The sequence below is a fragment of the Microcebus murinus genome, unplaced genomic scaffold (assembly GCF_040939455.1).
Source record: "Microcebus murinus isolate Inina unplaced genomic scaffold, M.murinus_Inina_mat1.0 scaf023_hap2_Mmur4.0, whole genome shotgun sequence".
Classification (NCBI taxonomy): Eukaryota; Metazoa; Chordata; class Mammalia; order Primates; family Cheirogaleidae; genus Microcebus; species Microcebus murinus.
In genome coordinates, this window is record NW_027438969.1 from 209315 (window position 1) to 274118 (window position 64804).

Consider the following 64804-nt stretch of genomic DNA (forward strand, 5'->3'; position numbering starts at 1 on the left):
CGGAGGAGCCGGTCAGGCAGGGGCCGAGGACGGTGAGAGGCCGGACGGGCGGGAAGGAGCATGTCAGGCAGGGGCAGAGGACGGTGACAGGCCGGGCGGGAAGGAGCCGGTCAGGCGGGGGCCCGGGACAGTGACGGGCCTGGGCCTGGCCGGGGAGGAGTGCGTCAGGCAGGGGCAGAGGACACGGGCTGGGTAAGGGTTAGGGTGACAGTTAGGGCACAATTCACACAATCGCAAAGATGTGGAAGCGACCCGAGTGCCCATCCATCCAGGAGTGCATTAATAAAATGTGGCGCGTGGACACCACGGAGTGCCATTGGGCTGTGAGGAGCAGCGGTGAGAGGGCGCCTCTCGTGTTCTCCTGGCCAGAGCTGGAACCCGTTCCAGTAAGCCAAGTATCCCAAGAATGGACACACGAGCGCCCCGTGAGCGCGCTCACCAGCAAATGGGTACGAACGGATGGACACCTAAGTGGACAGAGAGGAATCACCTTCATCATCGGGTGGGTGTCGGGCGGGTGGGGGGAGGGGAGGGGCATACACCTCCATTAGGAATGGGGTGGGTGCGCACCGACTGGGGGATGGGCGCACTTGAAGCTCTGACCCGAGGGGGGAGGCTGGGAGAGGGCAACGTACCCGACCTTAACATTGGTGCCCCCACAATACGCTGGAACAACATGAGAGGTAAATGAATAAGAACACAGGGGGGAGGGGGGCACGGGCAACACATGTCACCTGAATACTTGTACTCCCATCATCTGCTTGAAAAGAGAGAGAAAAGAAAATGCAATGAGAGAGGTAAGAGACACTTTTTAAAAATAACGACTCCAAAGAGAAAAGTAAAAGGAGGCCTGTGGAGCAGGTCTGGGTGTGACTCCGGATCTCCCAACATCAGCTGCCACCACCAAAGATTCCTACGTGGAGCCCATAGAACCCCAAAAGCAACGGGACGAGTTCTGGTCCCATACTCCCTCAAAATGACATCCTGGCCTCCTTCTGGAACTCCCTCCCCTCTCAGACTCTCAAGGTTTCCTCCAGCGTGTCGGTTCCCACAGAGCAGACCTTTGGTCTGAGACCTGACAGTCCAGATGCCACGCATGCTGCCGCGTGGCGGCGGTGTCGCGGCTTGGGACAAGAGGAGGCCCCACGGTGCGGGCTGGGGCGCCAGGCACCCCACGGCGGGCGCTGAGGGTGGGGGTGACCCCCACCCCGGGCCGCCGCCGCGCTCCCAGAAAGGGGACAGAACAAGAGGCAAAAAAAAAAAAAAAGAAGAAGAAGAAGCCTACGGCACCCGGTATTCCCAGGCGGTCTTCTCCCATCCAAGTACTAACCAGGCCCGACCCTGCTTAGCTTCCGAGACCAGAGGAGACCGGGGGGCGTTCAGGGTGGTGTGGCCCTAGACGGCGGAGGGCGCCCCTGCCCCGCTCAAGATCCCAGCGTCTCTGCGCTTCCCCGCCGCCTCCTCCCGCCCCAGGCCCCGCGCCGGGCCGGGCCTGTTGAGTTCGCCGGCCGGGTCCGGCGGGCTCCGAGGGACGGGGGTGACGGGCCGGGCCGGGCGGCCGGGGCGGGGGGCTGTCTCTCTCTCCACACACACACACTCACACTCACTCACACTCACACAAGATGCGCCTCCACGGCTGGACCCGCCAAGGTGGAGCCCTCCCAGCCCCCCTCGTCTCCTCGCCTGGCCTCCTTCACCTACCCGCTGCCCACCCCCAGCGCGTCGCCGCCGCTGACTGCGCACGCGCGCACCGGCACCGGGCGCTCGCCCTTTGACCCCAGCCAGGGGCCGCCCTCCCCCACAACCCCTTTCAGCTGTGCCCCCCGCCCTGTGGGCGGGCTGCCGCCTATTCCCCCGGGCCAGGGCTGGGGCACAGCGCAAGGGGGAGGGGAGCGAGTGTATGGGGCATCTCTCTCTGGGGATGTGTCCCATGGGTGGGGTGGGGTGGGGTGGGGTGGCGTGGTTTGTGGGGCGCTGAAGAAATCAGTCCCCTCCATCTCCTACCTCTGGAAAACGCCCAAGCCCTTGGAGAACTGCCGGCACCGCTACCGTGGGGGCCGGGACCCTCCTCTGTGTCCTCCTGTGGCCCGGTCCAAGGGGCCTGGGCCTGGCCGGGGCTGCATTGGACCCCGACCACCCTGGCGTGTGGACTCGCTAAAAATCGGCGATTAGATATTGGATTCCAGCTTCCTTGAGGTCATTTCACTAATGAGTGCACCGGAAAGAGTTTCCTAATCCATCTGTGAGGGTGGCAACTGAAAGAGAATTTGAAAGCTGACAGAATAGGCGAGGGAAGGCATAGGAGATTTCCACACCCAGCAAGGAAGACTTTCCCGAAATGGAAGAAAGAAAGGAGCAAACAGAGACACCGGTAGCCCGCCCGGAAAAGAGTCTGCCCCTGAGAGAAAGTACCCTGACCAGGTTCACCCGTGGGTGGGTGGCCAGCTAGCGGCATTCAGAAGAGCGAGGCCCGCAGTCTGTGCGGAAGACACCTGCACTCGGGTGTGTGTGGCGGCACGATTCACAAGCAGCTCCAGATGTTAAACCAAGGAGAAGCCAGGGAGTTCCCAACGCCCCAGGTGTCCTCAGCCCACGACTGGCTGCTGTGGGAATGCGAAGCCCGGCTCCTTGTCTCAGAGCGGCACAACCAGGAGGTGTGACGTACACCCCGGGGTTCCCAGGAGGATCAGGCTGAAGCTGGGACTTGGCCTCAAAGTGTCCCCTCGCATGGCCACCCCCTTCCCCTTCCTGCTCCTCTACTCCTGGTGCCCCTCCATCCAGGGGCCAGACCTTAAAGAGTCACCGCAAGAGAATCCTGGTCCCCAAGGAGCCTTCTGGGGGACCGGTGCTGAGAGAGGTTGTGGGCATGGCCCGCTGGGGCTCTGCCCGACCCAGGGCTGAGAGATGCAACCTCCCAGCTCTGGGTCCCTGCAGGAAGCGTTGGCAAGCACAGGGCCGGTCCTCCAAAGGCCCAGGTGCAGGGAGCCCAGGCCAAGCAGCCTGTGGAAGAAGCCACTTGCCCTGCCACCCCGGGAACACGACTGCAGGCCCCGGCCCTTCCCACCTCCTCCTCCTCCTCCTCTTCCCCCCCCGCCCCCCCCCCCGACATGGCACAGGGCTCAGAGACACCTCAGACTCTTGCTACCCAAAGTGCAAAGGGCATCAGTTGCTCCTCTAACCCCCCCCCCCGCCCAGCAGACCGCGTTGTCCAGCCAGCCCCCGGGCCTCCCTGGGGTGCCCAGCACAAAAGCGCAGACACCCACCGGACCCTCAATCTCAGCTTTCGGATGTTTTTGCCACTCTAAGGACCCGCAGGCCAGCTGGGCCTTCGGGCAGGACAGAGAGCCCCGGAATCCGACGTGGAGAGCTGCGTGTACATCCCCATCAGGAGGCGGTCCCCACCTCCGCGACTCTCCCCTTGCGGGGAGCGGCAGCCGCAGGGCCTCAGGGAAGACACCAGGCTGGGTCCCCGCGGCACAGCGGGGGCCCCGCACGCGACTTAGGGACGGCTGCTGGAGACTTCTGCGGCCACCCTGCTGCCGGGTTTCTGGAGGGCTTCCTGGAAGCAGCGTCCACACCAAGCCCTTGGAAGGCCCAGGCGACGGAGGAGCCGGTCAGGCAGGGGCCGAGGACGGTGAGAGGCCGGACGGGCGGGAAGGAGCATGTCAGGCAGGGGCAGAGGACGGTGACAGGCCGGGCGGGAAGGAGCCGGTCAGGCGGGGGCCCGGGACAGTGACGGGCCTGGGCCTGGCCGGGGAGGAGTGCGTCAGGCAGGGGCAGAGGACACGGGCTGGGTAAGGGTTAGGGTGACAGTTAGGGCACAATTCACACAATCGCAAAGATGTGGAAGCGACCCGAGTGCCCATCCATCCAGGAGTGCATTAATAAAATGTGGCGCGTGGACACCACGGAGTGCCATTGGGCTGTGAGGAGCAGCGGTGAGAGGGCGCCTCTCGTGTTCTCCTGGCCAGAGCTGGAACCCGTTCCAGTAAGCCAAGTATCCCAAGAATGGACACACGAGCGCCCCGTGAGCGCGCTCACCAGCAAATGGGTACGAACGGATGGACACCTAAGTGGACAGAGAGGAATCACCTTCATCATCGGGTGGGTGTCGGGCGGGTGGGGGGAGGGGAGGGGCATACACCTCCATTAGGAATGGGGTGGGTGCGCACCGACTGGGGGATGGGCGCACTTGAAGCTCTGACCCGAGGGGGGAGGCTGGGAGAGGGCAACGTACCCGACCTTAACATTGGTGCCCCCACAATACGCTGGAACAACATGAGAGGTAAATGAATAAGAACACAGGGGGGAGGGGGCACGGGCAACACATGTCACCTGAATACTTGTACTCCCATCATCTGCTTGAAAAGAGAGAGAAAAGAAAATGCAATGAGAGAGGTAAGAGACACTTTTTAAAAATAACGACTCCAAAGAGAAAAGTAAAAGGAGGCCTGTGGAGCAGGTCTGGGTGTGACTCCGGATCCCCCAACATCAGCTGCCACCACCAAAGATTCCTACGTGGAGCCCATAGAACCCCAAAAGCAACGGGACGAGTTCTGGTCCCATACTCCCTCAAAATGACATCCTGGCCTCCTTCTGGAACTCCCTCCCCTCTCAGACTCTCAAGGTTTCCTCCAGCGTGTCGGTTCCCACAGAGCAGACCTTTGGTCTGAGACCTGACAGTCCAGATGCCACGCATGCTGCCGCGTGGCGGCGGTGTCGCGGCTTGGGACAAGAGGAGGCCCCACGGTGCGGGCTGGGGCGCCAGGCACCCCACGGCGGGCGCTGAGGGTGGGGGTGACCCCCACCCCGGGCCGCCGCCGCGCTCCCAGAAAGGGGACAGAACAAGAGGCAAAAAAAAAAAAAAAGAAGAAGAAGAAGCCTACGGCACCCGGTATTCCCAGGCGGTCTTCTCCCATCCAAGTACTAACCAGGCCCGACCCTGCTTAGCTTCCGAGACCAGAGGAGACCGGGGGGCGTTCAGGGTGGTGTGGCCCTAGACGGCGGAGGGCGCCCCTGCCCCGCTCAAGATCCCAGCGTCTCTGCGCTTCCCCGCCGCCTCCTCCCGCCCCAGGCCCCGCGCCCGGCCGGGCCTGTTGAGTTCGCCGGCCGGGTCCGGCGGGCTCCGAGGGACGGGGGTGACGGGCCGGGCCGGGCGGCCGGGGCGGGCCGGGGCGGGGGGCTGTCTCTCTCTCCACACACACACACTCACACTCACTCACACTCACACAAGATGCGCCTCCACGGCTGGACCCGCCAAGGTGGAGCCCTCCCAGCCCCCCTCGTCTCCTCGCCTGGCCTCCTTCACCTACCCGCTGCCCACCCCCAGTGCGTCGCCGCCGCTGATTGCGCACGCGCGCACCGGGCGCTCGCCCTTTGACCCCAGCCAGGGGCCGCCCTCCCCCACAACCCCTTTCAGCTGTGCCCCCCGCCCTGTGGGCGGGCTGCCGCCTATTCCCCCGGGCCAGGGCTGGGGCACAGCGCAAGGGGGAGGGGAGCGAGTGTATGGGGCATCTCTCTCTGGGGATGTGTCCCATGGGTGGGGTGGGGTGGGGTGGGGTGGCGTGGTTTGTGGGGCGCTGAAGAAATCAGTCCCCTCCATCTCCTACCTCTGGAAAACGCCCAAGCCCTTGGAGAACTGCCGGCACCGCTACCGTGGGGGCCGGGACCCTCCTCTGTGTCCTCCTGTGGCCCGGTCCAAGGGGCCTGGGCCTGGCCGGGGCTGCATTGGACCCCGACCACCCTGGCGTGTGGACTCGCTAAAAATCGGCGATTAGATATTGGATTCCAGCTTCCTTGAGGTCATTTCACTAATGAGTGCACCGGAAAGAGTTTCCTAATCCATCTGTGAGGGTGGCAACTGAAAGAGAATTTGAAAGCTGACAGAATAGGCGAGGGAAGGCATAGGAGATTTCCACACCCAGCAAGGAAGACTTTCCCGAAATGGAAGAAAGAAAGGAGCAAACAGAGACACCGGTAGCCCGCCCGGAAAAGAGTCTGCCCCTGAGAGAAAGTACCCTGACCAGGTTCACCCGTGGGTGGGTGGCCAGCTAGCGGCATTCAGAAGAGCGAGGCCCGCAGTCTGTGCGGAAGACACCTGCACTCGGGTGTGTGTGGCGGCACGATTCACAAGCAGCTCCAGATGTTAAACCAAGGAGAAGCCAGGGAGTTCCCAACGCCCCAGGTGTCCTCAGCCCACGACTGGCTGCTGTGGGAATGCGAAGCCCGGCTCCTTGTCTCAGAGCGGGACAACCAGGAGGTGTGACGTACACCCCGGGGTTCCCAGGAGGATCAGGCTGAAGCTGGGACTTGGCCTCAAAGTGTCCCCTCGCATGGCCACCCCCTTCCCCTTCCTGCTCCTCTACTCCTGGTGCCCCTCCATCCAGGGGCCAGACCTTAAAGAGTCACCGCAAGAGAATCCTGGTCCCCAAGGAGCCTTCTGGGGGACCGGTACTGAGAGAGGTTGTGGGCATGGCCCGCTGGGGCTCTGCCCGACCCAGGGCTGAGAGATGCAACCTCCCAGCTCTGGGTCCCTGCAGGAAGCGTTGGCAAGCACAGGGCCGGTCCTCCAAAGGCCCAGGTGCAGGGAGCCCAGGCCAAGCAGCCTGTGGAAGAAGCCACTTGCCCTGCCACCCCGGGAACACGACTGCAGGCCCCGGCCCTTCCCACCTCCTCCTCCTCCTCCTCTTCCCCCCCCGCCCCCCCCCGACATGGCACAGGGCTCAGAGACACCTCAGACTCTTGCTACCCAAAGTGCAAAGGGCATCAGTTGCTCCTCTAACCCCCCCCCCCCGCCCAGCAGACCGCGTTGTCCAGCCAGCCCCCGGGCCTCCCTGGGGTGCCCAGCACAAAAGCGCAGACACCCACCGGACCCTCAATCTCAGTTTTCGGATGTTTTTGCCACTCTAAGGATCCGCAGGCCAGCTGGGCCTTCGGGCAGGACAGAGAGCCCCGGAATCCGACGTGGAGAGCTGGGTATACGTCCCCATGAGGATGCGGTCCCCACCTCCGCGGCTATCCCCTTGCGGGGAGCGGCAGCCGCGGGGCCTCAGAGAAGACACCAGGCTGGGCCCCCACGGCACAGCGGGAGCACGTCCCCCGCAGGCCACTTAGCGACGGCGGCCAGCCGGCGGACGGTTGGGTTGCGCGAGACGCTGCGGCTGCCCTGCTACCGGGTTCCTGGGAGGGCGTCCTGGAACCAGCGTCCACACCAAGCCCTTGGAAGGCCCAGGCGACGGAGGAGCCCCGTCAGGCAGGGGCCGAGGACGGTGACGGCCCGGGCGGGGAGGAGCGTGTCAGGCAGGGGCAGAGGACGGTGACAGGTGATAGGCCGGGCGGGAAGGAGTCAGTCAGGCAGGGGCCGTGGAGGAGACAGGCTGGGTAAGGGTTAGGGTTAGTGTCAGGTCACAAGTCACAATCGCAAAGACCTGGAAGCCACCCGAGTGCCCATCGACCCACGAGTGGGTAAATAAAATGTGGCGCGTGGACACCACGGAGTGCTATTCGGCTATGAGGAGCAGCGGTGAGGGGGCACCTCTCGTGGTTCTCCTGGCCAGAGCTGGAACCCGTTCCAGTAAGCCAAGTATCCCAAGAATGGACACACGAGCACCACGTGCTCGCGCTCACCAGCAAATGGGTACGAACCGATGGACACCTAAGTGGACACAGAGGAATCACCTTCTTCGGGTGGGTGTCGGGCGGGTGGGGGGAGGGGATGGGCATACACATCCATTAGGAATGGGGTGGGTACGCACCGACTGGGGGATGGGCGCACTTGAAGCTCTGACCCGAGGGGGGAGGCTGGGAGAGGGCAACGCACCCGACCTTAACATTGGTGCCCCCACAATATGCTGGAACAACATGAGAGGTAAATGAATAAGAACACGGGGGGGGGGGAGGGGGGCACGGGCAACACATGTCACCTTAATACTTGGACTCCCATCATCTGCTTGAAAAGAGAGAGAAAAGAAAATGCAATAATAGAGATAAGAGACACTTTTTCAAAATAATGAATCCGGCCGGGCGCTGTGGCTCACGCCTGTAATCCTAGCACTTGGGAGGCCGAGGCGGGCGGATTGCTCAAGGTCAGGAGTTCAAAACCAGCCTGAGCAAGAGCGAGACCCCGTCTCTACTATAAATAGTAAGAAATTAATTGGCCAACTGATATATATATAAAAAATTAGCGGGGCATGGTGGCGCATGCCTGCAGTCCCAGCTACCCGGGAGGCTGAGGCAGAAGGATCACTCGAGCCCAGGAGTTTGAAGTTGCTGTGAGCTAGGCTGACGCCACGGCACTCACTCTAGCCTGGGCAACAAACCGAGACTCTGTCTCAAAAAAAAAAAAAAAAAAAAATGAATCCGAAGAGAAAAGTAAAAGGAGGCCTGTGGAGCAGGTCTGGGTGTGACTCCGGATCCCCGAACATCAGGTGCCACCACCAAAGATTCCTACGTGTAGCTCATAGAACCCCAAAAGCAACGGGAGGAGTTCTGGTCACATACTCCCTCAAAATGACATCCTGGCCTTCTTCTGGAACTCCCTCCCCTCTCAGACTCTCAAGGTTTCCTCCAGCGTGTCGGCTCCCACAGAGCAGACCTTAGGTCTGAGACCTGACTGTCCAGAAGCCACGCATGCTGCCGCGTGGCGGCGGTGTCACGGCTCGGGACAAGAGGAGGCCCCACGGTGCGGGCTGGGGCGCCAGGCACCGCGGCGGGCGCTGAGGGTGGGGGTCACCCCCACCCCGGGCCGCCCCCGCACTCCCAGAAACGCTACAGAACCAGAGGCAAAAAAAAAAAAGAAGAAGCCTACGGCACCCGGTATTCCCGGGCGGTCTCCCATCCAAGTTCTAACCAGGCCCGACCCTGCTTAGCTTCCGAGACCAGACGGGATCGGGCGCGTTCGGGGTGGTGTGGCCGTGGACGGCGGAGGGCGCCCCTGCCCCGCTCAAGAAGCCGAGCCTCTCTGCGCTTCCCCGCCGCCTCCTCCCGCCCCAGGCCCCGCGCCGGGCCGGGCCTGTTGAGTTCGCCGGCCGGGTCCCGCGGGCTCCGAGGGACGGGGGTGACAGGCGGGGCGGGCAGGGAGCGGCGGGCCGGGGTTGGGGGCTGTCTCTGTATACACACACACTCACACTCACACTCACTCACTCACACTCACACTCACACAAGATGCGCCTCCACGGCTGGACCCGCCAAGGTGGAGACCTTCAAGCCCCCCTCCTCTCCTTGCCTGGCCTCCTTCACCTCCCCGCCCCCCACCCCCAGCGCGCCGGGGCCGCTGACTGCGCACGGGCGGGAGGGGCGGGGGGCTCGCCCTTTGACCCCAGCCAGGGGCGGCCCTCCCCCACAACCCCTTTCAGCTGCGCCCCCCACCCTGTGGCCCGGCGGCCGCCTATTCCCCGGGGCCAGGGCTGGGGCACAGCGCACGGGGGAGGGGAGCCAGTGTATGGGGCGTCTCTCTCTCTCTCGGGATGTGTCCCATGGGTGGGGTGGGGTGGCGTGGTTTGTGGGGCGCTGAAGAAATCAGTCCCCTCCATCTCCTCCCTCTGGAAAACACCCAAGCCCTTGGAGAACTGCCCGCACCGCTACCGTGGGGGCCGGGACCCTCCTCTGTGTCCTCCTGTGGCCCAGTCCAAGGGGCCTGGGCCTGGCCGGGGCTGCATTGGACCCCAACCACCCTGGCGTGTGGACTCGCTAAAAATCGGCGATTAGATATTGGATTCCAGCGTCATTGAGGTCATTTCACTAATGAGTGCACCGCAAAGAGTTTCCTAATCCATCTGTGAGGGTGGCAACCGAAAGAGAATTTTAGAGCTGACAGAATAGGCGAGGAAAGGCATAGGAGATTTCCACACCCAGTAAGGAAGCCTTTCCCGAAATGGAAGAAAGAAAGGAGCAAACAGAGACACCGGTAGCCCGCCCGGATGAGAGTCTGCCCCCGAGAGAAAGTACCCTGACCAGGTTCACCCGTGGGTGGGTCGCGAGCTAGCGGCATTCAGAAGAGCGAGGCCCGCAGTCTGTGCAGAAGACACCTGCACTCGGGTGTGTGTGGCGGCACAATTCACAAGCAGCTCCAGATGTTAAACCAAGGAGAAGCCAGGGAGTTCCCAACGCCCCAGGTGTCCTCAGCCCACGACTGGCTGCTGTGGGAATGCGAAGCCCGGCTCCTTGTCTCAGAGCGGGGCAACCAGGAGGTGTGATGTCCACCCCGGGGTTCCCAGGAGGATCAGGCTGAAGCTGGGACTTGGCCTCAAAGTGTCCCCTCGCATGGCCACCCCCTTCCCCTTCCTGCTCCTCTACTCCTGGTGCCCCTCCATCCAGGGGCCAGACCTTAAAGAGTCACCCGCAAGAGAATCCTGGTCCCAAAGGAGCCTTCTGGGGGACCCCTGCTGAGAGAGGTTGTGGGCATGGCCCGCTGGGGCTCTGCCCGACCCAGGGCTGAGAGATGCAACCTCCCAGCTCTGGGTCCCTGCAGGAAGTGTTGGCAAGCACAGGGCCAGTCCTCCAAAGGCCCAGGTGCAGGGAGCCCAGGCCAAGCAGCCTGTGGAAGAAGCCACATGCTGTGCCACCCCGGGGAACACGACTGCAGGCCACGGCCCTTCCCACCTCCTCCTCCTCCACCTCCTCCTCCTCCTCCTCCTCCTCCTCCTCCTCCTCCTCCCACCCCGCCCCCGCCCCCGCCCCCACATGGCACAGGGCCCAGAGACACCTCAGACACTTGCTACCCAAAGTGCAAAGGGCATCAGTTGCTCCTCCAAACCCCCCCCCCCAGCCCAGCAGACCGCGTTGTCCAGTCAGCCCCCGGGCCTCCCTGGGGTGCCCAGCACAAAAGTGCAGACACCCACCGGACCCTCAATCTCAGTTTTCGGATGTTTTTGCCACTCTAAGGATCCGCAGGCCAGCTGGGCCTTCTGGCAGGACAGAGAGCCCCGGAATCCGACGTGGAGAGCTGGGTATACATCCCCATGAGGAGGCGGTCCCCACCTCCGCGGCTATCCCCTTGCGGGGAGCGGCAGCCGCGGGGCCTCAGAGAAGACACCAGGCTGGGCCCCCACGGCACAGCGGGAGCACGTCCCCCGCAGGCCACTTAGCGACGGCGGCCAGCCGGCGGACGGTTGGGTTGCGCGAGACGCTGCGGCCGCCCTGCTACCGGGTTCCTGGGAGGGCGTCCTGGAACCAGCGTCCACACCAAGCCCTTGGAAGGCCCAGGCGACGGAGGAGCCCCGTCAGGCAGGGGCCGAGGACGGTGACGGCCCGGGCGGGGAGGAGCGTGTCAGGCAGGGGCAGAGGACGGTGACAGGTGATAGGCCGGGCGGGAAGGAGTCAGTCAGGCAGGGGCCGTGGAGGAGACGGGCTGGGTAAGGGTTAGGGTTAGTGTCAGGGCACAAGTCACAATCGCAAAGACCTGGAAGCCACCCGAGTGCCCATCGACCCACGAGTGGGTAAATAAAATGTGGCGCGTGGACACCACGGAGTGCTATTCGGCTATGAGGAGCAGCGGTGAGGGGGCACCTCTCGTGGTTCTCCTGGCCAGAGCTGGAACCCGTTCCAGTAAGCCAAGTATCCCAAGAATGGACACACGAGCACCACGTGCTCGCGCTCACCAGCAAATGGGTACGAACCGATGGACACCTAAGTGGACACAGAGGAATCACCTTCTTCGGGTGGGTGTCGGGCGGGTGGGGGGAGGGGATGGGCATACACATCCATTAGGAATGGGGTGGGTACGCACCGACTGGGGGATGGGCGCACTTGAAGCTCTGACCCGAGGGGGGAGGCTGGGAGAGGGCAACGCACCCGACCTTAACATTGGTGCCCCCACAATATGCTGGAACAACATGAGAGGTAAATGAATAAGAACACGGGGGGGGGGGAGGGGGGCACGGGCAACACATGTCACCTTAATACTTGGACTCCCATCATCTGCTTGAAAAGAGAGAGAAAAGAAAATGCAATAATAGAGATAAGAGACACTTTTTCAAAATAATGAATCCGGCCGGGCGCTGTGGCTCACGCCTGTAATCCTAGCACTTGGGAGGCCGAGGCGGGCGGATTGCTCAAGGTCAGGAGTTCAAAACCAGCCTGAGCAAGAGCGAGACCCCGTCTCTACTATAAATAGTAAGAAATTAATTGGCCAACTGATATATATATAAAAAATTAGCGGGGCATGGTGGCGCATGCCTGCAGTCCCAGCTACCCGGGAGGCTGAGGCAGAAGGATCACTCGAGCCCAGGAGTTTGAAGTTGCTGTGAGCTAGGCTGACGCCACGGCACTCACTCTAGCCTGGGCAACAAACCGAGACTCTGTCTCAAAAAAAAAAAAAAAATGAATCCGAAGAGAAAAGTAAAAGGAGGCCTGTGGAGCAGGTCTGGGTGTGACTCCGGATCCCCGAACATCAGGTGCCACCACCAAAGATTCCTACGTGTAGCTCATAGAACCCCAAAAGCAACGGGAGGAGTTCTGGTCACATACTCCCTCAAAATGACATCCTGGCCTTCTTCTGGAACTCCCTCCCCTCTCAGACTCTCAAGGTTTCCTCCAGCGTGTCGGCTCCCACAGAGCAGACCTTAGGTCTGAGACCTGACTGTCCAGAAGCCACGCATGCTGCCGCGTGGCGGCGGTGTCACGGCTCGGGACAAGAGGAGGCCCCACGGTGCGGGCTGGGGCGCCAGGCACCGCGGCGGGCGCTGAGGGTGGGGGTCACCCCCACCCCGGGCCGCCCCCGCACTCCCAGAAACGCTACAGAACCAGAGGCAAAAAAAAAAAAGAAGAAGCCTACGGCACCCGGTATTCCCGGGCGGTCTCCCATCCAAGTTCTAACCAGGCCCGACCCTGCTTAGCTTCCGAGACCAGACGGGATCGGGCGCGTTCGGGGTGGTGTGGCCGTGGACGGCGGAGGGCGCCCCTGCCCCGCTCAAGAAGCCGAGCCTCTCTGCGCTTCCCCGCCGCCTCCTCCCGCCCCAGGCCCCGCGCCGGGCCGGGCCTGTTGAGTTCGCCGGCCGGGTCCCGCGGGCTCCGAGGGACGGGGGTGACAGGCGGGGCGGGCAGGGAGCGGCGGGCCGGGGTTGGGGGCTGTCTCTGTATACACACACACTCACACTCACACTCACTCACTCACACTCACACTCACACAAGATGCGCCTCCACGGCTGGACCCGCCAAGGTGGAGACCTTCAAGCCCCCCTCCTCTCCTTGCCTGGCCTCCTTCACCTCCCCGCCCCCCACCCCCAGCGCGCCGGGGCCGCTGACTGCGCACGGGCGGGAGGGGCGGGGGGCTCGCCCTTTGACCCCAGCCAGGGGCGGCCCTCCCCCACAACCCCTTTCAGCTGCGCCCCCCACCCTGTGGCCCGGCGGCCGCCTATTCCCCGGGGCCAGGGCTGGGGCACAGCGCACGGGGGAGGGGAGCCAGTGTATGGGGCGTCTCTCTCTCTCTCGGGATGTGTCCCATGGGTGGGGTGGGGTGGCGTGGTTTGTGGGGCGCTGAAGAAATCAGTCCCCTCCATCTCCTCCCTCTGGAAAACACCCAAGCCCTTGGAGAACTGCCCGCACCGCTACCGTGGGGGCCGGGACCCTCCTCTGTGTCCTCCTGTGGCCCAGTCCAAGGGGCCTGGGCCTGGCCGGGGCTGCATTGGACCCCAACCACCCTGGCGTGTGGACTCGCTAAAAATCGGCGATTAGATATTGGATTCCAGCGTCATTGAGGTCATTTCACTAATGAGTGCACCGCAAAGAGTTTCCTAATCCATCTGTGAGGGTGGCAACCGAAAGAGAATTTTAGAGCTGACAGAATAGGCGAGGAAAGGCATAGGAGATTTCCACACCCAGTAAGGAAGCCTTTCCCGAAATGGAAGAAAGAAAGGAGCAAACAGAGACACCGGTAGCCCGCCCGGATGAGAGTCTGCCCCCGAGAGAAAGTACCCTGACCAGGTTCACCCGTGGGTGGGTCGCGAGCTAGCGGCATTCAGAAGAGCGAGGCCCGCAGTCTGTGCAGAAGACACCTGCACTCGGGTGTGTGTGGCGGCACAATTCACAAGCAGCTCCAGATGTTAAACCAAGGAGAAGCCAGGGAGTTCCCAACGCCCCAGGTGTCCTCAGCCCACGACTGGCTGCTGTGGGAATGCGAAGCCCGGCTCCTTGTCTCAGAGCGGGGCAACCAGGAGGTGTGATGTCCACCCCGGGGTTCCCAGGAGGATCAGGCTGAAGCTGGGACTTGGCCTCAAAGTGTCCCCTCGCATGGCCACCCCCTTCCCCTTCCTGCTCCTCTACTCCTGGTGCCCCTCCATCCAGGGGCCAGACCTTAAAGAGTCACCCGCAAGAGAATCCTGGTCCCAAAGGAGCCTTCTGGGGGACCCCTGCTGAGAGAGGTTGTGGGCATGGCCCGCTGGGGCTCTGCCCGACCCAGGGCTGAGAGATGCAACCTCCCAGCTCTGGGTCCCTGCAGGAAGTGTTGGCAAGCACAGGGCCAGTCCTCCAAAGGCCCAGGTGCAGGGAGCCCAGGCCAAGCAGCCTGTGGAAGAAGCCACATGCTGTGCCACCCCGGGGAACACGACTGCAGGCCACGGCCCTTCCCACCTCCTCCTCCTCCACCTCCTCCTCCTCCTCCTCCTCCTCCTCCTCCTCCTCCTCCCACCCCGCCCCCGCCCCCGCCCCCACATGGCACAGGGCCCAGAGACACCTCAGACACTTGCTACCCAAAGTGCAAAGGGCATCAGTTGCTCCTCCAAACCCCCCCCCCCCAGCCCAGCAGACCGCGTTGTCCAGTCAGCCCCCGGGCCTCCCTGGGGTGCCCAGCACAAAAGTGCAGACACCCACCGGACCCTCAATCTCAGTTTTCGGATGTTTTTGCCACTCTAAGGATCCGCAGGCCAGCTGGGCCTTCTGGCAGGACAGAGAGCCCCGGAATCCGACGTGGAGAGCTGGGTATACATCCCCATGAGGAGGCGGTCCCCACCTCCGCGGCTATCCCCTTGCGGGGAGCGGCAGCCGCGGGGCCTCAGAGAAGACACCAGGCTGGGCCCCCACGGCACAGCGGGAGCACGTCCCCCGCAGGCCACTTAGCGACGGCGGCCAGCCGGCGGACGGTTGGGTTGCGCGAGACGCTGCGGCCGCCCTGCTACCGGGTTCCTGGGAGGGCGTCCTGGAACCAGCGTCCACACCAAGCCCTTGGAAGGCCCAGGCGACGGAGGAGCCCCGTCAGGCAGGGGCCGAGGACGGTGACGGCCCGGGCGGGGAGGAGCGTGTCAGGCAGGGGCAGAGGACGGTGACAGGTGATAGGCCGGGCGGGAAGGAGTCAGTCAGGCAGGGGCCGTGGAGGAGACGGGCTGGGTAAGGGTTAGGGTTAGTGTCAGGGCACAAGTCACAATCGCAAAGACCTGGAAGCCACCCGAGTGCCCATCGACCCACGAGTGGGTAAATAAAATGTGGCGCGTGGACACCACGGAGTGCTATTCGGCTATGAGGAGCAGCGGTGAGGGGGCACCTCTCGTGGTTCTCCTGGCCAGAGCTGGAACCCGTTCCAGTAAGCCAAGTATCCCAAGAATGGACACACGAGCACCACGTGCTCGCGCTCACCAGCAAATGGGTACGAACCGATGGACACCTAAGTGGACACAGAGGAATCACCTTCTTCGGGTGGGTGTCGGGCGGGTGGGGGGAGGGGATGGGCATACACATCCATTAGGAATGGGGTGGGTACGCACCGACTGGGGGATGGGCGCACTTGAAGCTCTGACCCGAGGGGGGAGGCTGGGAGAGGGCAACGCACCCGACCTTAACATTGGTGCCCCCACAATATGCTGGAACAACATGAGAGGTAAATGAATAAGAACACGGGGGGGGGGAGGGGGGCACGGGCAACACATGTCACCTTAATACTTGGACTCCCATCATCTGCTTGAAAAGAGAGAGAAAAGAAAATGCAATAATAGAGATAAGAGACACTTTTTCAAAATAATGAATCCGGCCGGGCGCTGTGGCTCACGCCTGTAATCCTAGCACTTGGGAGGCCGAGGCGGGCGGATTGCTCAAGGTCAGGAGTTCAAAACCAGCCTGAGCAAGAGCGAGACCCCGTCTCTACTATAAATAGTAAGAAATTAATTGGCCAACTGATATATATATAAAAAATTAGCGGGGCATGGTGGCGCATGCCTGCAGTCCCAGCTACCCGGGAGGCTGAGGCAGAAGGATCACTCGAGCCCAGGAGTTTGAAGTTGCTGTGAGCTAGGCTGACGCCACGGCACTCACTCTAGCCTGGGCAACAAACCGAGACTCTGTCTCAAAAAAAAAAAAAAAATGAATCCGAAGAGAAAAGTAAAAGGAGGCCTGTGGAGCAGGTCTGGGTGTGACTCCGGATCCCCGAACATCAGGTGCCACCACCAAAGATTCCTACGTGTAGCTCATAGAACCCCAAAAGCAACGGGAGGAGTTCTGGTCACATACTCCCTCAAAATGACATCCTGGCCTTCTTCTGGAACTCCCTCCCCTCTCAGACTCTCAAGGTTTCCTCCAGCGTGTCGGCTCCCACAGAGCAGACCTTAGGTCTGAGACCTGACTGTCCAGAAGCCACGCATGCTGCCGCGTGGCGGCGGTGTCACGGCTCGGGACAAGAGGAGGCCCCACGGTGCGGGCTGGGGCGCCAGGCACCGCGGCGGGCGCTGAGGGTGGGGGTCACCCCCACCCCGGGCCGCCCCCGCACTCCCAGAAACGCTACAGAACCAGAGGCAAAAAAAAAAAAGAAGAAGCCTACGGCACCCGGTATTCCCGGGCGGTCTCCCATCCAAGTTCTAACCAGGCCCGACCCTGCTTAGCTTCCGAGACCAGACGGGATCGGGCGCGTTCGGGGTGGTGTGGCCGTGGACGGCGGAGGGCGCCCCTGCCCCGCTCAAGAAGCCGAGCCTCTCTGCGCTTCCCCGCCGCCTCCTCCCGCCCCAGGCCCCGCGCCGGGCCGGGCCTGTTGAGTTCGCCGGCCGGGTCCCGCGGGCTCCGAGGGACGGGGGTGACAGGCGGGGCGGGCAGGGAGCGGCGGGCCGGGGTTGGGGGCTGTCTCTGTATACACACACACTCACACTCACACTCACTCACTCACTCACACTCACACAAGATGCGCCTCCACGGCTGGACCCGCCAAGGTGGAGCCCTCCCAGCCCCCCTCGTCTCCTCGCCTGGCCTCCTTCACCTACCCGCTGCCCACCCCCAGCGCGTCGCCGCCGCTGACTGCGCACGCGCGCACCGGCACCGGGCGCTCGCCCTTTGACCCCAGCCAGGGGCCGCCCTCCCCCACAACCCCTTTCAGCTGTGCCCCCCGCCCTGTGGGCGGGCTGCCGCCTATTCCCCCGGGCCAGGGCTGGGGCACAGCGCAAGGGGGAGGGGAGCGAGTGTATGGGGCATCTCTCTCTGGGGATGTGTCCCATGGGTGGGGTGGGGTGGGGTGGGGTGGCGTGGTTTGTGGGGCGCTGAAGAAATCAGTCCCCTCCATCTCCTACCTCTGGAAAACGCCCAAGCCCTTGGAGAACTGCCGGCACCGCTACCGTGGGGGCCGGGACCCTCCTCTGTGTCCTCCTGTGGCCCGGTCCAAGGGGCCTGGGCCTGGCCGGGGCTGCATTGGACCCCGACCACCCTGGCGTGTGGACTCGCTAAAAATCGGCGATTAGATATTGGATTCCAGCTTCCTTGAGGTCATTTCACTAATGAGTGCACCGGAAAGAGTTTCCTAATCCATCTGTGAGGGTGGCAACTGAAAGAGAATTTGAAAGCTGACAGAATAGGCGAGGGAAGGCATAGGAGATTTCCACACCCAGCAAGGAAGACTTTCCCGAAATGGAAGAAAGAAAGGAGCAAACAGAGACACCGGTAGCCCGCCCGGAAAAGAGTCTGCCCCTGAGAGAAAGTACCCTGACCAGGTTCACCCGTGGGTGGGTGGCCAGCTAGCGGCATTCAGAAGAGCGAGGCCCGCAGTCTGTGCGGAAGACACCTGCACTCGGGTGTGTGTGGCGGCACGATTCACAAGCAGCTCCAGATGTTAAACCAAGGAGAAGCCAGGGAGTTCCCAACGCCCCAGGTGTCCTCAGCCCACGACTGGCTGCTGTGGGAATGCGAAGCCCGGCTCCTTGTCTCAGAGCGGCACAACCAGGAGGTGTGACGTACACCCCGGGGTTCCCAGGAGGATCAGGCTGAAGCTGGGACTTGGCCTCAAAGTGTCCCCTCGCATGGCCACCCCCTTCCCCTTCCTGCTCCTCTACTCCTGGTGCCCCTCCATCCAGGGGCCAGACCTTAAAGAGTCACCGCAAGAGAATCCTGGTCCCCAAGGAGCCTTCTGGGGGACCGGTGCTGAGAGAGGTTGTGGGCATGGCCCGCTGGGGCTCTGCCCGACCCAGGGCTGAGAGATGCAACCTCCCAGCTCTGGGTCCCTGCAGGAAGCGTTGGCAAGCACAGGGCCGGTCCTCCAAAGGCCCAGGTGCAGGGAGCCCAGGCCAAGCAGCCTGTGGAAGAAGCCACTTGCCCTGCCACCCCGGGAACACGACTGCAGGCCCCGGCCCTTCCCACCTCCTCCTCCTCCTCCTCTTCCCCCCCCGCCCCCCCCCCGACATGGCACAGGGCTCAGAGACACCTCAGACTCTTGCTACCCAAAGTGCAAAGGGCATCAGTTGCTCCTCTAACCCCCCCCCCCCCCCCCCCCGCCCAGCAGACCGCGTTGTCCAGCCAGCCCCCGGGCCTCCCTGGGGTGCCCAGCACAAAAGCGCAGACACCCACCGGACCCTCAATCTCAGCTTTCGGATGTTTTTGCCACTCTAAGGACCCGCAGGCCAGCTGGGCCTTCGGGCAGGACAGAGAGCCCCGGAATCCGACGTGGAGAGCTGCGTGTACGTCCCCATCAGGAGGCGGTCCCCACCTCCGCGACTCTCCCCTTGCGGGGAGCGGCAGCCGCAGGGCCTCAGGGAAGACACCAGGCTGGGTCCCCGCGGCACAGCGGGGGCCCCGCACGCGACTTAGGGACGGCTGCTGGAGACTGCTGCGGCCACCCTGCTGCCGGGTTTCTGGAGGGCTTCCTGGAAGCAGCGTCCACACCAAGCCCTTGGAAGGCCCAGGCGACGGAGGAGCCGGTCAGGCAGGGGCCGAGGACGGTGAGAGGCCGGACGGGCGGGAAGGAGCATGTCAGGCAGGGGCAGAGGACGGTGACAGGCCGGGCGGGAAGGAGCCGGTCAGGCGGGGGCCCGGGACAGTGACGGGCCTGGGCCTGGCCGGGGAGGAGTGCGTCAGGCAGGGGCAGAGGACACGGGCTGGGTAAGGGTTAGGGTGACAGTTAGGGCACAATTCACACAATCGCAAAGATGTGGAAGCGACCCGAGTGCCCATCCATCCAGGAGTGCATTAATAAAATGTGGCGCGTGGACACCACGGAGTGCCATTGGGCTGTGAGGAGCAGCGGTGAGAGGGCGCCTCTCGTGTTCTCCTGGCCAGAGCTGGAACCCGTTCCAGTAAGCCAAGTATCCCAAGAATGGACACACGAGCGCCCCGTGAGCGCGCTCACCAGCAAATGGGTACGAACGGATGGACACCTAAGTGGACAGAGAGGAATCACCTTCATCATCGGGTGGGTGTCGGGCGGGTGGGGGGAGGGGAGGGGCATACACCTCCATTAGGAATGGGGTGGGTGCGCACCGACTGGGGGATGGGCGCACTTGAAGCTCTGACCCGAGGGGGGAGGCTGGGAGAGGGCAACGTACCCGACCTTAACATTGGTGCCCCCACAATACGCTGGAACAACATGAGAGGTAAATGAATAAGAACACAGGGGGGAGGGGGGCACGGGCAACACATGTCACCTGAATACTTGTACTCCCATCATCTGCTTGAAAAGAGAGAGAAAAGAAAATGCAATGAGAGAGGTAAGAGACACTTTTTAAAAATAACGACTCCAAAGAGAAAAGTAAAAGGAGGCCTGTGGAGCAGGTCTGGGTGTGACTCCGGATCTCCCAACATCAGCTGCCACCACCAAAGATTCCTACGTGGAGCCCATAGAACCCCAAAAGCAACGGGACGAGTTCTGGTCCCATACTCCCTCAAAATGACATCCTGGCCTCCTTCTGGAACTCCCTCCCCTCTCAGACTCTCAAGGTTTCCTCCAGCGTGTCGGTTCCCACAGAGCAGACCTTTGGTCTGAGACCTGACAGTCCAGATGCCACGCATGCTGCCGCGTGGCGGCGGTGTCGCGGCTTGGGACAAGAGGAGGCCCCACGGTGCGGGCTGGGGCGCCAGGCACCCCACGGCGGGCGCTGAGGGTGGGGGTGACCCCCACCCCGGGCCGCCGCCGCGCTCCCAGAAAGGGGACAGAACAAGAGGCAAAAAAAAAAAAAAAGAAGAAGAAGAAGCCTACGGCACCCGGTATTCCCAGGCGGTCTTCTCCCATCCAAGTACTAACCAGGCCCGACCCTGCTTAGCTTCCGAGACCAGAGGAGACCGGGGGGCGTTCAGGGTGGTGTGGCCCTAGACGGCGGAGGGCGCCCCTGCCCCGCTCAAGATCCCAGCGTCTCTGCGCTTCCCCGCCGCCTCCTCCCGCCCCAGGCCCCGCGCCCGGCCGGGCCTGTTGAGTTCGCCGGCCGGGTCCGGCGGGCTCCGAGGGACGGGGGTGACGGGCCGGGCCGGGCGGCCGGGGCGGGGGGCTGTCTCTCTCTCCACACACACACACTCACACTCACTCACACTCACACAAGATGCGCCTCCACGGCTGGACCCGCCAAGGTGGAGCCCTCCCAGCCCCCCTCGTCTCCTCGCCTGGCCTCCTTCACCTACCCGCTGCCCACCCCCAGCGCGTCGCCGCCGCTGACTGCGCACGCGCGCACCGGCACCGGGCGCTCGCCCTTTGACCCCAGCCAGGGGCCGCCCTCCCCCACAACCCCTTTCAGCTGTGCCCCCCGCCCTGTGGGCGGGCTGCCGCCTATTCCCCCGGGCCAGGGCTGGGGCACAGCGCAAGGGGGAGGGGAGCGAGTGTATGGGGCATCTCTCTCTGGGGATGTGTCCCATGGGTGGGGTGGGGTGGGGTGGGGTGGCGTGGTTTGTGGGGCGCTGAAGAAATCAGTCCCCTCCATCTCCTACCTCTGGAAAACGCCCAAGCCCTTGGAGAACTGCCGGCACCGCTACCGTGGGGGCCGGGACCCTCCTCTGTGTCCTCCTGTGGCCCGGTCCAAGGGGCCTGGGCCTGGCCGGGGCTGCATTGGACCCCGACCACCCTGGCGTGTGGACTCGCTAAAAATCGGCGATTAGATATTGGATTCCAGCTTCCTTGAGGTCATTTCACTAATGAGTGCACCGGAAAGAGTTTCCTAATCCATCTGTGAGGGTGGCAACTGAAAGAGAATTTGAAAGCTGACAGAATAGGCGAGGGAAGGCATAGGAGATTTCCACACCCAGCAAGGAAGACTTTCCCGAAATGGAAGAAAGAAAGGAGCAAACAGAGACACCGGTAGCCCGCCCGGAAAAGAGTCTGCCCCTGAGAGAAAGTACCCTGACCAGGTTCACCCGTGGGTGGGTGGCCAGCTAGCGGCATTCAGAAGAGCGAGGCCCGCAGTCTGTGCGGAAGACACCTGCACTCGGGTGTGTGTGGCGGCACGATTCACAAGCAGCTCCAGATGTTAAACCAAGGAGAAGCCAGGGAGTTCCCAACGCCCCAGGTGTCCTCAGCCCACGACTGGCTGCTGTGGGAATGCGAAGCCCGGCTCCTTGTCTCAGAGCGGCACAACCAGGAGGTGTGACGTACACCCCGGGGTTCCCAGGAGGATCAGGCTGAAGCTGGGACTTGGCCTCAAAGTGTCCCCTCGCATGGCCACCCCCTTCCCCTTCCTGCTCCTCTACTCCTGGTGCCCCTCCATCCAGGGGCCAGACCTTAAAGAGTCACCGCAAGAGAATCCTGGTCCCCAAGGAGCCTTCTGGGGGACCGGTGCTGAGAGAGGTTGTGGGCATGGCCCGCTGGGGCTCTGCCCGACCCAGGGCTGAGAGATGCAACCTCCCAGCTCTGGGTCCCTGCAGGAAGCGTTGGCAAGCACAGGGCCGGTCCTCCAAAGGCCCAGGTGCAGGGAGCCCAGGCCAAGCAGCCTGTGGAAGAAGCCACTTGCCCTGCCACCCCGGGAACACGACTGCAGGCCCCGGCCCTTCCCACCTCCTCCTCCTCCTCCTCTTCCCCCCCGCCCCCCCCCCCGACATGGCACAGGGCTCAGAGACACCTCAGACTCTTGCTACCCAAAGTGCAAAGGGCATCAGTTGCTCCTCTAACCCCCCCCCCCGCCCAGCAGACCGCGTTGTCCAGCCAGCCCCCGGGCCTCCCTGGGGTGCCCAGCACAAAAGCGCAGACACCCACCGGACCCTCAATCTCAGCTTTCGGATGTTTTTGCCACTCTAAGGACCCGCAGGCCAGCTGGGCCTTCGGGCAGGACAGAGAGCCCCGGAATCCGACGTGGAGAGCTGCGTGTACATCCCCATCAGGAGGCGGTCCCCACCTCCGCGACTCTCCCCTTGCGGGGAGCGGCAGCCGCAGGGCCTCAGGGAAGACACCAGGCTGGGTCCCCGCGGCACAGCGGGGGCCCCGCACGCGACTTAGGGACGGCTGCTGGAGACTTCTGCGGCCACCCTGCTGCCGGGTTTCTGGAGGGCTTCCTGGAAGCAGCGTCCACACCAAGCCCTTGGAAGGCCCAGGCGACGGAGGAGCCGGTCAGGCAGGGGCCGAGGACGGTGAGAGGCCGGACGGGCGGGAAGGAGCATGTCAGGCAGGGGCAGAGGACGGTGACAGGCCGGGCGGGAAGGAGCCGGTCAGGCGGGGGCCCGGGACAGTGACGGGCCTGGGCCTGGCCGGGGAGGAGTGCGTCAGGCAGGGGCAGAGGACACGGGCTGGGTAAGGGTTAGGGTGACAGTTAGGGCACAATTCACACAATCGCAAAGATGTGGAAGCGACCCGAGTGCCCATCCATCCAGGAGTGCATTAATAAAATGTGGCGCGTGGACACCACGGAGTGCCATTGGGCTGTGAGGAGCAGCGGTGAGAGGGCGCCTCTCGTGTTCTCCTGGCCAGAGCTGGAACCCGTTCCAGTAAGCCAAGTATCCCAAGAATGGACACACGAGCGCCCCGTGAGCGCGCTCACCAGCAAATGGGTACGAACGGATGGACACCTAAGTGGACAGAGAGGAATCACCTTCATCATCGGGTGGGTGTCGGGCGGGTGGGGGGAGGGGAGGGGCATACACCTCCATTAGGAATGGGGTGGGTGCGCACCGACTGGGGGATGGGCGCACTTGAAGCTCTGACCCGAGGGGGGAGGCTGGGAGAGGGCAACGTACCCGACCTTAACATTGGTGCCCCCACAATACGCTGGAACAACATGAGAGGTAAATGAATAAGAACACAGGGGGGAGGGGGCACGGGCAACACATGTCACCTGAATACTTGTACTCCCATCATCTGCTTGAAAAGAGAGAGAAAAGAAAATGCAATGAGAGAGGTAAGAGACACTTTTTAAAAATAACGACTCCAAAGAGAAAAGTAAAAGGAGGCCTGTGGAGCAGGTCTGGGTGTGACTCCGGATCCCCCAACATCAGCTGCCACCACCAAAGATTCCTACGTGGAGCCCATAGAACCCCAAAAGCAACGGGACGAGTTCTGGTCCCATACTCCCTCAAAATGACATCCTGGCCTCCTTCTGGAACTCCCTCCCCTCTCAGACTCTCAAGGTTTCCTCCAGCGTGTCGGTTCCCACAGAGCAGACCTTTGGTCTGAGACCTGACAGTCCAGATGCCACGCATGCTGCCGCGTGGCGGCGGTGTCGCGGCTTGGGACAAGAGGAGGCCCCACGGTGCGGGCTGGGGCGCCAGGCACCCCACGGCGGGCGCTGAGGGTGGGGGTGACCCCCACCCCGGGCCGCCGCCGCGCTCCCAGAAAGGGGACAGAACAAGAGGCAAAAAAAAAAAAAAAAAGAAGAAGAAGCCTACGGCACCCGGTATTCCCAGGCGGTCTTCTCCCATCCAAGTACTAACCAGGCCCAACCCTGCTTAGCTTCCGAGACCAGAGGAGACCGGGGGGCGTTCAGGGTGGTGTGGCCCTAGACGGCGGAGGGCGCCCCTGCCCCGCTCAAGATCCCAGCTTCTCTGCGCTTCCCCGCCGCCTCCTCCCGCCCCAGGCCCCGCGCCCGGCCGGGCCTGTTGAGTTCGCCGGCCGGGTCCGGCGGGCTCCGAGGGACGGGGGTGACGGGCCGGGCCGGGCGGCCGGGGCGGGCCGGGGCGGGGGGCTGTCTCTCTCTCCACACACACACACTCACACTCACTCACACTCACACAAGATGCGCCTCCACGGCTGGACCCGCCAAGGTGGAGCCCTCCCAGCCCCCCTCGTCTCCTCGCCTGGCCTCCTTCACCTACCCGCTGCCCACCCCCAGTGCGTCGCCGCCGCTGATTGCGCACGCGCGCACCGGGCGCTCGCCCTTTGACCCCAGCCAGGGGCCGCCCTCCCCCACAACCCCTTTCAGCTGTGCCCCCCGCCCTGTGGGCGGGCTGCCGCCTATTCCCCCGGGCCAGGGCTGGGGCACAGCGCAAGGGGGAGGGGAGCGAGTGTATGGGGCATCTCTCTCTGGGGATGTGTCCCATGGGTGGGGTGGGGTGGGGTGGGGTGGCGTGGTTTGTGGGGCGCTGAAGAAATCAGTCCCCTCCATCTCCTACCTCTGGAAAACGCCCAAGCCCTTGGAGAACTGCCGGCACCGCTACCGTGGGGGCCGGGACCCTCCTCTGTGTCCTCCTGTGGCCCGGTCCAAGGGGCCTGGGCCTGGCCGGGGCTGCATTGGACCCCGACCACCCTGGCGTGTGGACTCGCTAAAAATCGGCGATTAGATATTGGATTCCAGCTTCCTTGAGGTCATTTCACTAATGAGTGCACCGGAAAGAGTTTCCTAATCCATCTGTGAGGGTGGCAACTGAAAGAGAATTTGAAAGCTGACAGAATAGGCGAGGGAAGGCATAGGAGATTTCCACACCCAGCAAGGAAGACTTTCCCGAAATGGAAGAAAGAAAGGAGCAAACAGAGACACCGGTAGCCCGCCCGGAAAAGAGTCTGCCCCTGAGAGAAAGTACCCTGACCAGGTTCACCCGTGGGTGGGTGGCCAGCTAGCGGCATTCAGAAGAGCGAGGCCCGCAGTCTGTGCGGAAGACACCTGCACTCGGGTGTGTGTGGCGGCACGATTCACAAGCAGCTCCAGATGTTAAACCAAGGAGAAGCCAGGGAGTTCCCAACGCCCCAGGTGTCCTCAGCCCACGACTGGCTGCTGTGGGAATGCGAAGCCCGGCTCCTTGTCTCAGAGCGGGACAACCAGGAGGTGTGACGTACACCCCGGGGTTCCCAGGAGGATCAGGCTGAAGCTGGGACTTGGCCTGAAAGTGTCCCCTCGCATGGCCACCCCCTTCCCCTTCCTGCTCCTCTACTCCTGGTGCCCCTCCATCCAGGGGCCAGACCTTAAAGAGTCACCGCAAGAGAATCCTGGTCCCCAAGGAGCCTTCTGGGGGACCGGTGCTGAGAGAGGTTGTGGGCATGGCCCGCTGGGGCTCTGCCCGACCCAGGGCTGAGAGATGCAACCTCCCAGCTCTGGGTCCCTGCAGGAAGCGTTGGCAAGCACAGGGCCGGTCCTCCAAAGGCCCAGGTGCAGGGAGCCCAGGCCAAGCAGCCTGTGGAAGAAGCCACTTGCCCTGCCACCCCGGGAACACGACTGCAGGCCCCGGCCCTTCCCACCTCCTCCTCCTCCTCCTCTTCCCCCCCCGCCCCCCCCCCCGACATGGCACAGGGCTCAGAGACACCTCAGACTCTTGCTACCCAAAGTGCAAAGGGCATCAGTTGCTCCTCTAACCCCCCCCCCCGCCCAGCAGACCGCGTTGTCCAGCCAGCCCCCGGGCCTCCCTGGGGTGCCCAGCACAAAAGCGCAGACACCCACCGGACCCTCAATCTCAGTTTTCGGATGTTTTTGCCACTCTAAGGATCCGCAGGCCAGCTGGGCCTTCTGGCAGGACAGAGAGCCCCGGAATCCGACGTGGAGAGCTGGGTATACGTCCCCATGAGGATGCGGTCCCCACCTCCGCGGCTATCCCCTTGCGGGGAGCGGCAGCCGCGGGGCCTCAGAGAAGACACCAGCACGTCCCCAGCAGGCCACTTAGCGACGGCGGCCAGCCGGCGGACGGTTGGGTTGCGCGAGACGCTGCGGCCGCCCTGCTACCGGGTTCCTGGGAGGGCGTCCTGGAACCAGCGTCCACACCAAGCCCTTGGAAGGCCCAGGCGACGGAGGAGCCCCGTCAGGCAGGGGCCGAGGACGGTGACGGCCCGGGCGGGGAGGAGCGTGTCAGGCAGGGGCAGAGGACGGTGACAGGTGATAGGCCGGGCGGGAAGGAGTCAGTCAGGCAGGGGCCGTGGAGGAGACGGGCTGGGTAAGGGTTAGGGTTAGTGTCAGGGCACAAGTCACAATCGCAAAGACCTGGAAGCCACCCGAGTGCCCATCGACCCACGAGTGGGTAAATAAAATGTGGCGCGTGGACACCACGGAGTGCTATTCGGCTATGAGGAGCAGCGGTGAGGGGGCACCTCTCGTGGTTCTCCTGGCCAGAGCTGGAACCCGTTCCAGTAAGCCAAGTATCCCAAGAATGGACACACGAGCACCACGTGCTCGCGCTCACCAGCAAATGGGTACGAACCGATGGACACCTAAGTGGACACAGAGGAATCACCTTCTTCGGGTGGGTGTCGGGCGGGTGGGGGGAGGGGATGGGCATACACATCCATTAGGAATGGGGTGGGTACGCACCGACTGGGGGATGGGCGCACTTGAAGCTCTGACCCGAGGGGGGAGGCTGGGAGAGGGCAACGCACCCGACCTTAACATTGGTGCCCCCACAATATGCTGGAACAACATGAGAGGTAAATGAATAAGAACACGGGGGGGGAGGGGGGCACGGGCAACACATGTCACCTTAATACTTGGACTCCCATCATCTGCTTGAAAAGAGAGAGAAAAGAAAATGCAATAATAGAGATAAGAGACACTTTTTCAAAATAATGAATCCGGCCGGGCGCTGTGGCTCACGCCTGTAATCCTAGCACTTGGGAGGCCGAGGCGGGCGGATTGCTCAAGGTCAGGAGTTCAAAACCAGCCTGAGCAAGAGCGAGACCCCGTCTCTACTATAAATAGTAAGAAATTAATTGGCCAACTGATATATATATAAAAAATTAGCGGGGCATGGTGGCGCATGCCTGCAGTCCCAGCTACCCGGGAGGCTGAGGCAGAAGGATCACTCGAGCCCAGGAGTTTGAAGTTGCTGTGAGCTAGGCTGACGCCACGGCACTCACTCTAGCCTGGGCAACAAACCGAGACTCTGTCTCAAAAAAAAAAAAAAAAAAAAATGAATCCGAAGAGAAAAGTAAAAGGAGGCCTGTGGAGCAGGTCTGGGTGTGACTCCGGATCCCCGAACATCAGGTGCCACCACCAAAGATTCCTACGTGTAGCTCATAGAACCCCAAAAGCAACGGGAGGAGTTCTGGTCACATACTCCCTCAAAATGACATCCTGGCCTTCTTCTGGAACTCCCTCCCCTCTCAGACTCTCAAGGTTTCCTCCAGCGTGTCGGCTCCCACAGAGCAGACCTTAGGTCTGAGACCTGACTGTCCAGAAGCCACGCATGCTGCCGCGTGGCGGCGGTGTCACGGCTCGGGACAAGAGGAGGCCCCACGGTGCGGGCTGGGGCGCCAGGCACCGCGGCGGGCGCTGAGGGTGGGGGTCACCCCCACCCCGGGCCGCCCCCGCACTCCCAGAAACGCTACAGAACCAGAGGCAAAAAAAAAAAAGAAGAAGCCTACGGCACCCGGTATTCCCGGGCGGTCTCCCATCCAAGTTCTAACCAGGCCCGACCCTGCTTAGCTTCCGAGACCAGACGGGATCGGGCGCGTTCGGGGTGGTGTGGCCGTGGACGGCGGAGGGCGCCCCTGCCCCGCTCAAGAAGCCGAGCCTCTCTGCGCTTCCCCGCCGCCTCCTCCCGCCCCAGGCCCCGCGCCGGGCCGGGCCTGTTGAGTTCGCCGGCCGGGTCCCGCGGGCTCCGAGGGACGGGGGTGACAGGCGGGGCGGGCAGGGAGCGGCGGGCCGGGGTTGGGGGCTGTCTCTGTATACACACACACTCACACTCACACTCACTCACTCACTCACACTCACACAAGATGCGCCTCCACGGCTGGACCCGCCAAGGTGGAGCCCTCCCAGCCCCCCTCGTCTCCTCGCCTGGCCTCCTTCACCTACCCGCTGCCCACCCCCAGCGCGTCGCCGCCGCTGACTGCGCACGCGCGCACCGGCACCGGGCGCTCGCCCTTTGACCCCAGCCAGGGGCCGCCCTCCCCCACAACCCCTTTCAGCTGTGCCCCCCGCCCTGTGGGCGGGCTGCCGCCTATTCCCCCGGGCCAGGGCTGGGGCACAGCGCAAGGGGGAGGGGAGCGAGTGTATGGGGCATCTCTCTCTGGGGATGTGTCCCATGGGTGGGGTGGGGTGGGGTGGGGTGGCGTGGTTTGTGGGGCGCTGAAGAAATCAGTCCCCTCCATCTCCTACCTCTGGAAAACGCCCAAGCCCTTGGAGAACTGCCGGCACCGCTACCGTGGGGGCCGGGACCCTCCTCTGTGTCCTCCTGTGGCCCGGTCCAAGGGGCCTGGGCCTGGCCGGGGCTGCATTGGACCCCGACCACCCTGGCGTGTGGACTCGCTAAAAATCGGCGATTAGATATTGGATTCCAGCTTCCTTGAGGTCATTTCACTAATGAGTGCACCGGAAAGAGTTTCCTAATCCATCTGTGAGGGTGGCAACTGAAAGAGAATTTGAAAGCTGACAGAATAGGCGAGGGAAGGCATAGGAGATTTCCACACCCAGCAAGGAAGACTTTCCCGAAATGGAAGAAAGAAAGGAGCAAACAGAGACACCGGTAGCCCGCCCGGAAAAGAGTCTGCCCCTGAGAGAAAGTACCCTGACCAGGTTCACCCGTGGGTGGGTGGCCAGCTAGCGGCATTCAGAAGAGCGAGGCCCGCAGTCTGTGCGGAAGACACCTGCACTCGGGTGTGTGTGGCGGCACGATTCACAAGCAGCTCCAGATGTTAAACCAAGGAGAAGCCAGGGAGTTCCCAACGCCCCAGGTGTCCTCAGCCCACGACTGGCTGCTGTGGGAATGCGACGCCCGGCTCCTTGTCTCAGAGCCGGACAACCAGGAGGTGTGACGTACACCCCGGGGTTCCCAGGAGGATCAGGCTGAAGCTGGGACTTGGCCTGAAAGTGTCCCCTCGCATGGCCACCCCCTTCCCCTTCCTGCTCCTCTACTCCTGGTGCCCCTCCATCCAGGGGCCAGACCTTAAAGAGTCACCGCAAGAGAATCCTGGTCCCCAAGGAGCCTTCTGGGGGACCGGTACTGAGAGAGGTTGTGGGCATGGCCCGCTGGGGCTCTGCCCGACCCAGGGCTGAGAGATGCAACCTCCCAGCTCTGGGTCCCTGCAGGAAGCGTTGGCAAGCACAGGGCCGGTCCTCCAAAGGCCCAGGTGCAGGGAGCCCAGGCCAAGCAGCCTGTGGAAGAAGCCACTTGCCCTGCCACCCCGGGAACACGACTGCAGGCCCCGGCCCTTCCCACCTCCTCCTCCTCCTCCTCTTCCCCCCCCGCCCCCCCCCCCGACATGGCACAGGGCTCAGAGACACCTCAGACTCTTGCTACCCAAAGTGCAAAGGGCATCAGTTGCTCCTCTAACCCCCCCCCCCGCCCAGCAGACCGCGTTGTCCAGCCAGCCCCCGGGCCTCCCTGGGGTGCCCAGCACAAAAGCGCAGACACCCACCGGACCCTCAATCTCAGTTTTCGGATGTTTTTGCCACTCTAAGGATCCGCAGGCCAGCTGGGCCTTCTGGCAGGACAGAGAGCCCCGGAATCCGACGTGGAGAGCTGGGTATACGTCCCCATGAGGATGCGGTCCCCACCTCCGCGGCTATCCCCTTGCGGGGAGCGGCAGCCGCGGGGCCTCAGAGAAGACACCAGGCTGGGCCCCCACGGCACAGCGGGAGCACGTCCCCCGCAGGCCACTTAGCGACGGCGGCCAGCCGGCGGACGGTTGGGTTGCGCGAGACGCTGCGGCCGCCCTGCTACCGGGTTCCTGGGAGGGCGTCCTGGAACCAGCGTCCACACCAAGCCCTTGGAAGGCCCAGGCGACGGAGGAGCCCCGTCAGGCAGGGGCCGAGGACGGTGACGGCCCGGGCGGGGAGGAGCGTGTCAGGCAGGGGCAGAGGACGGTGACAGGTGATAGGCCGGGCGGGAAGGAGTCAGTCAGGCAGGGGCCGTGGAGGAGACGGGCTGGGCAAGGGTTAGGGTTAGTGTCAGGGCACAAGTCACAATCGCAAAGACCTGGAAGCCACCCGAGTGCCCATCGACCCACGAGTGGGTAAATAAAATGTGGCGCGTGGACACCACGGAGTGCTATTCGGCTATGAGGAGCAGCGGTGAGGGGGCACCTCTCGTGGTTCTCCTGGCCAGAGCTGGAACCCGTTCCAGTAAGCCAAGTATCCCAAGAATGGACACACGAGCACCACGTGCTCGCGCTCACCAGCAAATGGGTACGAACCGATGGACACCTAAGTGGACACAGAGGAATCACCTTCTTCGGGTGGGTGTCGGGCGGGTGGGGGGAGGGGATGGGCATACACATCCATTAGGAATGGGGTGGGTACGCACCGACTGGGGGATGGGCGCACTTGAAGCTCTGACCCGAGGGGGGAGGCTGGGAGAGGGCAACGCACCCGACCTTAACATTGGTGCCCCCACAATATGCTGGAACAACATGAGAGGTAAATGAATAAGAACACGGGGGGGGGAGGGGGGCACGGGCAACACATGTCACCTTAATACTTGGACTCCCATCATCTGCTTGAAAAGAGAGAGAAAAGAAAATGCAATAATAGAGATAAGAGACACTTTTTCAAAATAATGAATCCGGCCGGGCGCTGTGGCTCACGCCTGTAATCCTAGCACTTGGGAGGCCGAGGCGGGCGGATTGCTCAAGGTCAGGAGTTCAAAACCAGCCTGAGCAAGAGCGAGACCCCGTCTCTACTATAAATAGTAAGAAATTAATTGGCCAACTGATATATATATAAAAAATTAGCGGGGCATGGTGGCGCATGCCTGCAGTCCCAGCTACCCGGGAGGCTGAGGCAGAAGGATCACTCGAGCCCAGGAGTTTGAAGTTGCTGTGAGCTAGGCTGACGCCACGGCACTCACTCTAGCCTGGGCAACAAACCGAGACTCTGTCTCAAAAAAAAAAAAAAAAAAAAAATGAATCCGAAGAGAAAAGTAAAAGGAGGCCTGTGGAGCAGGTCTGGGTGTGACTCCGGATCCCCGAACATCAGGTGCCACCACCAAAGATTCCTACGTGTAGCTCATAGAACCCCAAAAGCAACGGGAGGAGTTCTGGTCACATACTCCCTCAAAATGACATCCTGGCCTTCTTCTGGAACTCCCTCCCCTCTCAGACTCTCAAGGTTTCCTCCAGCGTGTCGGCTCCCACAGAGCAGACCTTAGGTCTGAGACCTGACTGTCCAGAAGCCACGCATGCTGCCGCGTGGCGGCGGTGTCACGGCTCGGGACAAGAGGAGGCCCCACGGTGCGGGCTGGGGCGCCAGGCACCGCGGCGGGCGCTGAGGGTGGGGGTCACCCCCACCCCGGGCCGCCCCCGCACTCCCAGAAACGCTACAGAACCAGAGGCAAAAAAAAAAAAGAAGAAGCCTACGGCACCCGGTATTCCCGGGCGGTCTCCCATCCAAGTTCTAACCAGGCCCGACCCTGCTTAGCTTCCGAGACCAGACGGGATCGGGCGCGTTCGGGGTGGTGTGGCCGTGGACGGCGGAGGGCGCCCCTGCCCCGCTCAAGAAGCCGAGCCTCTCTGCGCTTCCCCGCCGCCTCCTCCCGCCCCAGGCCCCGCGCCGGGCCGGGCCTGTTGAGTTCGCCGGCCGGGTCCCGCGGGCTCCGAGGGACGGGGGTGACAGGCGGGGCGGGCAGGGAGCGGCGGGCCGGGGTTGGGGGCTGTCTCTGTATACACACACACTCACACTCACACTCACTCACTCACACTCACACTCACACAAGATGCGCCTCCACGGCTGGACCCGCCAAGGTGGAGACCTTCAAGCCCCCCTCCTCTCCTTGCCTGGCCTCCTTCACCTCCCCGCCCCCCACCCCCAGCGCGCCGGGGCCGCTGACTGCGCACGGGCGGGAGGGGCGGGGGGCTCGCCCTTTGACCCCAGCCAGGGGCGGCCCTCCCCCACAACCCCTTTCAGCTGCGCCCCCCACCCTGTGGCCCGGCGGCCGCCTATTCCCCGGGGCCAGGGCTGGGGCACAGCGCACGGGGGAGGGGAGCCAGTGTATGGGGCGTCTCTCTCTCTCTCTCGGGGGATGTGTCCCATGGGTGGGGTGGGGTGGCGTGGTTTGTGGGGCGCTGAAGAAATCAGTCCCCTCCATCTCCTCCCTCTGGAAAACACCCAAGCCCTTGGAGAACTGCCCGCACCGCTACCGTGGGGGCCGGGACCCTCCTCTGTGTCCTCCTGTGGCCCAGTCCAAGGGGCCTGGGCCTGGCCGGGGCTGCATTGGACCCCAACCACCCTGGCGTGTGGACTCGCTAAAAATCGGCGATTAGATATTGGATTCCAGCGTCATTGAGGTCATTTCACTAATGAGTGCACCGCAAAGAGTTTCCTAATCCATCTGTGAGGGTGGCAACCGAAAGAGAATTTTAGAGCTGACAGAATAGGCGAGGAAAGGCATAGGAGATTTCCACACCCAGTAAGGAAGCCTTTCCCGAAATGGAAGAAAGAAAGGAGCAAACAGAGACACCGGTAGCCCGCCCGGATGAGAGTCTGCCCCCGAGAGAAAGTACCCTGACCAGGTTCACCCGTGGGTGGGTCGCGAGCTAGCGGCATTCAGAAGAGCGAGGCCCGCAGTCTGTGCAGAAGACACCTGCACTCGGGTGTGTGTGGCGGCACAATTCACAAGCAGCTCCAGATGTTAAACCAAGGAGAAGCCAGGGAGTTCCCAACGCCCCAGGTGTCCTCAGCCCACGACTGGCTGCTGTGGGAATGCGAAGCCCGGCTCCTTGTCTCAGAGCGGGGCAACCAGGAGGTGTGATGTCCACCCCGGGGTTCCCAGGAGGATCAGGCTGAAGCTGGGACTTGGCCTCAAAGTGTCCCTTCGCATGGCCACCCCCTTCCCCTTCCTGCTCCTCTACTCCTGGTGCCCCTCCATCCAGGGGCCAGACCTTAAAGAGTCACCCGCAAGAGAATCCTGGTCCCAAAGGAGCCTTCTGGGGGACCCCTGCTGAGAGAGGTTGTGGGCATGGCCCGCTGGGGCTCTGCCCGACCCAGGGCTGAGAGATGCAACCTCCCAGCTCTGGGTCCCTGCAGGAAGTGTTGGCAAGCACAGGGCCAGTCCTCCAAAGGCCCAGGTGCAGGGAGCCCAGGCCAAGCAGCCTGTGGAAGAAGCCACATGCTGTGCCACCCCGGGGAACACGACTGCAGGCCACGGCCCTTCCCACCTCCTCCTCCTCCACCTCCTCCTCCTCCTCCTCCTCCTCCTCCTCCTCCTCCTCCCACCCCGCCCCCGCCCCCGCCCCCACATGGCACAGGGCCCAGAGACACCTCAGACACTTGCTACCCAAAGTGCAAAGGGCATCAGTTGCTCCTCCAAACCCCCCCCCAGCCCAGCAGACCGCGTTGTCCAGTCAGCCCCCGGGCCTCCCTGGGGTGCCCAGCACAAAAGTGCAGACACCCACCGGACCCTCAATCTCAGTTTTCGGATGTTTTTGCCACTCTAAGGATCCGCAGGCCAGCTGGGCCTTCTGGCAGGACAGAGAGCCCCGGAATCCGACGTGGAGAGCTGGGTATACATCCCCATGAGGAGGCGGTCCCCACCTCCGCGGCTATCCCCTTGCGGGGAGCGGCAGCCGCGGGGCCTCAGAGAAGACACCAGGCTGGGCCCCCACGGCACAGCGGGAGCACGTCCCCCGCAGGCCACTTAGCGACGGCGGCCAGCCGGCGGACGGTTGGGTTGCGCGAGACGCTGCGGCCGCCCTGCTACCGGGTTCCTGGGAGGGCGTCCTGGAACCAGCGTCCACACCAAGCCCTTGGAAGGCCCAGGCGACGGAGGAGCCCCGTCAGGCAGGGGCCGAGGACGGTGACGGCCCGGGCGGGGAGGAGCGTGTCAGGCAGGGGCAGAGGACGGTGACAGGTGATAGGCCGGGCGGGAAGGAGTCAGTCAGGCAGGGGCCGTGGAGGAGACGGGCTGGGTAAGGGTTAGGGTTAGTGTCAGGGCACAAGTCACAATCGCAAAGACCTGGAAGCCACCCGAGTGCCCATCGACCCACGAGTGGGTAAATAAAATGTGGCGCGTGGACACCACGGAGTGCTATTCGGCTATGAGGAGCAGCGGTGAGGGGGCACCTCTCGTGGTTCTCCTGGCCAGAGCTGGAACCCGTTCCAGTAAGCCAAGTATCCCAAGAATGGACACACGAGCACCACGTGCTCGCGCTCACCAGCAAATGGGTACGAACCGATGGACACCTAAGTGGACACAGAGGAATCACCTTCTTCGGGTGGGTGTCGGGCGGGTGGGGGGAGGGGATGGGCATACACATCCATTAGGAATGGGGTGGGTACGCACCGACTGGGGGATGGGCGCACTTGAAGCTCTGACCCGAGGGGGGAGGCTGGGAGAGGGCAACGCACCCGACCTTAACATTGGTGCCCCCACAATATGCTGGAACAACATGAGAGGTAAATGAATAAGAACACGGGGGGGGGAGGGGGGCACGGGCAACACATGTCACCTTAATACTTGGACTCCCATCATCTGCTTGAAAAGAGAGAGAAAAGAAAATGCAATAATAGAGATAAGAGACACTTTTTCAAAATAATGAATCCGGCCGGGCGCTGTGGCTCACGCCTGTAATCCTAGCACTTGGGAGGCCGAGGCGGGCGGATTGCTCAAGGTCAGGAGTTCAAAACCAGCCTGAGCAAGAGCGAGACCCCGTCTCTACTATAAATAGTAAGAAATTAATTGGCCAACTGATATATATATAAAAAATTAGCGGGGCATGGTGGCGCATGCCTGCAGTCCCAGCTACCCGGGAGGCTGAGGCAGAAGGATCACTCGAGCCCAGGAGTTTGAAGTTGCTGTGAGCTAGGCTGACGCCACGGCACTCACTCTAGCCTGGGCAACAAACCGAGACTCTGTCTCAAAAAAAAAAAAAAAAAAAAATGAATCCGAAGAGAAAAGTAAAAGGAGGCCTGTGGAGCAGGTCTGGGTGTGACTCCGGATCCCCGAACATCAGGTGCCACCACCAAAGATTCCTACGTGTAGCTCATAGAACCCCAAAAGCAACGGGAGGAGTTCTGGTCACATACTCCCTCAAAATGACATCCTGGCCTTCTTCTGGAACTCCCTCCCCTCTCAGACTCTCAAGGTTTCCTCCAGCGTGTCGGCTCCCACAGAGCAGACCTTAGGTCTGAGACCTGACTGTCCAGAAGCCACGCATGCTGCCGCGTGGCGGCGGTGTCACGGCTCGGGACAAGAGGAGGCCCCACGGTGCGGGCTGGGGCGCCAGGCACCGCGGCGGGCGCTGAGGGTGGGGGTCACCCCCACCCCGGGCCGCCCCCGCACTCCCAGAAACGCTACAGAACCAGAGGCAAAAAAAAAAAAGAAGAAGCCTACGGCACCCGGTATTCCCGGGCGGTCTCCCATCCAAGTTCTAACCAGGCCCGACCCTGCTTAGCTTCCGAGACCAGACGGGATCGGGCGCGTTCGGGGTGGTGTGGCCGTGGACGGCGGAGGGCGCCCCTGCCCCGCTCAAGAAGCCGAGCCTCTCTGCGCTTCCCCGCCGCCTCCTCCCGCCCCAGGCCCCGCGCCGGGCCGGGCCTGTTGAGTTCGCCGGCCGGGTCCCGCGGGCTCCGAGGGACGGGGGTGACAGGCGGGGCGGGCAGGGAGCGGCGGGCCGGGGTTGGGGGCTGTCTCTGTATACACACACACTCACACTCACACTCACTCACTCACTCACACTCACACAAGATGCGCCTCCACGGCTGGACCCGCCAAGGTGGAGCCCTCCCAGCCCCCCTCGTCTCCTCGCCTGGCCTCCTTCACCTACCCGCTGCCCACCCCCAGCGCGTCGCCGCCGCTGACTGCGCACGCGCGCACCGGCACCGGGCGCTCGCCCTTTGACCCCAGCCAGGGGCCGCCCTCCCCCACAACCCCTTTCAGCTGTGCCCCCCGCCCTGTGGGCGGGCTGCCGCCTATTCCCCCGGGCCAGGGCTGGGGCACAGCGCAAGGGGGAGGGGAGCGAGTGTATGGGGCATCTCTCTCTGGGGATGTGTCCCATGGGTGGGGTGGGGTGGGGTGGGGTGGCGTGGTTTGTGGGGCGCTGAAGAAATCAGTCCCCTCCATCTCCTACCTCTGGAAAACGCCCAAGCCCTTGGAGAACTGCCGGCACCGCTACCGTGGGGGCCGGGACCCTCCTCTGTGTCCTCCTGTGGCCCGGTCCAAGGGGCCTGGGCCTGGCCGGGGCTGCATTGGACCCCGACCACCCTGGCGTGTGGACTCGCTAAAAATCGGCGATTAGATATTGGATTCCAGCTTCCTTGAGGTCATTTCACTAATGAGTGCACCGGAAAGAGTTTCCTAATCCATCTGTGAGGGTGGCAACTGAAAGAGAATTTGAAAGCTGACAGAATAGGCGAGGGAAGGCATAGGAGATTTCCACACCCAGCAAGGAAGACTTTCCCGAAATGGAAGAAAGAAAGGAGCAAACAGAGACACCGGTAGCCCGCCCGGAAAAGAGTCTGCCCCTGAGAGAAAGTACCCTGACCAGGTTCACCCGTGGGTGGGTGGCCAGCTAGCGGCATTCAGAAGAGCGAGGCCCGCAGTCTGTGCGGAAGACACCTGCACTCGGGTGTGTGTGGCGGCACGATTCACAAGCAGCTCCAGATGTTAAACCAAGGAGAAGCCAGGGAGTTCCCAACGCCCCAGGTGTCCTCAGCCCACGACTGGCTGCTGTGGGAATGCGACGCCCGGCTCCTTGTCTCAGAGCGGGACAACCAGGAGGTGTGACGTACACCCCGGGGTTCCCAGGAGGATCAGGCTGAAGCTGGGACTTGGCCTGAAAGTGTCCCCTCGCATGGCCACCCCCTTCCCCTTCCTGCTCCTCTACTCCTGGTGCCCCTCCATCCAGGGGCCAGACCTTAAAGAGTCACCGCAAGAGAATCCTGGTCCCCAAGGAGCCTTCTGGGGGACCGGTACTGAGAGAGGTTGTGGGCATGGCCCGCTGGGGCTCTGCCCGACCCAGGGCTGAGAGATGCAACCTCCCAGCTCTGGGTCCCTGCAGGAAGCGTTGGCAAGCACAGGGCCGGTCCTCCAAAGGCCCAGGTGCAGGGAGCCCAGGCCAAGCAGCCTGTGGAAGAAGCCACTTGCCCTGCCACCCCGGGAACACGACTGCAGGCCCCGGCCCTTCCCACCTCCTCCTCCTCCTCCTCTTCCCCCCCCGCCCCCCCCCCCGACATGGCACAGGGCTCAGAGACACCTCAGACTCTTGCTACCCAAAGTGCAAAGGGCATCAGTTGCTCCTCTAACCCCCCCCCCCGCCCAGCAGACCGCGTTGTCCAGCCAGCCCCCGGGCCTCCCTGGGGTGCCCAGCACAAAAGCGCAGACACCCACCGGACCCTCAATCTCAGTTTTCGGATGTTTTTGCCACTCTAAGGATCCGCAGGCCAGCTGGGCCTTCTGGCAGGACAGAGAGCCCCGGAATCCGACGTGGAGAGCTGGGTATACGTCCCCATGAGGATGCGGTCCCCACCTCCGCGGCTATCCCCTTGCGGGGAGCGGCAGCCGCGGGGCCTCAGAGAAGACACCAGGCTGGGCCCCCACGGCACAGCGGGAGCACGTCCCCCGCAGGCCACTTAGCGACGGCGGCCAGCCGGCGGACGGTTGGGTTGCGCGAGACGCTGCGGCCGCCCTGCTACCGGGTTCCTGGGAGGGCGTCCTGGAACCAGCGTCCACACCAAGCCCTTGGAAGGCCCAGGCGACGGAGGAGCCCCGTCAGGCAGGGGCCGAGGACGGTGACGGCCCGGGCGGGGAGGAGCGTGTCAGGCAGGGGCAGAGGACGGTGACAGGTGATAGGCCGGGCGGGAAGGAGTCAGTCAGGCAGGGGCCGTGGAGGAGACGGGCTGGGCAAGGGTTAGGGTTAGTGTCAGGGCACAAGTCACAATCGCAAAGACCTGGAAGCCACCCGAGTGCCCATCGACCCACGAGTGGGTAAATAAAATGTGGCGCGTGGACACCACGGAGTGCTATTCGGCTATGAGGAGCAGCGGTGAGGGGGCACCTCTCGTGGTTCTCCTGGCCAGAGCTGGAACCCGTTCCAGTAAGCCAAGTATCCCAAGAATGGACACACGAGCACCACGTGCTCGCGCTCACCAGCAAATGGGTACGAACCGATGGACACCTAAGTGGACACAGAGGAATCACCTTCTTCGGGTGGGTGTCGGGCGGGTGGGGGGAGGGGATGGGCATACACATCCATTAGGAATGGGGTGGGTACGCACCGACTGGGGGATGGGCGCACTTGAAGCTCTGACCCGAGGGGGGAGGCTGGGAGAGGGCAACGCACCCGACCTTAACATTGGTGCCCCCACAATATGCTGGAACAACATGAGAGGTAAATGAATAAGAACACGGGGGGGGGAGGGGGGCACGGGCAACACATGTCACCTTAATACTTGGACTCCCATCATCTGCTTGAAAAGAGAGAGAAAAGAAAATGCAATAATAGAGATAAGAGACACTTTTTCAAAATAATGAATCCGGCCGGGCGCTGTGGCTCACGCCTGTAATCCTAGCACTTGGGAGGCCGAGGCGGGCGGATTGCTCAAGGTCAGGAGTTCAAAACCAGCCTGAGCAAGAGCGAGACCCCGTCTCTACTATAAATAGTAAGAAATTAATTGGCCAACTGATATATATATAAAAAATTAGCGGGGCATGGTGGCGCATGCCTGCAGTCCCAGCTACCCGGGAGGCTGAGGCAGAAGGATCACTCGAGCCCAGGAGTTTGAAGTTGCTGTGAGCTAGGCTGACGCCACGGCACTCACTCTAGCCTGGGCAACAAACCGAGACTCTGTCTCAAAAAAAAAAAAAAAAAAAAAAATGAATCCGAAGAGAAAAGTAAAAGGAGGCCTGTGGAGCAGGTCTGGGTGTGACTCCGGATCCCCGAACATCAGGTGCCACCACCAAAGATTCCTACGTGTAGCTCATAGAACCCCAAAAGCAACGGGAGGAGTTCTGGTCACATACTCCCTCAAAATGACATCCTGGCCTTCTTCTGGAACTCCCTCCCCTCTCAGACTCTCAAGGTTTCCTCCAGCGTGTCGGCTCCCACAGAGCAGACCTTAGGTCTGAGACCTGACTGTCCAGAAGCCACGCATGCTGCCGCGTGGCGGCGGTGTCACGGCTCGGGACAAGAGGAGGCCCCACGGTGCGGGCTGGGGCGCCAGGCACCGCGGCGGGCGCTGAGGGTGGGGGTCACCCCCACCCCGGGCCGCCCCCGCACTCCCAGAAACGCTACAGAACCAGAGGCAAAAAAAAAAAAGAAGAAGCCTACGGCACCCGGTATTCCCGGGCGGTCTCCCATCCAAGTTCTAACCAGGCCCGACCCTGCTTAGCTTCCGAGACCAGACGGGATCGGGCGCGTTCGGGGTGGTGTGGCCGTGGACGGCGGAGGGCGCCCCTGCCCCGCTCAAGAAGCCGAGCCTCTCTGCGCTTCCCCGCCGCCTCCTCCCGCCCCAGGCCCCGCGCCGGGCCGGGCCTGTTGAGTTCGCCGGCCGGGTCCCGCGGGCTCCGAGGGACGGGGGTGACAGGCGGGGCGGGCAGGGAGCGGCGGGCCGGGGTTGGGGGCTGTCTCTGTATACACACACACTCACACTCACACTCACTCACTCACACTCACACTCACACAAGATGCGCCTCCACGGCTGGACCCGCCAAGGTGGAGACCTTCAAGCCCCCCTCCTCTCCTTGCCTGGCCTCCTTCACCTCCCCGCCCCCCACCCCCAGCGCGCCGGGGCCGCTCACTGCGCACGGGCGGGAGGGGCGGGGGGCTCGCCCTTTGACCCCAGCCAGGGGCGGCCCTCCCCCACAACCCCTTTCAGCTGCGCCCCCACCCTGTGGCCCGGCGGCCGCCTATTCCCCGGGGCCAGGGCTGGGGCACAGCGCACGGGGGAGGGGAGCCAGTGTATGGGGCGTCTCTCTCTCTCTCGGGATGTGTCCCATGGGTGGGGTGGGGTGGCGTGGTTTGTGGGGCGCTGAAGAAATCAGTCCCCTCCATCTCCTCCCTCTGGAAAACACCCAAGCCCTTGGAGAACTGCCCGCACCGCTACCGTGGGGGCCGGGACCCTCCTCTGTGTCCTCCTGTGGCCCAGTCCAAGGGGCCTGGGCCTGGCCGGGGCTGCATTGGACCCCAACCACCCTGGCGTGTGGACTCGCTAAAAATCGGCGATTAGATATTGGATTCCAGCGTCATTGAGGTCATTTCACTAATGAGTGCACCGCAAAGAGTTTCCTAATCCATCTGTGAGGGTGGCAACCGAAAGAGAATTTTAGAGCTGACAGAATAGGCGAGGAAAGGCATAGGAGATTTCCACACCCAGTAAGGAAGCCTTTCCCGAAATGGAAGAAAGAAAGGAGCAAACAGAGACACCGGTAGCCCGCCCGGATGAGAGTCTGCCCCCGAGAGAAAGTACCCTGACCAGGTTCACCCGTGGGTGGGTCGCGAGCTAGCGGCATTCAGAAGAGCGAGGCCCGCAGTCTGTGCAGAAGACACCTGCACTCGGGTGTGTGTGGCGGCACAATTCACAAGCAGCTCCAGATGTTAAACCAAGGAGAAGCCAGGGAGTTCCCAACGCCCCAGGTGTCCTCAGCCCACGACTGGCTGCTGTGGGAATGCGAAGCCCGGCTCCTTGTCTCAGAGCGGGGCAACCAGGAGGTGTGATGTCCACCCCGGGGTTCCCAGGAGGATCAGGCTGAAGCTGGGACTTGGCCTCAAAGTGTCCCCTCGCATGGCCACCCCCTTCCCCTTCCTGCTCCTCTACTCCTGGTGCCCCTCCATCCAGGGGCCAGACCTTAAAGAGTCACCCGCAAGAGAATCCTGGTCCCAAAGGAGCCTTCTGGGGGACCCCTGCTGAGAGAGGTTGTGGGCATGGCCCGCTGGGGCTCTGCCCGACCCAGGGCTGAGAGATGCAACCTCCCAGCTCTGGGTCCCTGCAGGAAGTGTTGGCAAGCACAGGGCCAGTCCTCCAAAGGCCCAGGTGCAGGGAGCCCAGGCCAAGCAGCCTGTGGAAGAAGCCACATGCTGTGCCACCCCGGGGAACACGACTGCAGGCCACGGCCCTTCCCACCTCCTCCTCCTCCACCTCCTCCTCCTCCTCCTCCTCCTCCTCCTCCTCCTCCTCCCACCCCGCCCCCGCCCCCGCCCCCACATGGCACAGGGCCCAGAGACACCTCAGACACTTGCTACCCAAAGTGCAAAGGGCATCAGTTGCTCCTCCAAACCCCCCCCCCAGCCCAGCAGACCGCGTTGTCCAGCCAGCCCCCGGGCCTCCCTGGGGTGCCCAGCACAAAAGTGCAGACACCCACCGGACCCTCAATCTCAGTTTTCGGATGTTTTTGCCACTCTAAGGATCCGCAGGCCAGCTGGGCCTTCTGGCAGGACAGAGAGCCCCGGAATCCGACGTGGAGAGCTGGGTATACATCCCCATGAGGAGGCGGTCCCCACCTCCGCGGCTATCCCCTTGCGGGGAGCGGCAGCCGCGGGGCCTCAGAGAAGACACCAGGCTGGGCCCCCACGGCACAGCGGGAGCACGTCCCCCGCAGGCCACTTAGCGACGGCGGCCAGCCGGCGGACGGTTGGGTTGCGCGAGACGCTGCGGCCGCCCTGCTACCGGGTTCCTGGGAGGGCGTCCTGGAACCAGCGTCCACACCAAGCCCTTGGAAGGCCCAGGCGACGGAGGAGCCCCGTCAGGCAGGGGCCGAGGACGGTGACGGCCCGGGCGGGGAGGAGCGTGTCAGGCAGGGGCAGAGGACGGTGACAGGTGATAGGCCGGGCGGGAAGGAGTCAGTCAGGCAGGGGCCGTGGAGGAGACGGGCTGGGCAAGGGTTAGGGTTAGTGTCAGGGCACAAGTCACAATCGCAAAGACCTGGAAGCCACCCGAGTGCCCATCGACCCACGAGTGGGTAAATAAAATGTGGCGCGTGGACACCACGGAGTGCTATTCGGCTATGAGGAGCAGCGGTGAGGGGGCACCTCTCGTGGTTCTCCTGGCCAGAGCTGGAACCCGTTCCAGTAAGCCAAGTATCCCAAGAATGGACACACGAGCACCACGTGCTCGCGCTCACCAGCAAATGGGTACGAACCGATGGACACCTAAGTGGACACAGAGGAATCACCTTCTTCGGGTGGGTGTCGGGCGGGTGGGGGGAGGGGATGGGCATACACATCCATTAGGAATGGGGTGGGTACGCACCGACTGGGGGATGGGCGCACTTGAAGCTCTGACCCGAGGGGGGAGGCTGGGAGAGGGCAACGCACCCGACCTTAACATTGGTGCCCCCACAATATGCTGGAACAACATGAGAGGTAAATGAATAAGAACACGGGGGGGGGAGGGGGGCACGGGCAACACATGTCACCTTAATACTTGGACTCCCATCATCTGCTTGAAAAGAGAGAGAAAAGAAAATGCAATAATAGAGATAAGAGACACTTTTTCAAAATAATGAATCCGGCCGGGCGCTGTGGCTCACGCCTGTAATCCTAGCACTTGGGAGGCCGAGGCGGGCGGATTGCTCAAGGTCAGGAGTTCAAAACCAGCCTGAGCAAGAGCGAGACCCCGTCTCTACTATAAATAGTAAGAAATTAATTGGCCAACTGATATATATATAAAAAATTAGCGGGGCATGGTGGCGCATGCCTGCAGTCCCAGCTACCCGGGAGGCTGAGGCAGAAGGATCACTCGAGCCCAGGAGTTTGAAGTTGCTGTGAGCTAGGCTGACGCCACGGCACTCACTCTAGCCTGGGCAACAAACCGAGACTCTGTCTCAAAAAAAAAAAAAAAAAAAAAAATGAATCCGAAGAGAAAAGTAAAAGGAGGCCTGTGGAGCAGGTCTGGGTGTGACTCCGGATCCCCGAACATCAGGTGCCACCACCAAAGATTCCTACGTGTAGCTCATAGAACCCCAAAAGCAACGGGAGGAGTTCTGGTCACATACTCCCTCAAAATGACATCCTGGCCTTCTTCTGGAACTCCCTCCCCTCTCAGACTCTCAAGGTTTCCTCCAGCGTGTCGGCTCCCACAGAGCAGACCTTAGGTCTGAGACCTGACTGTCCAGAAGCCACGCATGCTGCCGCGTGGCGGCGGTGTCACGGCTCGGGACAAGAGGAGGCCCCACGGTGCGGGCTGGGGCGCCAGGCACCACGGCGGGCGCTGAGGGTGGGGGTCACCCCCACCCCGGGCCGCCCCCGCACTCCCAGAAACGCTACAGAACCAGAGGCAAAAAAAAAAAAGAAGAAGCCTACGGCACCCGGTATTCCCGGGCGGTCTCCCATCCAAGTTCTAACCAGGCCCGACCCTGCTTAGCTTCCGAGACCAGACGGGATCGGGCGCGTTCGGGGTGGTGTGGCCGTGGACGGCGGAGGGCGCCCCTGCCCCGCTCAAGAAGCCGAGCCTCTCTGCGCTTCCCCGCCGCCTCCTCCCGCCCCAGGCCCCGCGCCGGGCCGGGCCTGTTGAGTTCGCCGGCCGGGTCCCGCGGGCTCCGAGGGACGGGGGTGACAGGCGGGGCGGGCAGGGAGCGGCGGGCCGGGGTTGGGGGCTGTCTCTGTATACACACACACTCACACTCACACTCACTCACTCACACTCACACTCACACAAGATGCGCCTCCACGGCTGGACCCGCCAAGGTGGAGACCTTCAAGCCCCCCTCCTCTCCTTGCCTGGCCTCCTTCACCTCCCCGCCCCCCACCCCCAGCGCGCCGGGGCCGCTGACTGCGCACGGGCGGGAGGGGCGGGGGGCTCGCCCTTTGACCCCAGCCAGGGGCGGCCCTCCCCCACAACCCCTTTCAGCTGCGCCCCCACCCTGTGGCCCGGCGGCCGCCTATTCCCCGGGGCCAGGGCTGGGGCACAGCGCACGGGGGAGGGGAGCCAGTGTATGGGGCGTCTCTCTCTCTCTCGGGATGTGTCCCATGGGTGGGGTGGGGTGGCGTGGTTTGTGGGGCGCTGAAGAAATCAGTCCCCTCCATCTCCTCCCTCTGGAAAACACCCAAGCCCTTGGAGAACTGCCCGCACCGCTACCGTGGGGGCCGGGACCCTCCTCTGTGTCCTCCTGTGGCCCAGTCCAAGGGGCCTGGGCCTGGCCGGGGCTGCATTGGACCCCAACCACCCTGGCGTGTGGACTCGCTAAAAATCGGCGATTAGATATTGGATTCCAGCGTCATTGAGGTCATTTCACTAATGAGTGCACCGCAAAGAGTTTCCTAATCCATCTGTGAGGGTGGCAACCGAAAGAGAATTTTAGAGCTGACAGAATAGGCGAGGAAAGGCATAGGAGATTTCCACACCCAGTAAGGAAGCCTTTCCCGAAATGGAAGAAAGAAAGGAGCAAACAGAGACACCGGTAGCCCGCCCGGATGAGAGTCTGCCCCCGAGAGAAAGTACCCTGACCAGGTTCACCCGTGGGTGGGTCGCGAGCTAGCGGCATTCAGAAGAGCGAGGCCCGCAGTCTGTGCAGAAGACACCTGCACTCGGGTGTGTGTGGCGGCACAATTCACAAGCAGCTCCAGATGTTAAACCAAGGAGAAGCCAGGGAGTTCCCAACGCCCCAGGTGTCCTCAGCCCACGACTGGCTGCTGTGGGAATGCGAAGCCCGGCTCCTTGTCTCAGAGCGGGGCAACCAGGAGGTGTGATGTCCACCCCGGGGTTCCCAGGAGGATCAGGCTGAAGCTGGGACTTGGCCTCAAAGTGTCCCCTCGCATGGCCACCCCCTTCCCCTTCCTGCTCCTCTACTCCTGGTGCCCCTCCATCCAGGGGCCAGACCTTAAAGAGTCACCCGCAAGAGAATCCTGGTCCCAAAGGAGCCTTCTGGGGGACCCCTGCTGAGAGAGGTTGTGGGCATGGCCCGCTGGGGCTCTGCCCGACCCAGGGCTGAGAGATGCAACCTCCCAGCTCTGGGTCCCTGCAGGAAGTGTTGGCAAGCACAGGGCCAGTCCTCCAAAGGCCCAGGTGCAGGGAGCCCAGGCCAAGCAGCCTGTGGAAGAAGCCACATGCTGTGCCACCCCGGGGAACACGACTGCAGGCCACGGCCCTTCCCACCTCCTCCTCCTCCACCTCCTCCTCCTCCTCCTCCTCCTCCTCCTCCTCCCACCCCGCCCCCGCCCCCGCCCCCACATGGCACAGGGCCCAGAGACACCTCAGACACTTGCTACCCAAAGTGCAAAGGGCATCAGTTGCTCCTCCAAACCCCCCCCCCAGCCCAGCAGACCGCGTTGTCCAGTCAGCCCCCGGGCCTCCCTGGGGTGCCCAGCACAAAAGTGCAGACACCCACCGGACCCTCAATCTCAGTTTTCGGATGTTTTTGCCACTCTAAGGATCCGCAGGCCAGCTGGGCCTTCTGGCAGGACAGAGAGCCCCGGAATCCGACGTGGAGAGCTGGGTATACATCCCCATGAGGAGGCGGTCCCCACCTCCGCGGCTATCCCCTTGCGGGGAGCGGCAGCCGCGGGGCCTCAGAGAAGACACCAGGCTGGGCCCCCACGGCACAGCGGGAGCACGTCCCCCGCAGGCCACTTAGCGACGGCGGCCAGCCGGCGGACGGTTGGGTTGCGCGAGACGCTGCGGCCGCCCTGCTACCGGGTTCCTGGGAGGGCGTCCTGGAACCAGCGTCCACACCAAGCCCTTGGAAGGCCCAGGCGACGGAGGAGCCCCGTCAGGCAGGGGCCGAGGACGGTGACGGCCCGGGCGGGGAGGAGCGTGTCAGGCAGGGGCAGAGGACGGTGACAGGTGATAGGCCGGGCGGGAAGGAGTCAGTCAGGCAGGGGCCGTGGAGGAGACGGGCTGGGTAAGGGTTAGGGTTAGTGTCAGGGCACAAGTCACAATCGCAAAGACCTGGAAGCCACCCGAGTGCCCATCGACCCACGAGTGGGTAAATAAAATGTGGCGCGTGGACACCACGGAGTGCTATTCGGCTATGAGGAGCAGCGGTGAGGGGGCACCTCTCGTGGTTCTCCTGGCCAGAGCTGGAACCCGTTCCAGTAAGCCAAGTATCCCAAGAATGGACACACGAGCACCACGTGCTCGCGCTCACCAGCAAATGGGTACGAACCGATGGACACCTAAGTGGACACAGAGGAATCACCTTCTTCGGGTGGGTGTCGGGCGGGTGGGGGGAGGGGATGGGCATACACATCCATTAGGAATGGGGTGGGTACGCACCGACTGGGGGATGGGCGCACTTGAAGCTCTGACCCGAGGGGGGAGGCTGGGAGAGGGCAACGCACCCGACCTTAACATTGGTGCCCCCACAATATGCTGGAACAACATGAGAGGTAAATGAATAAGAACACGGGGGGGGGAGGGGGGCACGGGCAACACATGTCACCTTAATACTTGGACTCCCATCATCTGCTTGAAAAGAGAGAGAAAAGAAAATGCAATAATAGAGATAAGAGACACTTTTTCAAAATAATGAATCCGGCCGGGCGCTGTGGCTCACGCCTGTAATCCTAGCACTTGGGAGGCCGAGGCGGGCGGATTGCTCAAGGTCAGGAGTTCAAAACCAGCCTGAGCAAGAGCGAGACCCCGTCTCTACTATAAATAGTAAGAAATTAATTGGCCAACTGATATATATATAAAAAATTAGCGGGGCATGGTGGCGCATGCCTGCAGTCCCAGCTACCCGGGAGGCTGAGGCAGAAGGATCACTCGAGCCCAGGAGTTTGAAGTTGCTGTGAGCTAGGCTGACGCCACGGCACTCACTCTAGCCTGGGCAACAAACCGAGACTCTGTCTCAAAAAAAAAAAAAAAAAAAAAAATGAATCCGAAGAGAAAAGTAAAAGGAGGCCTGTGGAGCAGGTCTGGGTGTGACTCCGGATCCCCGAACATCAGGTGCCACCACCAAAGATTCCTACGTGTAGCTCATAGAACCCCAAAAGCAACGGGAGGAGTTCTGGTCACATACTCCCTCAAAATGACATCCTGGCCTTCTTCTGGAACTCCCTCCCCTCTCAGACTCTCAAGGTTTCCTCCAGCGTGTCGGCTCCCACAGAGCAGACCTTAGGTCTGAGACCTGACTGTCCAGAAGCCACGCATGCTGCCGCGTGGCGGCGGTGTCACGGCTCGGGACAAGAGGAGGCCCCACGGTGCGGGCTGGGGCGCCAGGCACCGCGGCGGGCGCTGAGGGTGGGGGTCACCCCCACCCCGGGCCGCCCCCGCACTCCCAGAAACGCTACAGAACCAGAGGCAAAAAAAAAAAAGAAGAAGCCTACGGCACCCGGTATTCCCGGGCGGTCTCCCATCCAAGTTCTAACCAGGCCCGACCCTGCTTAGCTTCCGAGACCAGACGGGATCGGGCGCGTTCGGGGTGGTGTGGCCGTGGACGGCGGAGGGCGCCCCTGCCCCGCTCAAGAAGCCGAGCCTCTCTGCGCTTCCCCGCCGCCTCCTCCCGCCCCAGGCCCCGCGCCGGGCCGGGCCTGTTGAGTTCGCCGGCCGGGTCCCGCGGGCTCCGAGGGACGGGGGTGACAGGCGGGGCGGGCAGGGAGCGGCGGGCCGGGGTTGGGGGCTGTCTCTGTATACACACACACTCACACTCACACTCACTCACTCACTCACACTCACACAAGATGCGCCTCCACGGCTGGTCCCGCCAAGGTGGAGCCCTCCCAGCCCCCCTCGTCTCCTCGCCTGGCCTCCTTCACCTACCCGCTGCCCACCCCCAGCGCGTCGCCGCCGCTGACTGCGCACGCGCGCACCGGCACCGGGCGCTCGCCCTTTGACCCCAGCCAGGGGCCGCCCTCCCCCACAACCCCTTTCAGCTGTGCCCCCCGCCCTGTGGGCGGGCTGCCGCCTATTCCCCCGGGCCAGGGCTGGGGCACAGCGCAAGGGGGAGGGGAGCGAGTGTATGGGGCATCTCTCTCTGGGGATGTGTCCCATGGGTGGGGTGGGGTGGGGTGGGGTGGCGTGGTTTGTGGGGCGCTGAAGAAATCAGTCCCCTCCATCTCCTACCTCTGGAAAACGCCCAAGCCCTTGGAGAACTGCCGGCACCGCTACCGTGGGGGCCGGGACCCTCCTCTGTGTCCTCCTGTGGCCCGGTCCAAGGGGCCTGGGCCTGGCCGGGGCTGCATTGGACCCCGACCACCCTGGCGTGTGGACTCGCTAAAAATCGGCGATTAGATATTGGATTCCAGCTTCCTTGAGGTCATTTCACTAATGAGTGCACCGGAAAGAGTTTCCTAATCCATCTGTGAGGGTGGCAACTGAAAGAGAATTTGAAAGCTGACAGAATAGGCGAGGGAAGGCATAGGAGATTTCCACACCCAGCAAGGAAGACTTTCCCGAAATGGAAGAAAGAAAGGAGCAAACAGAGACACCGGTAGCCCGCCCGGAAAAGAGTCTGCCCCTGAGAGAAAGTACCCTGACCAGGTTCACCCGTGGGTGGGTGGCCAGCTAGCGGCATTCAGAAGAGCGAGGCCCGCAGTCTGTGCGGAAGACACCTGCACTCGGGTGTGTGTGGCGGCACGATTCACAAGCAGCTCCAGATGTTAAACCAAGGAGAAGCCAGGGAGTTCCCAACGCCCCAGGTGTCCTCAGCCCACGACTGGCTGCTGTGGGAATGCGAAGCCCGGCTCCTTGTCTCAGAGCGGGACAACCAGGAGGTGTGACGTACACCCCGGGGTTCCCAGGAGGATCAGGCTGAAGCTGGGACTTGGCCTGAAAGTGTCCCCTCGCATGGCCACCCCCTTCCCCTTCCTGCTCCTCTACTCCTGGTGCCCCTCCATCCAGGGGCCAGACCTTAAAGAGTCACCGCAAGAGAATCCTGGTCCCCAAGGAGCCTTCTGGGGGACCGGTACTGAGAGAGGTTGTGGGCATGGCCCGCTGGGGCTCTGCCCGACCCAGGGCTGAGAGATGCAACCTCCCAGCTCTGGGTCCCTGCAGGAAGCGTTGGCAAGCACAGGGCCGGTCCTCCAAAGGCCCAGGTGCAGGGAGCCCAGGCCAAGCAGCCTGTGGAAGAAGCCACTTGCCCTGCCACCCCGGGAACACGACTGCAGGCCCCGGCCCTTCCCACCTCCTCCTCCTCCTCCTCTTCCCCCCCCGCCCCCCCCCGACATGGCACAGGGCTCAGAGACACCTCAGACTCTTGCTACCCAAAGTGCAAAGGGCATCAGTTGCTCCTCTAACCCCCCCCCCGCCCAGCAGACCGCGTTGTCCAGCCAGCCCCCGGGCCTCCCTGGGGTGCCCAGCACAAAAGCGCAGACACCCACCGGACCCTCAATCTCAGTTTTCGGATGTTTTTGCCACTCTAAGGATCCGCAGGCCAGCTGGGCCTTCTGGCAGGACAGAGAGCCCCGGAATCCGACGTGGAGAGCTGGGTATACGTCCCCATGAGGATGCGGTCCCCACCTCCGCGGCTATCCCCTTGCGGGGAGCGGCAGCCGCGGGGCCTCAGAGAAGACACCAGGCTGGGCCCCCACGGCACAGCGGGAGCACGTCCCCCGCAGGCCACTTAGCGACGGCGGCCAGCCGGCGGACGGTTGGGTTGCGCGAGACGCTGCGGCCGCCCTGCTACCGGGTTCCTGGGAGGGCGTCCTGGAACCAGCGTCCACACCAAGCCCTTGGAAGGCCCAGGCGACGGAGGAGCCCCGTCAGCCAGGGGCCGAGGACGGTGACGGCCCGGGCGGGGAGGAGCGTGTCAGGCAGGGGCAGAGGACGGTGACAGGTGATAGGCCGGGCGGGAAGGAGTCAGTCAGGCAGGGGCCGTGGAGGAGACGGGCTGGGCAAGGGTTAGGGTTAGTGTCAGGGCACAAGTCACAATCGCAAAGACCTGGAAGCCACCCGAGTGCCCATCGACCCACGAGTGGGTAAATAAAATGTGGCGCGTGGACACCACGGAGTGCTATTCGGCTATGAGGAGCAGCGGTGAGGGGGCACCTCTCGTGGTTCTCCTGGCCAGAGCTGGAACCCGTTCCAGTAAGCCAAGTATCCCAAGAATGGACACACGAGCACCACGTGCTCGCGCTCACCAGCAAATGGGTACGAACCGATGGACACCTAAGTGGACACAGAGGAATCACCTTCTTCGGGTGGGTGTCGGGCGGGTGGGGGGAGGGGATGGGCATACACATCCATTAGGAATGGGGTGGGTACGCACCGACTGGGGGATGGGCGCACTTGAAGCTCTGACCCGAGGGGGGAGGCTGGGAGAGGGCAACGCACCCGACCTTAACATTGGTGCCCCCACAATATGCTGGAACAACATGAGAGGTAAATGAATAAGAACACGGGGGGGGGAGGGGGGCACGGGCAACACATGTCACCTTAATACTTGGACTCCCATCATCTGCTTGAAAAGAGAGAGAAAAGAAAATGCAATAATAGAGATAAGAGACACTTTTTCAAAATAATGAATCCGGCCGGGCGCTGTGGCTCACGCCTGTAATCCTAGCACTTGGGAGGCCGAGGCGGGCGGATTGCTCAAGGTCAGGAGTTCAAAACCAGCCTGAGCAAGAGCGAGACCCCGTCTCTACTATAAATAGTAAGAAATTAATTGGCCAACTGATATATATATAAAAAATTAGCGGGGCATGGTGGCGCATGCCTGCAGTCCCAGCTACCCGGGAGGCTGAGGCAGAAGGATCACTCGAGCCCAGGAGTTTGAAGTTGCTGTGAGCTAGGCTGACGCCACGGCACTCACTCTAGCCTGGGCAACAAACCGAGACTCTGTCTCAAAAAAAAAAAAAAAAAAAAAAAATGAATCCGAAGAGAAAAGTAAAAGGAGGCCTGTGGAGCAGGTCTGGGTGTGACTCCGGATCCCCGAACATCAGGTGCCACCACCAAAGATTCCTACGTGTAGCTCATAGAACCCCAAAAGCAACGGGAGGAGTTCTGGTCACATACTCCCTCAAAATGACATCCTGGCCTTCTTCTGGAACTCCCTCCCCTCTCAGACTCTCAAGGTTTCCTCCAGCGTGTCGGCTCCCACAGAGCAGACCTTAGGTCTGAGACCTGACTGTCCAGAAGCCACGCATGCTGCCGCGTGGCGGCGGTGTCACGGCTCGGGACAAGAGGAGGCCCCACGGTGCGGGCTGGGGCGCCAGGCACCGCGGCGGGCGCTGAGGGTGGGGGTCACCCCCACCCTGGGCCGCCCCCGCACTCCCAGAAACGCTACAGAACCAGAGGCAAAAAAAAAAAAGAAGAAGCCTACGGCACCCGGTATTCCCGGGCGGTCTCCCATCCAAGTTCTAACCAGGCCCGACCCTGCTTAGCTTCCGAGACCAGACGGGATCGGGCGCGTTCGGGGTGGTGTGGCCGTGGACGGCGGAGGGCGCCCCTGCCCCGCTCAAGAAGCCGAGCCTCTCTGCGCTTCCCCGCCGCCTCCTCCCGCCCCAGGCCCCGCGCCGGGCCGGGCCTGTTGAGTTCGCCGGCCGGGTCCCGCGGGCTCCGAGGGACGGGGGTGACAGGCGGGGCGGGCAGGGAGCGGCGGGCCGGGGTTGGGGGCTGTCTCTGTATACACACACACTCACACTCACACTCACTCACTCACACTCACACTCACACAAGATGCGCCTCCACGGCTGGACCCGCCAAGGTGGAGACCTTCAAGCCCCCCTCCTCTCCTTGCCTGGCCTCCTTCACCTCCCCGCCCCCCACCCCCAGCGCGCCGGGGCCGCTGACTGCGCATGGGCGGGAGGGGCGGGGGGCTCGCCCTTTGACCCCAGCCAGGGGCGGCCCTCCCCCACAACCCCTTTCAGCTGCGCCCCCACCCTGTGGCCCGGCGGCCGCCTATTCCCCGGGGCCAGGGCTGGGGCACAGCGCACGGGGGAGGGGAGCCAGTGTATGGGGCGTCTCTCTCTCTCTCGGGATGTGTCCCATGGGTGGGGTGGGGTGGCGTGGTTTGTGGGGCGCTGAAGAAATCAGTCCCCTCCATCTCCTCCCTCTGGAAAACACCCAAGCCCTTGGAGAACTGCCCGCACCGCTACCGTGGGGGCCGGGACCCTCCTCTGTGTCCTCCTGTGGCCCAGTCCAAGGGGCCTGGGCCTGGCCGGGGCTGCATTGGACCCCAACCACCCTGGCGTGTGGACTCGCTAAAAATCGGCGATTAGATATTGGATTCCAGCGTCATTGAGGTCATTTCACTAATGAGTGCACCGCAAAGAGTTTCCTAATCCATCTGTGAGGGTGGCAACCGAAAGAGAATTTTAGAGCTGACAGAATAGGCGAGGAAAGGCATAGGAGATTTCCACACCCAGTAAGGAAGCCTTTCCCGAAATGGAAGAAAGAAAGGAGCAAACAGAGACACCGGTAGCCCGCCCGGATGAGAGTCTGCCCCCGAGAGAAAGTACCCTGACCAGGTTCACCCGTGGGTGGGTCGCGAGCTAGCGGCATTCAGAAGAGCGAGGCCCGCAGTCTGTGCAGAAGACACCTGCACTCGGGTGTGTGTGGCGGCACAATTCACAAGCAGCTCCAGATGTTAAACCAAGGAGAAGCCAGGGAGTTCCCAACGCCCCAGGTGTCCTCAGCCCACGACTGGCTGCTGTGGGAATGCGAAGCCCGGCTCCTTGTCTCAGAGCGGGGCAACCAGGAGGTGTGATGTCCACCCCGGGGTTCCCAGGAGGATCAGGCTGAAGCTGGGACTTGGCCTCAAAGTGTCCCCTCGCATGGCCACCCCCTTCCCCTTCCTGCTCCTCTACTCCTGGTGCCCCTCCATCCAGGGGCCAGACCTTAAAGAGTCACCCGCAAGAGAATCCTGGTCCCAAAGGAGCCTTCTGGGGGACCCCTGCTGAGAGAGGTTGTGGGCATGGCCCGCTGGGGCTCTGCCCGACCCAGGGCTGAGAGATGCAACCTCCCAGCTCTGGGTCCCTGCAGGAAGTGTTGGCAAGCACAGGGCCAGTCCTCCAAAGGCCCAGGTGCAGGGAGCCCAGGCCAAGCAGCCTGTGGAAGAAGCCACATGCTGTGCCACCCCGGGGAACACGACTGCAGGCCACGGCCCTTCCCACCTCCTCCTCCTCCACCTCCTCCTCCTCCTCCTCCTCCTCCTCCTCCTCCTCCTCCCACCCCGCCCCCGCCCCCGCCCCCACATGGCACAGGGCCCAGAGACACCTCAGACACTTGCTACCCAAAGTGCAAAGGGCATCAGTTGCTCCTCCAAACCCCCCCCCCAGCCCAGCAGACCGCGTTGTCCAGTCAGCCCCCGGGCCTCCCTGGGGTGCCCAGCACAAAAGTGCAGACACCCACCGGACCCTCAATCTCAGTTTTCGGATGTTTTTGCCACTCTAAGGATCCGCAGGCCAGCTGGGCCTTCTGGCAGGACAGAGAGCCCCGGAATCCGACGTGGAGAGCTGGGTATACATCCCCATGAGGAGGCGGTCCCCACCTCCGCGGCTATCCCCTTGCGGGGAGCGGCAGCCGCGGGGCCTCAGAGAAGACACCAGGCTGGGCCCCCACGGCACAGCGGGAGCACGTCCCCCGCAGGCCACTTAGCGACGGCGGCCAGCCGGCGGACGGTTGGGTTGCGCGAGACGCTGCGGCCGCCCTGCTACCGGGTTCCTGGGAGGGCGTCCTGGAACCAGCGTCCACACCAAGCCCTTGGAAGGCCCAGGCGACGGAGGAGCCCCGTCAGGCAGGGGCCGAGGACGGTGACGGCCCGGGCGGGGAGGAGCGTGTCAGGCAGGGGCAGAGGACGGTGACAGGTGATAGGCCGGGCGGGAAGGAGTCAGTCAGGCAGGGGCCGTGGAGGAGACGGGCTGGGTAAGGGTTAGGGTTAGTGTCAGGGCACAAGTCACAATCGCAAAGACCTGGAAGCCACCCGAGTGCCCATCGACCCACGAGTGGGTAAATAAAATGTGGCGCGTGGACACCACGGAGTGCTATTCGGCTATGAGGAGCAGCGGTGAGGGGGCACCTCTCGTGGTTCTCCTGGCCAGAGCTGGAACCCGTTCCAGTAAGCCAAGTATCCCAAGAATGGACACACGAGCACCACGTGCTCGCGCTCACCAGCAAATGGGTACGAACCGATGGACACCTAAGTGGACACAGAGGAATCACCTTCTTCGGGTGGGTGTCGGGCGGGTGGGGGGAGGGGATGGGCATACACATCCATTAGGAATGGGGTGGGTACGCACCGACTGGGGGATGGGCGCACTTGAAGCTCTGACCCGAGGGGGGAGGCTGGGAGAGGGCAACGCACCCGACCTTAACATTGGTGCCCCCACAATATGCTGGAACAACATGAGAGGTAAATGAATAAGAACACGGGGGGGGGAGGGGGGCACGGGCAACACATGTCACCTTAATACTTGGACTCCCATCATCTGCTTGAAAAGAGAGAGAAAAGAAAATGCAATAATAGAGATAAGAGACACTTTTTCAAAATAATGAATCCGGCCGGGCGCTGTGGCTCACGCCTGTAATCCTAGCACTTGGGAGGCCGAGGCGGGCGGATTGCTCAAGGTCAGGAGTTCAAAACCAGCCTGAGCAAGAGCGAGACCCCGTCTCTACTATAAATAGTAAGAAATTAATTGGCCAACTGATATATATATAAAAAATTAGCGGGGCATGGTGGCGCATGCCTGCAGTCCCAGCTACCCGGGAGGCTGAGGCAGAAGGATCACTCGAGCCCAGGAGTTTGAAGTTGCTGTGAGCTAGGCTGACGCCACGGCACTCACTCTAGCCTGGGCAACAAACCGAGACTCTGTCTCAAAAAAAAAAAAAAAAAAAAAATGAATCCGAAGAGAAAAGTAAAAGGAGGCCTGTGGAGCAGGTCTGGGTGTGACTCCGGATCCCCGAACATCAGGTGCCACCACCAAAGATTCCTACGTGTAGCTCATAGAACCCCAAAAGCAACGGGAGGAGTTCTGGTCACATACTCCCTCAAAATGACATCCTGGCCTTCTTCTGGAACTCCCTCCCCTCTCAGACTCTCAAGGTTTCCTCCAGCGTGTCGGCTCCCACAGAGCAGACCTTAGGTCTGAGACCTGACTGTCCAGAAGCCACGCATGCTGCCGCGTGGCGGCGGTGTCACGGCTCGGGACAAGAGGAGGCCCCACGGTGCGGGCTGGGGCGCCAGGCACCGCGGCGGGCGCTGAGGGTGGGGGTCACCCCCACCCCGGGCCGCCCCCGCACTCCCAGAAACGCTACAGAACCAGAGGCAAAAAAAAAAAAGAAGAAGCCTACGGCACCCGGTATTCCCGGGCGGTCTCCCATCCAAGTTCTAACCAGGCCCGACCCTGCTTAGCTTCCGAGACCAGACGGGATCGGGCGCGTTCGGGGTGGTGTGGCCGTGGACGGCGGAGGGCGCCCCTGCCCCGCTCAAGAAGCCGAGCCTCTCTGCGCTTCCCCGCCGCCTCCTCCCGCCCCAGGCCCCGCGCCGGGCCGGGCCTGTTGAGTTCGCCGGCCGGGTCCCGCGGGCTCCGAGGGACGGGGGTGACAGGCGGGGCGGGCAGGGAGCGGCGGGCCGGGGTTGGGGGCTGTCTCTGTATACACACACACTCACACTCACACTCACTCACTCACTCACACTCACACAAGATGCGCCTCCACGGCTGGTCCCGCCAAGGTGGAGCCCTCCCAGCCCCCCTCGTCTCCTCGCCTGGCCTCCTTCACCTACCCGCTGCCCACCCCCAGCGCGTCGCCGCCGCTGACTGCGCACGCGCGCACCGGCACCGGGCGCTCGCCCTTTGACCCCAGCCAGGGGCCGCCCTCCCCCACAACCCCTTTCAGCTGTGCCCCCCGCCCTGTGGGCGGGCTGCCGCCTATTCCCCCGGGCCAGGGCTGGGGCACAGCGCAAGGGGGAGGGGAGCGAGTGTATGGGGCATCTCTCTCTGGGGATGTGTCCCATGGGTGGGGTGGGGTGGGGTGGGGTGGCGTGGTTTGTGGGGCGCTGAAGAAATCAGTCCCCTCCATCTCCTACCTCTGGAAAACGCCCAAGCCCTTGGAGAACTGCCGGCACCGCTACCGTGGGGGCCGGGACCCTCCTCTGTGTCCTCCTGTGGCCCGGTCCAAGGGGCCTGGGCCTGGCCGGGGCTGCATTGGACCCCGACCACCCTGGCGTGTGGACTCGCTAAAAATCGGCGATTAGATATTGGATTCCAGCTTCCTTGAGGTCATTTCACTAATGAGTGCACCGGAAAGAGTTTCCTAATCCATCTGTGAGGGTGGCAACTGAAAGAGAATTTGAAAGCTGACAGAATAGGCGAGGGAAGGCATAGGAGATTTCCACACCCAGCAAGGAAGACTTTCCCGAAATGGAAGAAAGAAAGGAGCAAACAGAGACACCGGTAGCCCGCCCGGAAAAGAGTCTGCCCCTGAGAGAAAGTACCCTGACCAGGTTCACCCGTGGGTGGGTGGCCAGCTAGCGGCATTCAGAAGAGCGAGGCCCGCAGTCTGTGCGGAAGACACCTGCACTCGGGTGTGTGTGGCGGCACGATTCACAAGCAGCTCCAGATGTTAAACCAAGGAGAAGCCAGGGAGTTCCCAACGCCCCAGGTGTCCTCAGCCCACGACTGGCTGCTGTGGGAATGCGAAGCCCGGCTCCTTGTCTCAGAGCGGGACAACCAGGAGGTGTGACGTACACCCCGGGGTTCCCAGGAGGATCAGGCTGAAGCTGGGACTTGGCCTGAAAGTGTCCCCTCGCATGGCCACCCCCTTCCCCTTCCTGCTCCTCTACTCCTGGTGCCCCTCCATCCAGGGGCCAGACCTTAAAGAGTCACCGCAAGAGAATCCTGGTCCCCAAGGAGCCTTCTGGGGGACCGGTACTGAGAGAGGTTGTGGGCATGGCCCGCTGGGGCTCTGCCCGACCCAGGGCTGAGAGATGCAACCTCCCAGCTCTGGGTCCCTGCAGGAAGCGTTGGCAAGCACAGGGCCGGTCCTCCAAAGGCCCAGGTGCAGGGAGCCCAGGCCAAGCAGCCTGTGGAAGAAGCCACTTGCCCTGCCACCCCGGGAACACGACTGCAGGCCCCGGCCCTTCCCACCTCCTCCTCCTCCTCCTCTTCCCCCCCCGCCCCCCCCCGACATGGCACAGGGCTCAGAGACACCTCAGACTCTTGCTACCCAAAGTGCAAAGGGCATCAGTTGCTCCTCTAACCCCCCCCCCGCCCAGCAGACCGCGTTGTCCAGCCAGCCCCCGGGCCTCCCTGGGGTGCCCAGCACAAAAGCGCAGACACCCACCGGACCCTCAATCTCAGTTTTCGGATGTTTTTGCCACTCTAAGGATCCGCAGGCCAGCTGGGCCTTCTGGCAGGACAGAGAGCCCCGGAATCCGACGTGGAGAGCTGGGTATACGTCCCCATGAGGATGCGGTCCCCACCTCCGCGGCTATCCCCTTGCGGGGAGCGGCAGCCGCGGGGCCTCAGAGAAGACACCAGGCTGGGCCCCCACGGCACAGCGGGAGCACGTCCCCCGCAGGCCACTTAGCGACGGCGGCCAGCCGGCGGACGGTTGGGTTGCGCGAGACGCTGCGGCCGCCCTGCTACCGGGTTCCTGGGAGGGCGTCCTGGAACCAGCGTCCACACCAAGCCCTTGGAAGGCCCAGGCGACGGAGGAGCCCCGTCAGCCAGGGGCCGAGGACGGTGACGGCCCGGGCGGGGAGGAGCGTGTCAGGCAGGGGCAGAGGACGGTGACAGGTGATAGGCCGGGCGGGAAGGAGTCAGTCAGGCAGGGGCCGTGGAGGAGACGGGCTGGGCAAGGGTTAGGGTTAGTGTCAGGGCACAAGTCACAATCGCAAAGACCTGGAAGCCACCCGAGTGCCCATCGACCCACGAGTGGGTAAATAAAATGTGGCGCGTGGACACCACGGAGTGCTATTCGGCTATGAGGAGCAGCGGTGAGGGGGCACCTCTCGTGGTTCTCCTGGCCAGAGCTGGAACCCGTTCCAGTAAGCCAAGTATCCCAAGAATGGACACACGAGCACCACGTGCTCGCGCTCACCAGCAAATGGGTACGAACCGATGGACACCTAAGTGGACACAGAGGAATCACCTTCTTCGGGTGGGTGTCGGGCGGGTGGGGGGAGGGGATGGGCATACACATCCATTAGGAATGGGGTGGGTACGCACCGACTGGGGGATGGGCGCACTTGAAGCTCTGACCCGAGGGGGGAGGCTGGGAGAGGGCAACGCACCCGACCTTAACATTGGTGCCCCCACAATATGCTGGAACAACATGAGAGGTAAATGAATAAGAACACGGGGGGGGGAGGGGGGCACGGGCAACACATGTCACCTTAATACTTGGACTCCCATCATCTGCTTGAAAAGAGAGAGAAAAGAAAATGCAATAATAGAGATAAGAGACACTTTTTCAAAATAATGAATCCGGCCGGGCGCTGTGGCTCACGCCTGTAATCCTAGCACTTGGGAGGCCGAGGCGGGCGGATTGCTCAAGGTCAGGAGTTCAAAACCAGCCTGAGCAAGAGCGAGACCCCGTCTCTACTATAAATAGTAAGAAATTAATTGGCCAACTGATATATATATAAAAAATTAGCGGGGCATGGTGGCGCATGCCTGCAGTCCCAGCTACCCGGGAGGCTGAGGCAGAAGGATCACTCGAGCCCAGGAGTTTGAAGTTGCTGTGAGCTAGGCTGACGCCACGGCACTCACTCTAGCCTGGGCAACAAACCGAGACTCTGTCTCAAAAAAAAAAAAAAAAAAAAAAAATGAATCCGAAGAGAAAAGTAAAAGGAGGCCTGTGGAGCAGGTCTGGGTGTGACTCCGGATCCCCGAACATCAGGTGCCACCACCAAAGATTCCTACGTGTAGCTCATAGAACCCCAAAAGCAACGGGAGGAGTTCTGGTCACATACTCCCTCAAAATGACATCCTGGCCTTCTTCTGGAACTCCCTCCCCTCTCAGACTCTCAAGGTTTCCTCCAGCGTGTCGGCTCCCACAGAGCAGACCTTAGGTCTGAGACCTGACTGTCCAGAAGCCACGCATGCTGCCGCGTGGCGGCGGTGTCACGGCTCGGGACAAGAGGAGGCCCCACGGTGCGGGCTGGGGCGCCAGGCACCGCGGCGGGCGCTGAGGGTGGGGGTCACCCCCACCCTGGGCCGCCCCCGCACTCCCAGAAACGCTACAGAACCAGAGGCAAAAAAAAAAAAGAAGAAGCCTACGGCACCCGGTATTCCCGGGCGGTCTCCCATCCAAGTTCTAACCAGGCCCGACCCTGCTTAGCTTCCGAGACCAGACGGGATCGGGCGCGTTCGGGGTGGTGTGGCCGTGGACGGCGGAGGGCGCCCCTGCCCCGCTCAAGAAGCCGAGCCTCTCTGCGCTTCCCCGCCGCCTCCTCCCGCCCCAGGCCCCGCGCCGGGCCGGGCCTGTTGAGTTCGCCGGCCGGGTCCCGCGGGCTCCGAGGGACGGGGGTGACAGGCGGGGCGGGCAGGGAGCGGCGGGCCGGGGTTGGGGGCTGTCTCTGTATACACACACACTCACACTCACACTCACTCACTCACACTCACACTCACACAAGATGCGCCTCCACGGCTGGACCCGCCAAGGTGGAGACCTTCAAGCCCCCCTCCTCTCCTTGCCTGGCCTCCTTCACCTCCCCGCCCCCCACCCCCAGCGCGCCGGGGCCGCTGACTGCGCATGGGCGGGAGGGGCGGGGGGCTCGCCCTTTGACCCCAGCCAGGGGCGGCCCTCCCCCACAACCCCTTTCAGCTGCGCCCCCACCCTGTGGCCCGGCGGCCGCCTATTCCCCGGGGCCAGGGCTGGGGCACAGCGCACGGGGGAGGGGAGCCAGTGTATGGGGCGTCTCTCTCTCTCTCGGGATGTGTCCCATGGGTGGGGTGGGGTGGCGTGGTTTGTGGGGCGCTGAAGAAATCAGTCCCCTCCATCTCCTCCCTCTGGAAAACACCCAAGCCCTTGGAGAACTGCCCGCACCGCTACCGTGGGGGCCGGGACCCTCCTCTGTGTCCTCCTGTGGCCCAGTCCAAGGGGCCTGGGCCTGGCCGGGGCTGCATTGGACCCCAACCACCCTGGCGTGTGGACTCGCTAAAAATCGGCGATTAGATATTGGATTCCAGCGTCATTGAGGTCATTTCACTAATGAGTGCACCGCAAAGAGTTTCCTAATCCATCTGTGAGGGTGGCAACCGAAAGAGAATTTTAGAGCTGACAGAATAGGCGAGGAAAGGCATAGGAGATTTCCACACCCAGTAAGGAAGCCTTTCCCGAAATGGAAGAAAGAAAGGAGCAAACAGAGACACCGGTAGCCCGCCCGGATGAGAGTCTGCCCCCGAGAGAAAGTACCCTGACCAGGTTCACCCGTGGGTGGGTCGCGAGCTAGCGGCATTCAGAAGAGCGAGGCCCGCAGTCTGTGCAGAAGACACCTGCACTCGGGTGTGTGTGGCGGCACAATTCACAAGCAGCTCCAGATGTTAAACCAAGGAGAAGCCAGGGAGTTCCCAACGCCCCAGGTGTCCTCAGCCCACGACTGGCTGCTGTGGGAATGCGAAGCCCGGCTCCTTGTCTCAGAGCGGGGCAACCAGGAGGTGTGATGTCCACCCCGGGGTTCCCAGGAGGATCAGGCTGAAGCTGGGACTTGGCCTCAAAGTGTCCCCTCGCATGGCCACCCCCTTCCCCTTCCTGCTCCTCTACTCCTGGTGCCCCTCCATCCAGGGGCCAGACCTTAAAGAGTCACCCGCAAGAGAATCCTGGTCCCAAAGGAGCCTTCTGGGGGACCCCTGCTGAGAGAGGTTGTGGGCATGGCCCGCTGGGGCTCTGCCCGACCCAGGGCTGAGAGATGCAACCTCCCAGCTCTGGGTCCCTGCAGGAAGTGTTGGCAAGCACAGGGCCAGTCCTCCAAAGGCCCAGGTGCAGGGAGCCCAGGCCAAGCAGCCTGTGGAAGAAGCCACATGCTGTGCCACCCCGGGGAACACGACTGCAGGCCACGGCCCTTCCCACCTCCTCCTCCTCCACCTCCTCCTCCTCCTCCTCCTCCTCCTCCTCCTCCTCCTCCCACCCCGCCCCCGCCCCCGCCCCCACATGGCACAGGGCCCAGAGACACCTCAGACACTTGCTACCCAAAGTGCAAAGGGCATCAGTTGCTCCTCCAAACCCCCCCCCCAGCCCAGCAGACCGCGTTGTCCAGTCAGCCCCCGGGCCTCCCTGGGGTGCCCAGCACAAAAGTGCAGACACCCACCGGACCCTCAATCTCAGTTTTCGGATGTTTTTGCCACTCTAAGGATCCGCAGGCCAGCTGGGCCTTCTGGCAGGACAGAGAGCCCCGGAATCCGACGTGGAGAGCTGGGTATACATCCCCATGAGGAGGCGGTCCCCACCTCCGCGGCTATCCCCTTGCGGGGAGCGGCAGCCGCGGGGCCTCAGAGAAGACACCAGGCTGGGCCCCCACGGCACAGCGGGAGCACGTCCCCCGCAGGCCACTTAGCGACGGCGGCCAGCCGGCGGACGGTTGGGTTGCGCGAGACGCTGCGGCCGCCCTGCTACCGGGTTCCTGGGAGGGCGTCCTGGAACCAGCGTCCACACCAAGCCCTTGGAAGGCCCAGGCGACGGAGGAGCCCCGTCAGGCAGGGGCCGAGGACGGTGACGGCCCGGGCGGGGAGGAGCGTGTCAGGCAGGGGCAGAGGACGGTGACAGGTGATAGGCCGGGCGGGAAGGAGTCAGTCAGGCAGGGGCCGTGGAGGAGACGGGCTGGGTAAGGGTTAGGGTTAGTGTCAGGGCACAAGTCACAATCGCAAAGACCTGGAAGCCACCCGAGTGCCCATCGACCCACGAGTGGGTAAATAAAATGTGGCGCGTGGACACCACGGAGTGCTATTCGGCTATGAGGAGCAGCGGTGAGGGGGCACCTCTCGTGGTTCTCCTGGCCAGAGCTGGAACCCGTTCCAGTAAGCCAAGTATCCCAAGAATGGACACACGAGCACCACGTGCTCGCGCTCACCAGCAAATGGGTACGAACCGATGGACACCTAAGTGGACACAGAGGAATCACCTTCTTCGGGTGGGTGTCGGGCGGGTGGGGGGAGGGGATGGGCATACACATCCATTAGGAATGGGGTGGGTACGCACCGACTGGGGGATGGGCGCACTTGAAGCTCTGACCCGAGGGGGGAGGCTGGGAGAGGGCAACGCACCCGACCTTAACATTGGTGCCCCCACAATATGCTGGAACAACATGAGAGGTAAATGAATAAGAACACGGGGGGGGGAGGGGGGCACGGGCAACACATGTCACCTTAATACTTGGACTCCCATCATCTGCTTGAAAAGAGAGAGAAAAGAAAATGCAATAATAGAGATAAGAGACACTTTTTCAAAATAATGAATCCGGCCGGGCGCTGTGGCTCACGCCTGTAATCCTAGCACTTGGGAGGCCGAGGCGGGCGGATTGCTCAAGGTCAGGAGTTCAAAACCAGCCTGAGCAAGAGCGAGACCCCGTCTCTACTATAAATAGTAAGAAATTAATTGGCCAACTGATATATATATAAAAAATTAGCGGGGCATGGTGGCGCATGCCTGCAGTCCCAGCTACCCGGGAGGCTGAGGCAGAAGGATCACTCGAGCCCAGGAGTTTGAAGTTGCTGTGAGCTAGGCTGACGCCACGGCACTCACTCTAGCCTGGGCAACAAACCGAGACTCTGTCTCAAAAAAAAAAAAAAAAAAAAAATGAATCCGAAGAGAAAAGTAAAAGGAGGCCTGTGGAGCAGGTCTGGGTGTGACTCCGGATCCCCGAACATCAGGTGCCACCACCAAAGATTCCTACGTGTAGCTCATAGAACCCCAAAAGCAACGGGAGGAGTTCTGGTCACATACTCCCTCAAAATGACATCCTGGCCTTCTTCTGGAACTCCCTCCCCTCTCAGACTCTCAAGGTTTCCTCCAGCGTGTCGGCTCCCACAGAGCAGACCTTAGGTCTGAGACCTGACTGTCCAGAAGCCACGCATGCTGCCGCGTGGCGGCGGTGTCACGGCTCGGGACAAGAGGAGGCCCCACGGTGCGGGCTGGGGCGCCAGGCACCGCGGCGGGCGCTGAGGGTGGGGGTCACCCCCACCCCGGGCCGCCCCCGCACTCCCAGAAACGCTACAGAACCAGAGGCAAAAAAAAAAAAGAAGAAGCCTACGGCACCCGGTATTCCCGGGCGGTCTCCCATCCAAGTTCTAACCAGGCCCGACCCTGCTTAGCTTCCGAGACCAGACGGGATCGGGCGCGTTCGGGGTGGTGTGGCCGTGGACGGCGGAGGGCGCCCCTGCCCCGCTCAAGAAGCCGAGCCTCTCTGCGCTTCCCCGCCGCCTCCTCCCGCCCCAGGCCCCGCGCCGGGCCGGGCCTGTTGAGTTCGCCGGCCGGGTCCCGCGGGCTCCGAGGGACGGGGGTGACAGGCGGGGCGGGCAGGGAGCGGCGGGCCGGGGTTGGGGGCTGTCTCTGTATACACACACACTCACACTCACACTCACTCACTCACTCACACTCACACAAGATGCGCCTCCACGGCTGGACCCGCCAAGGTGGAGCCCTCCCAGCCCCCCTCGTCTCCTCGCCTGGCCTCCTTCACCTACCCGCTGCCCACCCCCAGCGCGTCGCCGCCGCTGACTGCGCACGCGCGCACCGGCACCGGGCGCTCGCCCTTTGACCCCAGCCAGGGGCCGCCCTCCCCCACAACCCCTTTCAGCTGTGCCCCCCGCCCTGTGGGCGGGCTGCCGCCTATTCCCCCGGGCCAGGGCTGGGGCACAGCGCAAGGGGGAGGGGAGCGAGTGTATGGGGCATCTCTCTCTGGGGATGTGTCCCATGGGTGGGGTGGGGTGGGGTGGGGTGGCGTGGTTTGTGGGGCGCTGAAGAAATCAGTCCCCTCCATCTCCTACCTCTGGAAAACGCCCAAGCCCTTGGAGAACTGCCGGCACCGCTACCGTGGGGGCCGGGACCCTCCTCTGTGTCCTCCTGTGGCCCGGTCCAAGGGGCCTGGGCCTGGCCGGGGCTGCATTGGACCCCGACCACCCTGGCGTGTGGACTCGCTAAAAATCGGCGATTAGATATTGGATTCCAGCTTCCTTGAGGTCATTTCACTAATGAGTGCACCGGAAAGAGTTTCCTAATCCATCTGTGAGGGTGGCAACTGAAAGAGAATTTGAAAGCTGACAGAATAGGCGAGGGAAGGCATAGGAGATTTCCACACCCAGCAAGGAAGACTTTCCCGAAATGGAAGAAAGAAAGGAGCAAACAGAGACACCGGTAGCCCGCCCGGAAAAGAGTCTGCCCCTGAGAGAAAGTACCCTGACCAGGTTCACCCGTGGGTGGGTGGCCAGCTAGCGGCATTCAGAAGAGCGAGGCCCGCAGTCTGTGCGGAAGACACCTGCACTCGGGTGTGTGTGGCGGCACGATTCACAAGCAGCTCCAGATGTTAAACCAAGGAGAAGCCAGGGAGTTCCCAACGCCCCAGGTGTCCTCAGCCCACGACTGGCTGCTGTGGGAATGCGACGCCCGGCTCCTTGTCTCAGAGCGGGACA

General features: G+C 62.8%; 17 pseudogenes; all 17 read right to left on the reverse strand.

The window, feature by feature from the left end:
• Positions 1–1278: 1278 nt before the first annotated feature.
• LOC142867932 (uncharacterized) lies at positions 1279–1401 on the reverse strand (annotated as a pseudogene).
• A 3478-nt stretch (positions 1402–4879) lies between these two features.
• Positions 4880–5002, reverse strand: LOC142867933 (uncharacterized; annotated as a pseudogene).
• Positions 5003–8799: 3797 nt separating this feature from the next.
• Positions 8800–8918, reverse strand: LOC142867969 (uncharacterized; annotated as a pseudogene).
• A 3847-nt stretch (positions 8919–12765) lies between these two features.
• Positions 12766–12884, reverse strand: LOC142867970 (uncharacterized; annotated as a pseudogene).
• Positions 12885–16731: 3847 nt separating this feature from the next.
• On the reverse strand, positions 16732–16850 carry LOC142867971 (uncharacterized; annotated as a pseudogene).
• Positions 16851–20358: 3508 nt separating this feature from the next.
• LOC142867934 (uncharacterized) lies at positions 20359–20481 on the reverse strand (annotated as a pseudogene).
• Positions 20482–23957: 3476 nt separating this feature from the next.
• LOC142867912 (uncharacterized) lies at positions 23958–24080 on the reverse strand (annotated as a pseudogene).
• Positions 24081–27849: 3769 nt separating this feature from the next.
• LOC142867972 (uncharacterized) lies at positions 27850–27968 on the reverse strand (annotated as a pseudogene).
• A 3814-nt stretch (positions 27969–31782) lies between these two features.
• Positions 31783–31901, reverse strand: LOC142867973 (uncharacterized; annotated as a pseudogene).
• A 3852-nt stretch (positions 31902–35753) lies between these two features.
• Positions 35754–35872, reverse strand: LOC142867974 (uncharacterized; annotated as a pseudogene).
• A 3815-nt stretch (positions 35873–39687) lies between these two features.
• LOC142867975 (uncharacterized) lies at positions 39688–39806 on the reverse strand (annotated as a pseudogene).
• A 3850-nt stretch (positions 39807–43656) lies between these two features.
• On the reverse strand, positions 43657–43775 carry LOC142867977 (uncharacterized; annotated as a pseudogene).
• A 3844-nt stretch (positions 43776–47619) lies between these two features.
• LOC142867978 (uncharacterized) lies at positions 47620–47738 on the reverse strand (annotated as a pseudogene).
• Positions 47739–51551: 3813 nt separating this feature from the next.
• Positions 51552–51670, reverse strand: LOC142867979 (uncharacterized; annotated as a pseudogene).
• A 3849-nt stretch (positions 51671–55519) lies between these two features.
• LOC142867980 (uncharacterized) lies at positions 55520–55638 on the reverse strand (annotated as a pseudogene).
• Positions 55639–59451: 3813 nt separating this feature from the next.
• LOC142867981 (uncharacterized) lies at positions 59452–59570 on the reverse strand (annotated as a pseudogene).
• Positions 59571–63419: 3849 nt separating this feature from the next.
• Positions 63420–63538, reverse strand: LOC142867890 (uncharacterized; annotated as a pseudogene).
• Between the last annotated feature and the right edge of the window lie 1266 nt (positions 63539–64804).